At 31.4% G+C, this 70076-nt stretch overlaps 2 protein-coding genes across 2 annotated transcripts; both read left to right on the plus strand.

The window, feature by feature from the left end:
* Window positions 1-741: 741 nt before the first annotated feature.
* On the plus strand, window positions 742-24592 carry LOC143067339 (transmembrane 9 superfamily member 2-like). The gene is made up of 18 exons (XM_076240511.1): window positions 742-939; window positions 8297-8364; window positions 8843-8936; window positions 10923-11050; window positions 11822-11951; window positions 13130-13275; window positions 13871-13979; window positions 14696-14775; window positions 15261-15369; window positions 16980-17112; window positions 19109-19170; window positions 20410-20467; window positions 20666-20723; window positions 21151-21310; window positions 22063-22214; window positions 22649-22760; window positions 23447-23618; window positions 24218-24592. The coding sequence occupies exons 1-18, from the start codon at window positions 808-810 to the stop codon at window positions 24283-24285; spliced, it is 1971 nt and encodes a 656-aa protein (XP_076096626.1). The 5' UTR covers window positions 742-807; the 3' UTR covers window positions 24286-24592.
* A 22757-nt stretch (window positions 24593-47349) lies between these two features.
* Window positions 47350-50756, plus strand: LOC143067341 (extracellular tyrosine-protein kinase PKDCC-like). Its single transcript, XM_076240512.1, has one exon. It carries the CDS (start codon window positions 48466-48468, stop codon window positions 49723-49725), a length of 1260 nt encoding a protein of 419 aa, XP_076096627.1. The 5' UTR covers window positions 47350-48465; the 3' UTR covers window positions 49726-50756.
* The last annotated feature ends 19320 nt before the right edge of the window (window positions 50757-70076 follow it).

Raw genomic sequence — 70076 nt, forward strand, 5'->3', positions numbered from 1 at the left:
TTTTTTTTTTTTAACTTGGTTAGCCAACTTGATAAGATTTGGTTTGATTGAAGTTGGGGAAAAAGAGAAGCTGGCAATTTCAAATCAACTCTGAAAAAATACATCACCTCCTCTTAAAAGTACATCGTGTGTCTTTTTTTTTTAGCATACTTCATGTTGCAAATATGTGTTTTATGTTAAAAACATTTCTCCAAGTATTATTCAATACACATTCAAAGATTAAACTATTAAGATATCAAAATGTCGTTAAGTGTATTCAAAATGTTCTTTAAAAAATCCTTGTAAATTATAAAAATCAATGCAGATAAGTATACTGAATTTATAGGGAAATTTGTGTTTTCATTTTTTATTTTTTATTTTTCTTTAATTAATTTTCATTTTTCATTTTTCTTTAATTATTTTTTTATTTTTATTTTTGAGAAAGGAAAGTCCGTGACACTCTATTTTTGTTTTAATTCGGAATAATTTATGAAAAGCGCGACAATTCTCTCATTGAAGGTTAACGATTTACCAAAAAGAAAAAAACTTAGAGTCATTTGTTAATAGGTTATTCTCTTATAACATCTAGCTTTGGCGGTTTTTAATTTTGAATCCATGATAATCTGTAGATCTAGTTGTTAACATCCTTGTCATATGGTCTTTGATGGATGGTTGTCTCTTGGCAATCTCATTTTTTTTCATAATTCAGGAAATACACGGGACTGCGATACGTGTTTTAAATCGTTGATAAATGTAATGCGCCTGCGCATTTAGCCGGATGACGTGTTAGCCATCTTGACAACTCGAAAAGTTATAAACGTCCTTAAAATGTATCCGGTCCTCCAACGACTCCTTTGTCTTCTGACAACTATAGTTATGATATGCGAGGGCTTCTATTTACCAGGCCTGGCACCTGTAGTTTATTGTGACAAGTCACTCAACGACCATAAAAATTGCAAGGTATTCTAAACTATACTCTACTATAGACTGACTACGTATACCACCGGATACCGAGTCTAGCCAAGCAAATCTTAACTTCTATGCAAATCTTTAACATAAAGTTATTGTTACAAATACCCGTTAGCTTACCAAAGAATAAACGAAATGTTAAACATTGTGACACTCATCTGCAGGACCACACCTCATCAGTCCTTGTTTTTTTTTTCTTCAATACAAATTTATTACACTATGTACCTGATAATAGGGCTCTTCACGGTTAGTTCGGCCATATTGGATAGGGGGCAGATTTTTTGGAAGGAGGTGGAAATGGTATGAAAGTGTGGGAAATCCTATGTGTGTTTCCAAGCAACGGCTCTGTTTTAATGATGTTTTCCCGTATTTTTCACACCATTTTTACCTCTATTATGAAAATCTGCCCCCTATCCAATATGGTCGAACTAACCGTGAAGAGCCCTATTGACTATCTGCAACGGTTGACCAGAGATTCTGTACTGATTGAACAATTCATATCATACCAGGCTGTAATATTCAAGGGGAAAATGAGAGATTCAAGCCACCAAGGAATTTTGAAAATTGCTTAAACTCACTGGCCGAATGCAGTCTGTGATGTTAAGCAGTAGCCTAAAGCCCCTGTCTGATTAAAATGTCTATTGACATAATTTGACTGTCAACATTTATATGAAATTAATACACGAGCAATTTATAACATCTTCAAATTAAATGTTTAAAGCTATTGGAAGGCATCTTCGCTAGCCAAGTACAATCCACTTCCCTACTCTTTTAGCATGCCCTAGATAAATAGAATTCAAATGCATTGTATGATTTAGAAAATTCATAACTTAACTGGATTTTGCTGTACACTTTTTTTCGTCCCTGCAGATGATGATAAAATTAACAAACAGTTGAGTTTACCTTGATATGGTCCACTCAGGTACACAGTTTAAATAACCAATTATTGTCAGGTATCTATTGTCCATCTCATGTCCATGTCAAGCAATACAGCTCACTTCAATTATTACCTGTGGGGAAGTTCTTAAACCTGTTTCCCAACTTAGTTTATTTTGGCACCTTCTGGAGTTTTTATTTTTCTAAAACATCAAACATATTTGAAATTTATTTATCTAGGGCATGCTATGCCTGAAATTTTTACAGATGCGCAGGTTTGTCTGTACTCAGAGTAAATTTTGAGGTGAAAATACGGCCATTTTAGCCATAGGGTCCACATGAACCTTAAAACATGATTAAGAGTTATTCAACACAAAATAAAACGTTGACAGAATCCCACTTTATTTAGAAAGGATTATATTTTTTTTAACACTACACTATCCAAAACATGATTAAGATTTATTCAACCAAAAAAAAAATGCTGTCTCACATTATTTTGAGACAATGACAACAAATATAAGAATACACTTGTCAAAACTTGATTAAAAAGCTATAGTTATTAAACACAAAATCAATTAAAATTGTGTGCGAACATGTAGGGTGCGAACATGAGTGGGTGTGAACGTGAATGGGCTCGAACGGACCCGGATTCATCAAAAAGCGCCTATAACATGATCACATGTAAATGTAAAAAGTGTATGTAAACAATTGCCACATGCTTATTGTGCGATACACCCAAGGATCCGGAAATTTTTTCACCTAATTTTAGTCATTTTCATTTAACTTAAAAGTTGGTGCCCCTTTTCAAAAAAAGATTTTCAAAATCTCATTACTGCAGGAGTATGCTCATACTCGTAGCAGTGTTCCAGCTTGAATCTCAGGGCAGAAGGGTGCTACTTGTCTGAAAGGGCACTTTAGCGCAATAACCCAAATTGTAAGGGCACTGTTTGGCAGTGTATTAATAACCTTGAATATATGTATTATATATTGCTAGGCTCAGCTGCAGAACATTACTTGTATTTTAACCTTATTCAGAAATTAATGTGTTCCAAGTGTTGGTTCCAGTAAGATTTTTTTATTATCAAATTATCATACCATGACACAAAGCATATCATTTTAATTGATGTAAATTTATGCAAACTGTCCATTTTGATCAGGAAAAAAATCCTTAGAAAAATCTTTTTTTTTATTTTATAATTTATATAACTTAATTATACAAGTCTATAAAAATAAACAAGTAGTTCTGAAAGATGGAGCTAAACAAAATTGAATTTGTTATGTAATTAAATTATTTACATTAAAACTACTTGTTTAGACATATAGTATTTGTGTTATTGAAAGTTACCTAACTTGTAAATTGTTACAAAAAAGTATTAAGAAGTGCACACCAAAGTGCTCCTAAGTAGGGAGTTTTATAAATATAACAGGTGATACAAGAGATGATTATATTATAATGATGCAATAATACATTGCATATATTACAGAAGGTATAAACTCCATTATGATTAAAAAATAAAAGCATTTGTTAAGTGCTCCTATGTAAGGAGGATTATAATACAAGAAATAAAACAGGAAGTGGTGCAATCTTGTTATGTTCAAATACAAATTTCTTTGGTTCTTCTTTTAATTTCATACTCGTGGTTATAAAAACAAAACGTTTTACCAATCTACCAATTTACTCAAAACTTAGTCTGCCTTTTAAATTGTTTTAAATTTTCTTTAAAAATATTTTTTTTTATGTGTACATATGCTATGATACGTAAACATTACAAATGGCTAACACAGCATTTTCATTCTGTATTAAATATCTAGTATTTGTTCAATTATCTTAAATCCACTAATTAGCAGTGAACAATCATTAGCAGAGGTGATAAAACTGCCAAAGGCATTAGGTATTTAACTTAATCCTTAATTGTCAGTTAATTAGTGTTACACAATCACTCAGGTAACAATTTTACCGGAAACGCCAGAAGGCACGAAATTAAAAAATTTATCTTTTGAAAAGGCAGAGGGGGGCATTCTTTGGCTTTGGAGGGCAGAAGGGCGGGGGTAAGGGCACTAAGGGCGGGGCGCCCTTCTATTTAGGGCAGGCGGGAACACTGCGTAGCATCAACGAACTTGTTTCACTGTTGCATCGCATTTACTTCATGGTTTATCCTACCATTTTCCTAATCGATCAAGAGCACTTCAGGGACGGCAACATTTTAAAAATAAAATGATTTTAATGTCTCAAAACAATAATTTTCTCAGTCATCGCTTACGTTTCTTTGATTCTGAAGTCAAAATTCAAACTGGATGTAATGTGACAATACTAAAACGAAGAATTCCAGACTCATTTCGGGGATTAGTTTGTTTATCAAATTTACAGGAAATCATCGGCATTTAATATTTTACCTTAAATAGTGTTAGAACATTAATGAAAATAGTTGCACTTGCTTTATTTAGCATGAAATCATTTTAAATTTACGATTTAGTGTCTAATCTGCGGAAGAGAATTTCAAGCATGCATATTATAGTAAACAAGGCAGGTGTGTTGGTAGTGGAAAAATACTTTTTTTCTACGTAAATTAAATCAAGTTTTAATTTAATTTTAAATCATATTTGAATTGACAATTGTCTTAGCTGAAAAGTAATTAAAAAATGAAGACAGATGGTATGGAATTTTAAATTCTTTATAATATTAGTTCGGAGCTTGTGATTAATAGCCAGGTGTGAAATAAAAACAAAGGTAAAGAGATTAGCGATCATTAGCCAATAGCTCCCAGAGGCATTAATATAGTTATTAGGAGGGACCTCAGGATTATAACACTTTACTGGAGTGGCAGTTTAATTACATAAAATCGATAACAAAACAAAAATATGTTCAAAATGGCGATTTTGAAACTCGATCTCAATGAAATGACCGAAATTATTTCTGTTGAAGAAAAAAAATTTGACATAAATCCCAATTACACGTTGAGGACAAAATACTTTCAGTTAAGGACAAGACTGGCAAATATGACCGTTTCTGGACCCTTGCATCATACATCCCTAAACATACCATGCATACCACTATATTTAGTGACAATTTAAATGTTTTTAATCAACTAATAGAAGTTCCTGTGTATGTTTCTTGCACAAATGCATGACTGTCAATGTATATTTTCGTTTCCTGCTTTACCAAGTGTGTAGAAATTAGACGCTACTGTGTTTTTACCTCCAAATTAAAGAGTTCAAGTTCATTGGTCAAGAATAATGTATTCGGAATGGGCCTGACATTTATCTACCGATACAGTGTTCCAGCTAGGTTTTCAAAAGGGCAGGGTGCCAATCCTGAAAAAGGGCATTTAACGCGCGATATGATAATATGAAAAGGGCATATTTTAATAAAAGATGTTAATCAAACATTTGTGTTTATTCGTTGAATCATAGGTTATACAAGAACAACATCTTTAGCCCATATAGAACTCTATCTTTCTACTTTTAAGGCTGAAAAACTTGTCAAGCAGCTTGTCACACAAGTTTTTTTATCATTGCTTGGCACAGTTGAACTTTATATGCAGTATGTTTTGAAAGGAGATCTGTTTCATACTGTTTCTATGGTCTACCACATTTTACCAGTTTCACCTTTCTACCCCTGCTGTGCTTGATGGCAATACAGCACAAAACAGCTGTGCTCAGTAAATTCACAATTTTAGGATATAAAGCAACAGTGAAAAATAGTATCAAAAATAAAGAATACAGAAAAAGATGACCAAGGCACCCTACCAACACTGCTACTAAGACCCTCTTTAACTTTTCCCATAACTCAAAATAAATACCTAAACATATATATTCTTAAGCAAGAAGTATGGAGACACATTTTAGAATATGTAAATGGGTTACTCAATGCTAGGAAAAAAATCAGATTGAGTTATCTTTCTTTATTCGGGTGTGCTCCTTCTTTGGAGGATTATAAACAGTACGTAAATATGATCACAATATGGCGGCCGATTTTGTTATTTTCGTATCAAAAATGAAGCCAGTCAATGACAAATACGTCTGAATTTTCTGTTTATTTTACAGAAAACAAGTAAAACAATGTCTTCAACGAATTTATAATGGTTTTCCAACTTTCTGTCATTACGTTTCTTCCATGAAACTACGGTAAACATCGCAAATTGTGCCCAAGTTATTGTATGCACATTTCTTCAAAGATAATTGCCGACTGACCGATTCTATTTGAACGAATTAATGTTGATGATCATTAATGACCCATCTGATAAACGGATTACCTATAACAACAGATTATGACACCAGTTGTAACCATTGATTAGCTTGGGGTGGTAAACAAAGTCATAATCTTTTCCCCAGGTAAAATTTAGTAATTAGCGTATCATATCAATACGCAAATTAATATGCAATCGATCTTCAAAAAAGGCAGGGCGCCCTGGAAACTGTAAAAAGGGCACAGGGCGCCACTAGGAAAAGGGCGGGCGCCGCGCCCTCTGAAAACGGCCTAGCTGGAACACTGCGATAGATGGTGCAACATTGCTATCACAAATATTGGCTTAATCTGCCAAGGGTGGAGAGGAGGGAAGTGGATTGTAACCCTTGGCTAGTGAAGATGTTGAAACAAGAAACTGAGCGCTGTTTAAATTATTATTTTATAATGATTTTCATCTGAGGATGATACGTAATCACTCAGCTTATCTGTTATATTTTTATTTTGTTACAAGTCGATCAATTATACTATTTGGTAGGTTATGGGTAGGAATTGACAGAATATTATTTCTATTTATTGAAAATTAAAATTGAGGCAGATGTACAATGAACATAGATTAATCATGACGATAATACTAGACAAACAACAAACTTTATATATATAAACTGGATTTCATTTGACAGCACAAAAGGTTTGAATGAATAAATAACAACTATTGTGGATTCATTTATTTTCGTGGGTATCAATTTTTGTGGATTAAGGAAAATTTGCATATTCGTGGATAAACAATTTCATGGTTTTGCTGAAGTCTTCTTACAAACCTATAAAAAATTTATCATTCATTGAACATTAAATTTCGTGGTTTGACTATACTCACGAAATCCACTTAAAATGGTATCCAACTAATAATAATGAATCCACAGTATATTATCTAAACCTTTTTATTAAGAATATTCAATTTATTGGCTTAAAGGAATGTTTAACTGGAACCCAGTTTTCCCTGTGATTTTGAAATGATGTAACCCTGTATTACATTTCAGTCATGAATTCAGTGTTCTCCCCCGAAATTTTGGATAGCATCACATTTGGCGTAAAATAAAATGTATTTTTTTCAATGTAATTTGTCGCGTCCTGGCAATGCTCTATTTCCATTATGATATATGCGTTATTGTTTATTACAAAATGTATTATATTTTTTGTATGCTATAGGTCCTTATTTGGTGAATAAAATATTCTTTTCAACCCTATTCTTTGTGTCAATATTGTTGAATTCATGACTGAGAATACAATTAAACTATAACCATGATAACAGTATTCTCAGTTATATATTCATTTATAGTTCCAGAATTATTTTTTCCTCTTGGGCCAAATAAAAATATATGTGTGGTTCCAGTTACCTACGTACCCAGTTAAAAAAATCTTTATCATGTCTATGAAATATATTGGTTCATGGTATTCAATGAATCAGTCCCAGTTGTTTCTTTTTATCAAAATGATATATATTCTTAACAAAGTTATCTAACAAAAAGTCTGTTAATGCTTAGTTTTCTCTTTAGGTATCATTGTTTTCTGTCTACTGTGCATTTGTGCAAATGTAGTTATTATCGTAAATACGGATTTTTGTCATATCTGGTCCGGTTCCGACCAGTAGTTTACACTAAAATATTAAATGGCCGCCGAAAGCAATGAAAAATACGAAAATAAACAATGTTTGACAAGAGATTCGGAAAGAATATGTCGTTTTTAATGCATTAAATGGATGAAACATACACTAAAACCAATTATGATCACTTTCTCAAGAAAGACCAAAACTTATTTAACTCATAATCAAACTTTTCACTCTCGATTTACAAAAAGTGATAGGAAGAGAAAGAAAGTAATACTAAGTACTGTAATATTTTGCAGACCATGTGGTATTAATCAGTTACAAGTGACAGCTTGGGGTATTCCTATCCAAACAGTTATCCCCCAAAGGGCAATTAACACCTATTTGATCACTCTTAATTGTCTATTGTCCGACTTGAAGGGATTAAAGGTGATATATTTTTTATGATCGTAAGCGGTAATTAGATGAAAGTTCAAAATTTAGGACATGGCTTTGCCATATAGAAACGAGAAAAATAACATCCTCAAAATAATTATAGCGTCGCGGGAAGAAAATATAGCGTCACGAAAACGGCCTTGGGAGAACACTGATGAATTTTATGGGAGACATTGATTTGGAAATCATCATTGTCCATGTTTTTTAGATATTGAGTTTTTTAAATGACTTTTATATTTCTTTTTTAGACTGATTTGAAAATTTTTGTGAATCGTCTCAACAGTGTTGAAACAGTAGTACCATATGAATATCATAAGTAAGTACACACACACATTCACTTATAAACTGAATAATTTTGGTCAACACCATATTATTCATAACATGTAATCAAAGTAATGTGACCGGTTTTTCACAAACCTCAAAGCTAGTTTAGAGAAGTAGTGTAAAGACTCCCATCTTCATGTACAACATCTTCATGATCTTACATTTTGTAATTAGATTCTTAAGTTATAACTACGGAAAGGTAACTTTGCTTGTAAAGTATACTAAAAATACATAAAGATCCATAGTCTCTCTAAAATATTGCAGTTTGCTTTAAATTAAAAAAAAAGATTAAGGATAAGAAAAAAAAATTACCCAGTCATTTATTAAAAGAAATTGCACAATGGCCTTTCACAGTCCCTGCAATATAAAGTTTACTCTGGGGTGAATTCATTACTTCCCCTAAGGTTTTATCCAATTCTGTCTCTGACACAGTCAAATTACACAATGACATGTTAAAACTTTTTTTTCAGGTTTGACTTCTGTGTTGTTGATGAGGATAACTCTCCAACAGAAAATTTGGGTCAGGTTGTTTTTGGAGAAAGAATAAGACCATCTCCTTACAAGGTATTGTTTATTATATACCTTATCTGTCAATATGTTGGACAGTGTTCATTCTAAATTTCCTTTTGCATATATTTATAAAGATAACTTTAATATACATGTATGTCACTGACCCATGTATTATGTTTTCTGTTAGTAGTAGTTGATTAAGCCTTCCTGTCAATGATAAATATACATGTATGTCACTGACCCATGTATTATGTTTTCTGTTAGTAGTAGTTGATTAAGCCTTCCTGTGAATGATAAATATACATGTATGTCACTGACCCATGTATTATGTTTTCTGTTAGTAGTAGTTGATTAAGCCTTCCTGTCAATGATAAATATACATGTATGTCACTGACCCATGTATTATGTTTTCTGTTAGTAGTAGTTGATTAAGCCTTCCTGTGAATGATAAATATACATGTATGTCACTGACCCATGTATTATGTTTTCTGTTAGTAGTAGTTGATTAAGCCTTCCTGTCAATGATAAATATACATGTATGTCACTGACCCATGTATTATGTTTTCTGTTAGTAGTAGTTGATTAAGCCTTCCTGTCAATGATAAATATACATGTATGTCACTGACCCATGTATTATGTTTTCTATTAGTAGTAGTTGATTAAGCCTTCCTGTCAATGATAAATATACATGTATGTCACTGACCCATGTATTATGTTTTCTGTTAGTAGTAGTTGATTAAGCCTTCCTGTGAATGATAAATATACATGTATGTCACTGACCCATGTATTATGTTTTCTGTTAGTAGTAGTTGATTAAGCCTTCCTGTCAATGATAAATATACATGTATGTCACTGACCCATGTATTATGTTTTCTATTAGTAGTAGTTGATTAAGCCTTCCTGTCAATGATAAATATACATGTATGTCACTGACCCATGTATTATGTTTTCTGTTAGTAGTAGTTGATTAAGCCTTCCTGTGAATGATAAATATACATGTATGTCACTGACCCATGTATTATGTTTTCTGTTAGTAGTAGTTGATTAAGCCTTCCTGTCAATGATAAATATACATGTATGTCACTGACCCATGTATTATGTTTTCTGTTAGTAGTAGTTGATTAAGCCTTCCTGTCAATGATAAATATACATGTATGTCACTGACCCATGTATTATGTTTTCTATTAGTAGTAGTTGATTAAGCCTTCCTGTCAATGATAAATATACATGTATGTCACTGACCCATGTATTATGTTTTCTGTTAGTAGTAGTTGATTAAGCCTTCCTGTGAATGATAAATATACATGTATGTCACTGACCCATGTATTATGTTTTCTGTTAGTAGTAGTTGATTAAGCCTTCCTGTCAATGATAAATATACATGTATGTCACTGACCCATGTATTATGTTTTCTGTTAGTAGTAGTTGATTAAGCCTTCCTGTCAATGATAAATATACATGTATGTCACTGACCCATGTATTATGTTTTCTATTAGTAGTAGTTGATTAAGCCTTCCTGTGAATGATAAATATACATGTATGTCACTGACCCATGTATTATGTTTTCTATTAGTAGTAGTTGATTAAGCCTTCCTGTCAATGATAAATATACATGTATGTCACTGACCCATGTATTATGTTTTCTGTTAGTAGTAGTTGATTAAGCCTTCCTGTCAATGATAAATATACATGTATGTCACTGACCCATGTATTATGTTTTCTATTAGTAGTAGTTGATTAAGCCTTCCTGTGAATGATAAATATACATGTATGTCACTGACCCATGTATTATGTTTTCTGTTAGTAGTAGTTGATTAAGCCTTCCTGTCAATGATAAATATACATGTATGTCACTGACCCATGTATTATGTTTTCTGTTAGTAGTAGTTGATTAAGCCTTCCTGTCAATGATAAATCTGCATATGTTCATTGATTGTTGTATTATATTTTGGTCAAAAATTGATACATTTAAAGAAATATGATATTATATTAAAGCATTTACTTTAAGTTGCAACTTTATAATTTAATTTTTTTTTCCAGATGACATTTAAACAGGAAATAACATGTCAAAGTGTGTGCAAGAAGGAATATGCTCATGGTGACAAGGAAAAAGTTAGCAAATTAAAATTTCTCAAGAATGGAATTGCTTTGAACTATAATCATCACTGGTAAGATAACAGTTGTATGTCATAGAACAATTAGCACTCTCTGACTTACATTTGCCTCAACCAAAACAAAATCTTATACACAATGCTTATAATAACAAACCACCGATCAAGTTTGAATTTTGGTGGCGTCATTTTTATCTCTTTACAGTAATGCCCCTTTACAAATGGAAAAAATTGCAAATTTTTGTTTTGTTCTCTAACTTTAGTTCAAATGTTATGAAACTTATACTCTCTGCTTATTACCCCAAAACCCAGAATAAGTTTTAGTTTGGGTGGCAATACTTTGACCTTTCTAGAGCAACAATTCTTTACAAATGGAAAAAATTGTGGACTTTTCCATTACCATTCTTTAACTTAAGTTTGCCTCCCAAATGTAAAGAAACTTGTACAGAACTGCTTATTACCATAAAACTAGGATAACTAGTACAAATTTGTGTAGCTATATTATTCATGTGTCTTTAGTTATGTCCCTTAATTAAATTATATGCAAGTGGGTATCATTTGTGTCCCATAGACACATTCCCCAATTTTCACTAAACTTGGCTTGAAATGTGCCTGGATTACAACAAGATACTGTTTTTTTCTCATCAGCAGTTTGAAGGATAAGGTGATAGTGCTTATCTGTAAACTGAAATGTTTTTACTAAATGTTCATTGCTGGTTAATATCTTTTTTTAAGTCATAAATAATTTTAAAAAATTACCGACATTTGACAATTTTTAAAAGTCATCACAGCAAAAAAAAAAAATTGAATGAATGCATCTGTTTGTAGGATAATAGATAACATGCCTATTACATGGTGTTATGATGTAGAAAATGGACAGAAATATTGCTCTACAGGCTTCCCTATTGGCTGTTTAGTTGACAAAGATGGTAAACAAAAGGATGCATGTGTTATAAGTGTAAGTAAAAGTAAAATACAAACAAACATACAACAGGCTATTATTGAACTTGGAATTATTTTTAATTATGGAATTTGCATTATTTCTTGTGCTTGAATTTTTAATAAATTTCATGTTTATTTGGTATTATAATGTTTTGAGCGGTTCATAACACTTTCCTTTCAATGTACTTTGTATAGATAGTGTTGTGCGCGGCACAGTACATTGTATTGAAAATGTACTATCTTCTTTGTAACAGAAAGTGTTGTGCGCAGCACAGAACACTTAAGTACAGAATAAACATGGAATTTATTAAAAAAAATTAAACACAAGAAATTATGCAAATTCCATAATTAAAAATAATTCCAAGTTCAAATAATAGCCTGTTATACATACACAGAAAAAGTATTAACTAACATGAATTATCGAAAAATAATTGACAAAAAAAACCACCAGCACCATGCTTCGTAGAAAAAATGGATGTACATTAAAACATCAAGGAACAACTCATGGTGTAAATAGCCAGGCTTAGTAGAGACCCAATATGTGGTTGGTTTTTAATGTATTTAATGTGCACATAAACCAGCTCAGACCAGCTATCTATAGGGTGACAACTAACTTGAAGATGTGGAAAAAATGGACGTTATTCAGAAATGTACTCACTGCTCCAGGAAGCTGGTTAAGGTAGCCACAGGTAATGCTAAAAAAACAATTTAATCAGAAACAGCACTCATAACCACGAACATAGGGTAAATTTTATTGCTGTATTTGTGTTTTTATGTGTTACTCATTTTCAAGAATTGGATATTGGCCATGAATTCTTATATATTTGTTTCCTCACTTTTTGCAAAATGTTATGCATCAGTTGAGTTGAAAACATTCATCATGGAATCATATGTGTACCTTCTTTTCTGTTTGATTGATGAATATGAAGAATAAAAAAAAACAACAGAATCTAGATAACCGGCCGTGATAAGCAACTCTGTCGACTTTCGGGGCTTAGAGAGTATATACAATTTTGGGGAAACACAATTCCATTATCTCAATGATGACTACTCCTTGAAAATAATTAAATCAACAAATCTAATTGCTTCTTAACAAATGCTTAGTACTCTGAACTTTGGCAATTGTTAATGGAATATTTTGAGATTTTTGTTTTGTTTTAAGAGTTTTTAATTTACTTGTAATATTTTTTGTAGAATAAATACAGTGAAAAGAATACTTACTACGTGTTCAACCATATAGATGTTACTATCACTTACCACAGTGGTACAAACACTGACTGGGGACAAGAATTTGGATGGGATGGTGGTAGAATTGTAGCTGCAAAATTAGAACCTAGAAGGTAGGCCAAAATTAATAACAGTTAGTTTTTTTTAATAAAATTGTGTCCTTTTAAACTGTTTACAGTTATACAGTAGTATATTTGCAAAAACTTTTAATAAAAAAAACATAGTATCAGAATAATCTTGAAAAATTAAGATACATATAAAAATGAGGGACAGTAAACATTTTTTATGAACAAGTTCAAGATACATGTACATGTATTATCCATTCATGGTGTATGTATGATGTAAGTACTTCTAGATCTATGGTTATACACACATTTACCTTATGGGGTTTACTTTAGCAAAGAAAGATTTACAGAAATTTTGAAGATTATTATTCCATACAATGAACCCCATTGTGCACCACATATTTTGACTTTTTTCAGAATTATATTGAGTTTCCCTCAGAAAATCATTGACTTTGCCGTGTTATGGGCTAAAAGTTTCATTTTTGAGTCACCTTTTCTTGCAGTAAATCTAGTTATAAAAGTGATAAGAAAGTTAATGTTAACTGATTGATTGTTGATACTTTACACTGAGTCAGTACTAAAAGACTATATCAAGGTGATAATGCTAAATGTTATGACTATTAAATTATCCTTGTAATTTCAGTATAAAACACAGTAAGGCAGGTGATTGTAGTCCAGGATTACCTGCCCTTGGTATTGGTGCTGATACCACTGATATATCATTTAACTATACTTACAGTGTCACATGGGAGGTAATATTATTTACTATTTTTTATGCCGCATTTATGGGCATTATGTTTTCTCGTCTGTTCGTCCGTCCCGCTTCAGGTTAAAGTTTTTGGTCGAGGTAGTTTTTGATGAAGTTGAAGTCCAATTAACTTGAAACTTAGTTCACATGTTTCTTATATGATCTTTCTTATTTTAATGCCAAATTAGAGATTTCCCCCCCCCCCCCATTTTCATGGTCCATTGAACATAGAAAATGATAGTCTAATGGGGAATCCGTGTACTAGGGACACATTCTTGTTATATGATATTTTATACTGCTATCTGCAATATCATGCAAGGCTAATACACATTTATAATTATTCTCTTTGATAACAGCAACATCTCTGGTTTCAATACTTTGTGTATCCAAAAATGAATCTAGTCGGCAGGGATTTACTGAAAAAAATCTACATTTTAGAAAGAAAGTTACACAAATCATATTAGTACTTTTATTTGGAATACATTGTGAATATATGTAGGTTTGGGTGCAGAAGGTAAAACCTCAAAGTCCAAGATGCATCTAGTATTTAGCAGTTGTGCTTGTTTATAAATAGAATGATATGTATAGTGCTTGTTTATAAATACAATGATATGTATAGGTTAGGGGCTTGTCTTCATTTGATCAATTAATTCTGAGTTAGTAATCTTGCTAAGCATATTGATCTAGAACAATACTAAAAAAAATGGTTTATTATTGTAGACAAATGATGACATCAAATGGTCATCTAGATGGGATTATATTCTGAAATCAATGCCAAACACAAACATTCAATGGTTTAGGTGAGTAATCTGATCATTTCGAGATTATGTTCTTAGGGAACCTGCTAATTTAGGCTGTAGAAAAGCTTTCCTGATTATGTAGATATAGTAGATAAAATACATAGTAGAGAATTCATTTAGCTCAGTTCGTAAAGTGGTATCTTACTGTGCCAGAGGAACTGAATTTTGAAAGAAAAATTATTCTTAACTATAAAAATACTAAGGCTTAAAATAGCTTCTTAGTCAAAAGCAGCTGTACTCATAAAAAAGAGCTAAGAGTTTATAACAAAGTTAATGTCTCTTACTTAATAATTTTCAAATCTAACTAATTCGCACAAGATTTAAACCTGTATTTTTTGGATATTCAAGTTGAAAAAGTTTAGTGAATTATACATGTTTATATTTAGAGTACAGTTAGATATTAATTTAATTAAACAGGATGTTCAGAGATCACACGAAAAATGTGTATTAGTACATTTTCTTTATGGCCTAACTTTTTGTTTCAGTATTATGAATTCCTTGGTGATAGTGTTGTTCCTGTCTGGTATGGTAGCCATGATTATGTTGAGAACACTTCACAAAGATATTGCCAGATATAACCAGATGGATAACTCAGTATGTATATCTAACATTGTAATTCATATGATTAAAAAAGTATTCTAGAATATTGTATACCTCACTTCAACAAAATGCTGCAGTGGATATTTATATGAAGTCAATCCTCACATCAGTTGAGTTCTCTTGTTTTTATACGTCATATAATGGTATCATGTCGTCTGCTTCGTCCGAAGACGCATTTTGTTTCCGGACAATAACTTTTGTTTTAAGTGAATGGATCTTTATAATTTTTTACCAGAAGGTTCAATACCACTAAAGGAAGGTTGGGATTGATTTTGGGGGTAATGGTCCCAATAGTTTAGGAATTAGGGGCCAAAAATAAGCATTTTTGTAGTTTTCAAACAATACCTTGTGTTTAAGCGTATGAATCTCTTTGAAATTATACCACAAGTTTCCATATCATGAAGGGATGGTTAGTATTGACTTTGGGTTTTTTTTTAGAATTAGGGCAAAAGGGAAAAAAAGGGGGGAAAATAGGTTTTTCTGGTCAATGGACAATTAAGACAATTTAAAAGCAGTGTAAGGGAGGTAATTCAAAAACATTTAACATTACAATGTTGGGTATGTTCTGATGTACCTCCCTTACACTTCTTGTAAATTATGTATAAAGAAATGTCAGGTTTTGGACTAATTGCAAATAAAAAGGGGGGAGGTGGGGTAGCAGTTTTCAATTTTTTTCCCAAAATTTCTCTAATTCCAAATTTTTTTTAAAGTTTGAAGAAGAAATCTTCAATTGCACAATATTGCGCAATAGATTTGTAAGATCTTGACATTTGTTGTGTGTCAGAAACTCATATTATGTCAAAAATGTTATCACAATCCAAATTCAGAGCTGTATCAAGCTTTAATGTTGTGTCCATTCTTGCCCCAACTGTTCAGGGTTGGACCTCTGCGGTCGTATAAAGCTGCACCCTGCGGAGCACCTGGTTTCATCATTCATTTGTTAGGAATTATATGTCCGAACAAAACAGTTTTTTTAGATAAGAAAAATTCATCTTATACTTCATGCCTCTTTAAATGATAAAAACTTTTTCTTAAATAAAAGAAGAATTTTGTTTTAATTTCCAGTTTACAATAAATTCATGACTTGCCTCCCTTTGACTGTATGATGACATCTCATGTTCTGCTCTCTAAATTTTTTAATAAGTCCTACCATTTGTTAATCTAGGAAGCTACATATTAATTTGTTAGACTTACACTTAGTTGAAACAAAATATATCTTTCTACATTTTGGGTACAAGACTAGATCATAAAAAGAGGCATTAATTTAATCAACATTAAGTTTCATTAAAGTTAGAGAAAACAATCGATCAACTTACTGACATTTATAAACAAACAAGTATGAACGGCTATTGAATGTAATGCATTGGAGTTTCACTATTATTTAGTAATTTTATAAAAGATTGGTTTGTGTCGAAAAAGAGAAACATATCAATCGTACTTAACGGCAGCCGTGCCACAAATATTCACTCTGTGGTTAAAGTTTTAAAAATTTTAATAACTTTCACTATCCTGGATTACTACCAAACTTGGTCAGAGGCTTGTTTATGATCATAAGATATTATCCAGAAAGAAATTTTGTAAAAAAAAATAAATTGTAAATTTAGGAGGACGCCCAAGAAGAGTTTGGTTGGAAGTTAGTCCATGGAGATGTGTTCCGTCCACCAAGGAAGGGAATGATGCTCGCAGTCCTCAATGGAAATGGAGTACAAATATTCTGCATGACTTTGATTACTTTAGGTAAGACAACAAATCATACTTTTATTGTAAGAAATGTGAAGTAAATTGCTGGCATGTCTTATAAGTACTTCACCAGTCTTATAAACAACAGTGGAGAGTTTTATTGATAGTTAATTACATTTACAGATTTCAAATAATTCATATGACATGGATAAAACTGGCGTTAACTAAATAAGCCTTGAAGGTTTGTGATGTCTGTCCTGGCAATTGTCAAACAGCTATTTCAGTCACCTTTTCCCCAGGTACTACTGAACAGAATAACTTCTGTCAATATGATAGTGATACAATGTTAATGTGTAAGCACTTTGTTGATCTATCAGACACTGAATTACTGTTCGACGATACTTTATAGAATGAAATTTTTATCACACATTTCTCAAATACTATTGAATAGAATGAGTTTGATTTTGGTCAGCAGTTGAACAGTAGTGAGAGGTACAGAGTGTGTGACTGTTTCCTGTTTCCTATTTATAGTACATTTAATACAAGTGAAGGTATCCTTCAGTGTTCTCCCCAGGATTTTTGGATAGCACCAGGGTAACGCGTGACGAAATGAATTTTACAATATTTTGTGTCGCGTTGCGTCGCTTATTTTTTTCTTGTTGGTTTTTGTCATTACCTTTTTGCCTTTGTTTTGTTTACTGTGGTACTGTGTTGTATGGACTTTGGGTCAGAACATTATTGGTAGAAAAAGTAAATCAATATAACAGTTTTTATACTTTAATATCTTACTTCTTATATTTGGATCAAGCCATTTTGTCCCAATACTTGAAGTTACACTACACATTCCCCATGTTAGATTTGACCATAACAATGAACTTTGAACAAGATTAATTTTTGTTACAGAACCATCAGTAAATTGAAACCTACTTTCCATTCTTTTTAACAACAGTTTTTTTTATTTTTTTTATGCATCTTAGTTATTATTTTAAAAGTTTAAGTTTATAAATACTTAATTTCAAATGTATTAGTAATTCTAAACTCACATTCCTGTGAAGTTTAGGCACAAGATGCTTTTTTATCAATGACCCATGTGGAGTAAAAGACTATTTAATATAAATATAAAATTACAAAATGTCTGTGTATCAATAAAGGTATCATTCTCTAAAATAATTTGCAAAACATTTTCGTTGGTATCTTCTAAGATTTTTTTTATCCTTAATGTAACATTCTAATATAATTTTGCATTTAATTTGTGCTTTATTTTAATTTTCAATGAGAAATTATATGTGAGGAGCATTTATTTGTAATAAGCAAAATCAGGGGAAATAACTCCACAATTAATTTCTATAACAGTCAAATTATTTTGACTAAAGACTGGCGTAAAAGAGTTCATTCACAAATGTCTGCTTGTCCCCTATTACAAGTCTGTTATTAAAATTATGATCTCTTAATTAATTAAAACACAAGAGAATCATGTACATCGATTAAATCCAATCATCAATGTTAACCTCAACAGGTAAATCGATCACGTGGTGTAAACAATCTACCTGTCAATACTGGATTAAACCCAAATGTTTATATTGAATTTATATTGAATTTCTATGTAAATAGTATTGATAAGATAATCCCTTTAATGTGACTATACATATCATTAATGAACATTTACCCATTTATGGGGTGCACCAATATAGTGGTGGATAATACATACCAAAGAAGAAGAAGACTGGTTAGAACTGGTCAATTTTCATGTAAAATTTTAACCCTCACTGAAAGTTGAAGTCATTTGAAACTTTACCGATTTTAATACGAATTTTTTACCGAAAACTTTAGCACCACGGAGAAAATTTATACATCGCGGCAAGAACGATACCACCGCGGTAGAAAATTATACATCGCGGGCCCGTGGTCCTTTAAGGGCCTGGGGAGAACACTGTCCTTTAATGCATTCTTGTTTTGTAAGTTTTTGAAAAATGTTGATTACTTTATTAATAACAGATTCAAAAGAAATGCTAAGTAAAGGATGTTAATTTTATCTATTATTATTTTATTACAGTATTTGCCTGTCTTGGATTTCTTTCACCAGCCAATAGAGGAGCTTTGATGACCTGTTCATTGGTAAGTCTATTAAAGGTTTAAGTGTATATTTCTATGAAAATGTTTACCTTACCTTTCTCTAAATTCTGAAATGACAAAACCAATGTACAATGTAGACTGAACTAGATTTAAGGTGGATCGGGACTATTCAACTGTGCATAATTTCATGAATGAATTACAATGTACACGAAAGTATTTGTCAAAATTTAATATTATTTTTTTAATATTTTGATTGATAAGAAATTTTAAATCATTGTAGTTATGTCTCTTAAAGAATATTTTCGTTCTTATGTGTATCTGTTAAAGGCTCAAAAACAACATTTCACGCATTTTCACCATTTTCCCACCAAAATTTGGGTTTTAATGCAAAATAAAGAATTTTTCTTATCAGTGACCTATGTTTTTTATTTGCTTATTCTGTGAAGCTATATTTCAGATTTTTATATTACAGTTTTGAACCAAGTGTCATAGAACAATTTTTTAATATTCCAATAAAAATAGGTCAACACCTCTATTTTCCCTATCATTTCATTGAAAAATGGTCTCTTTTACATACCTGTTTAAAAGTAAAGTTTTGAGCTTAAATGGTCCGTGACCCCCTATTTTTTTTCGACCAATGTGATCCACTTTCTATAAATTATAAAATAACAAAAAATATGACACTTCTGAAATTCGAATATACTTGATCCACCTTAAATATATGTGTATGATTGTAAAAAGAAAACAAATTCTGAAGACCATTACCACTGTCAAAAATCGTCACTCTAGTCAATTGATATGATGGTGTAATCTGAACTTTGTTACTAATATGTTGAAAATGACATGTTTGACCTTAACTGTCCAGTTTTCATTACTTTGGTTCCCTTTTGGAATATTAGTTGACAAATTTATTCATGAATTAACATAGCTGCATCATTAGAATATCAATGTGCAGTCTAAAAAGATATCACACTTTATTTATGATATTGGGTTAGATTTTGAAGTCCCTATATCTTGATTTCTATTTTAAAGATCCATGACTTATGTTAATTAACATCAGTTAATGATGGCTACTAAATGTGTATTATATACTTCTATGATCTATTGATCTACTTATCTTTTTACTTTTAAACTTATTAATTTGACATTGAAATTATAAACTAAATATCATTGAAATTCTCAAAGATTTTTTAAACTGGCATAAATCAAAATTTCATTAAAAAAAAGTCTTATTCACTTTTCAATAAGGCCAGGTTTCTAATTATTGATACTTTTTTGTAGGTATTGTATGTATGTCTTGGAACCCCTGCTGGATATGTATCAGCTAGACTTTATAAGAGTAAGTAACTGGTTTGTCTGTGCATCTGTTTATCAACTTAGAGTGAACAATATAAGTTTATTTAATGAGTACATCTGATTAAATTTTAGTAAGTTAGAAAAACATTATCATCACAATGCAAAAAAAAAGATTTCCAAGCATTATCATTATAAGTTGAAAACTACATTATAACAAAACTATAAATTTTGTTCATTTCAGTGTTCGGAGGAGAAAAATGGAAATCTAATGTTATACTGACAGCATTCTCATGTTCTGGGTATGTATATAGTTTTTGGTATAGAATCAAAAAATGAAAGAATTTCAATTTGAATCCCCAAATTTGTTATGCTATACTCTTGACAAGTAATATTTTACTTTTAATCCTTGTAATTCAAAACATTTACACCTCTCTTCAATCTTAAATGCTATTATGTAAATTACTGAATACATCCAGAATTCACATACAATTTGGAAAAAAAAAATGTAGAAGCCAAATGAATGATACTCAGATGTTGACAGAAACTGAATACGGTTAATTGTAGATAAACCTTCAAAATGTATATAATTAGTTTTCTTCATTCATTTCATAGTAGGTTTCATGTTTAAATACCAATAAAAAATGTAATTCCACAGTCCATCAGTATTAAAAAACGTTCATACTTTTTGTTATTTAAATCATAAATAATATGATTGTATTGTTTTAGTATTGTGTTTGGAGTGTTTTTCTTGTTGAACTTGGTACTGTGGGCCAAAGGAAGCAGTGCAGCTATACCATTTAGTACACTGATAGCTTTGTTAGCTTTATGGTTTGGTATTTCTGTACCTCTCGTATTTATTGGTGCATACTTTGGATACAAGAAGAGGGTAAGTTAGTATATATAGAAAATAAAGATAAGGAGATGTGGTATGATTGACAATGAGGCAACTAGTCATCAAAGTTCAAATGAAGTGGATGTAAGCTATTAAAGGCAACTGTATGACCATCAACAATGAGAAAAACTCATACTTTATGGTTTGCTGTAAAAGGCCCTAAGTTCCCAACATGAATAATATGAGACAATTCAATTAAACAAAACTAACAGCCAGAGTTTACAACAAAATAATTTACAAAAATAAATACGACAGACATAAACCAAAGACAACCACTGAACTATCATGACTTGGGAAAGACACATGAAGAATCTGATGATGTTAAACATGAGCTCTCAACCCTCTGCCTAAAGTCTTGTTATATACAAATACATTAGTTTGAAACAGCTTAAAATTGCTTTTGAATTTTACAACTAAAATAAATTCTTCTTTCAATTCTAAGGATGTTTTGTCCAGCAATATGGTAAAAAAAATTGCACGAAACTTGAACTGTCTCAAGGTCGCATGCTGTAACGAAACTAAATAGGCTGAAAATAAAACCCTATAATTTGATGACTGTATCTAACAGATAACAGTGTAAAAGCACAATATTTTGCCAACAGTAGCTGTTAAAATTCCACATGTTGTTGTAACATATTTTGCTGAACATACCCTTAAAGATGGTAAACCGGTGTAACTTATTTCTTGTATATTTGCTTTATATAACAAATACCAGTTTTATTTTAAGTTTTTTCTTCCCCATTCAGGCAATAGAGCATCCAGTGAGAACAAACCAGATCCCCAGACAAATCCCAGATCAATCTATGTACACCAAACCTATTCCAGGAATTATTATGGGAGGTGTACTACCATTTGGATGTATCTTTATTCAACTTTTCTTCATTTTAAATAGCATTTGGTAAGTTTTTATTGTTTTATTAACATTTCTTAACACAATTTTATTGCATAGGAAATCATGTAGAATCGCTTAAACTTTGATATACATATGCTTTTTTACCACAAAGGTTTCTTACATAAGGACAAGATAAGATCCCAAGATGACAATGAAACTAGTGTAGCCACACAAATGAGGAATGTATCATTTTGTATTGTTCTTCTGATGAGAATGCTGCAAAAAACATCCACTCACCACAAATGATGTTGTCAATTTGGAATCATGATTGTGACATTTCTTTGAATACAATACTTTGAAAATCATGAAAATGCACTACATACTTTTTACAGTTCTGATGAGACTGCCGACATGCTTAGACATTATCATTACTGTTGTATATGTTTTACAAATCCCTACAGATGTCTGATATTCATAGATTTATATTTATTTTTTGACAGGTCCCATCAGACTTACTACATGTTTGGATTTTTATTCCTTGTATTCACTATACTCATCATTACCTGTTCAGAAGCTACCATTTTACTCTGCTATTTCCATCTGTGTGCAGAGGTAGGTACACCTTAAATGTATAACCAATTCTAGATTTGAAATAGCTTTTAATGAAAGAGTTGTAGAGGATATGTCAGTAAGACGCCAACTCACCAACACAGTCATACAAACTCAATGTAACAAGGTCTATATCATCCTTAGGTTAGATACACTCAGTATGACAAGCTCAATACCTTATCACAATCGATTAATGATTAGTTTTAACAACTTTTTAACCATAACAATTTAATTAGGGGGGGGGGGAAGAGAGATTTTATCTTAAATGATACCTCCTAGACAGCTAGTGCTGTGGTAATTTAGTTGTAACTGAATTTGATGACTTTTCAGAATTAATTATTTAGTATTTTGAAGAAAACAAAAAAGAAGATTTGGAAATCAATGTTATAAAACTTTAAATAGTTAAAAAAAAAAGTCTTTTTGAAATTGAATCTTCTGAATTTTGATCTAATATAGAATAGGGGAAGGAGAAATAATGTCTTTTAAATAGATTGCTATGCTAGCTACAACAAGAATGGCCATTATATTATTCTATTTTATTGCACATGGGCTTTTTTACAGTTGTAATGACAGTAGTTGGCACTTTTGAAAGCTTGACCTCTCTACTTATGAGAAAAGAAGTTGGAGTTTTTCATTTAATCGTATTGTTTTATTTGATGATTTGTAATATGGACTTATTCTGTTTTAAGGACTACCATTGGTGGTGGAGATCGTTCCTGACCAGTGGATTTACAGCTATCTATCTATTTATATATTGTATACATTATTTGGTCTCTAAGCTGGAAATCCATGGATCTGCTAGTTATTTCCTGTATTTGGGATATACATTTATTATGGTCTTTTTGTTTTTCTTATTAACAGGTAAGTCAAATGTAATGTAGTTAGTCTTTAATGAAAAAAGAAATAATTTTTCAAGACAGCAACGAAAAAATACAAGACTAAGAAAAGAAAAAGTGAATATACAATGAAGGAATAATCAGTTACAAAACAATTAGAAAAGAGACTTAATTTGAAAAACAACCGTCTGTAGCTTGACCTGAGAAGTCCTTCGGTAATTTATTGCAGGGCTCTTTCTCAACAAACTCTTGTTTTCCAATGATAGTCCCAACTTTCATACTTTGCTAAACTTTCTTAATCATACTTATTAATTTGTTTATTTAGTTTTACTCCTGAATATATGATATATCTGCCTTATTTTAACTTTTTTGGAATTTTGGATCCTCAATGCTCTTCAACTTTGTACTTGTTTGGCTTTATAACTATTTTGATATGAGCGTCACTGATGAGTCTTATGTAGACGAAACGCATGTCTGGCGTACTAAATTATAATCCTGGTACTTTTGATAACTAATTATAGACATCAACATAGTGAACATGCATCACCAATCGGTCAGTAAATAAAACTTTACCTGGAGGAGTGTATTTAAAATAAATATAAAACTATTGTTGTATATTTGTAGGTTCCATTGGTTTCTTCTCATGTTTCTGGTTTGTTACAAAGATATACAGTGTTGTGAAAGTGGATTAAAATGGACATTATACTTACCAGATGGGCTACTATTACTGATAATTGGATGTAAACTAATGGGAAAGCAACCTAAGTTGTTTAATATCATGGGTCAGAATTTGTTATTTAAAATAGTGATGAAATTACTACAACATGCCATGTAGAAACTTGTTTTATTTATGTTTTGTCTTGGTTAGAAGTGGAACATTGTCTCCCTTCTTTTCCAAGATTGAGATTTTAAAAGAAAAACAACTTCATATTTTCAGTTGTGCCACACTTATACCTACCATTGTTATTTACACAATAAAAACTAAGCATAAGTGAACTATTTACATGACTGTTATCCTTTGTATGTAGAGAAGCTGTAACCAGTTTTCTTGTAATGAGTTAACATACAGCAAAATGTGAAGAATAAATGTGAAGCATGAGTGTCAGATAATTTCACATTATAACTGTAGATAATGTTACACTGTTCTCGTACTCTTTGATTGTTATAAGACAAGAAAATGATGTCAGTAAATAGAATTCTATTCATTTTACATGTTTCATGATTTTTTACAAGTTAAATAACTATTTTGGATTATATTTAATTTGCAGTTAGATATTATTATTTTTTTAAAGTTATGGATTGAAATTATTTACTGAATTTGTTATGGGGATTCCAGGAAAAAGTTAAATTGGAGGGTTAGACACCACATGACATTTATGCCTGTGAGCATTAAGGATGAAAACAAATTCAAATATGTTTGAAAGAAAATTATGGGTGGTATTCTATAAAGGTATAGTTATCTGACATTAATTTCTTGCTCTTTTTATATGTTTATTTTTTTATATGAGGTTTCATACATATTTATGATTTTGTTAGTATAGTTATCAATTCTTTGTTAGTGTGTATTTGTTGTAACATTGTTTTTATTTGTCAAAAGGTCCCTTTTTTTCTTGAATAGTCATGTTTTGGTATAAATTTGCAGTGGAAAGTATACTTACCGAATGAATTGGTTGCATTATACAATAAAATGTTCAAATTGTTCAAAAACATTCTGATGATTTAAGAAGAATGTAACACACTAGCTATTTGGTTGCTGTAAAATTGTTTAGCATTATATACAGGATATAATCTGACAATTAAAAAAAAAATCAGATTCCCTTGATGATTATTTTAGCAGAGTATGCATTAATAGTTGTATACAAAATATTCTAGACCAAGATGTATTCTTTTTACTTCACTTTGTGTGTTGTCAGTTTCTAACAGTAGATAGTCTCCCTCTAGAATAATTGGTTTAATGTGGTATTTATTAACTCTTTATGTATATGATCTTGTGCCTTTCATTGAACAAATGTCATATAAAACCATGTGTGAATAAGTTGTATTGTAAACCTTCCATCAGATTATTGTTTCTGATTTTCATAATTAGCCATTCTGTATGTAACTCTGTGTAAGGGGAAACATTATTGAAAATGTATACAATTTATAAATATTATGCTGATGTTATGGAAGACAAGTGTAAAAGTAATATAAAATTTCTGAGTTGAAAAATAAGTGTAAAAATGTAAACAATTTATTTAAGTTATTAAAACAGTTGGCTTTGATCACTGATATATGCAATGGTGTAAATACTCATTTTGTATAAGCACATTTTAAAATATCCATTTAATATATAGAAAATGATAAAAGTAGATTTTAGTTAACGATAACAAAAACAAGACTAATTCTTTAATGAATAACTGGTGTAAGGGTATTTTAAGTAATTTTAAGTAATTTTCAAATAGCGTTGTGGATGACTTCATTGATTATTTGTATAAGGAGCATTCCAGTTTGTTTAAGAACCTATTGTAAGATGAGGAAACTCACTCAATTGATTTAGTTATCCTGTGCCTTCCTTTTTTACCAGAAAAAAAATCCTGCATGATTCATATCTGAGCTTGGCTTTGATTTTACATATTAGGTTAATATAGTGAAAAAAAGATGTCTTATATATAAAAGGAACAGAAGATTGTATTTTTTTTAAGACGAAAATTATTTGAGAGTCTTTATCAAGTGTTGAAACAACTTAAATAATTTTCTTTCATCAACTCAAGTGTTTGAACCCAACTATTAGAGAAATTGAAGCCTGTAGTAAAAAGGCTGTAGAAACACACAGCGTTATAAACTTTATCTAGAATTAACTTTATTTAGGAAATATTGTTTTCTTCTATTCTATTTACTTTATAATCTGTTGTTTAATAAGTTGCACAGTTTTACACAATTTTCTGTTTATAAGGAATTCTATAACAGTATATGTATATAGTGGGTACATTTTTATGTGATATTTATGACTGTTGGTGTTCTCATGAAGAATAATGCTTATATTAAATAAAATTATATAAATATTGTGTCTTTATAATTTTAAGGGTATAAGGTGAATGTAGGCGTTCCTTTTGATTACATTCTGGTCTCATGTTCAAAAGTAGTACATAAGACATATTTTAAGCAAAATTTAGATTATTGCATTAGGATATCCTGAAGTTACTTTTTCTACAGGGTAAATTGACTGACCATCCCCATGTAACAACTTAACAAAGGCAAAAGACATACGAGATTTAAACAAAGTCTTTGTACCAAAAGGACAAAAAAGAAATGATGACATAATCATTAATCTTGATATAGTAGGGTAACACTACCATCAAATCTGTCATGTAGCGATTAATCCAAATACCCCTCGTCGTAACAATATCTGACTTGGTCTCATAAGAGATTATATGGACATGAATTTTTTTCCAAATGAAAACTTTATCCAATCAACCTAGTTTAACCCAGTAATTCCATAATTTTACAGTTTTGTTGTACATTTTGTTGGCTTTTGTCTTGCCTACAACAAAAACTACAGATGTGAGATATAGGGATTACATTCCTGCTTTATGTTACAAAGTTTCTGTCATTTTAATGGTCAGTGACTGCTTTAAAGTCATGTGAATTTCTCACTTATGAGTAATAGGATAAATAGATTTGGTATATGGGTTCCTTCCAAGGTATACATCTTCAGACGGGTTTCACCTGACTTTGACCTCATTTCATGGATCAGTGATCAAGGTGAAGTTTACATACTAAATTACTATTATCAGAAATAACTTTTTACGGTGTATGGAATGATTTTAAGGTGTACATGTCTGACTGACCACATTTTCATGGTTAACTGGTCAATATTAAGTTTACTGATTTGGTCTCTTTGTCCAATACCTTTGGACAAAAAGTCAAACTATATTTGGTGTATAGAATGATTGTAAGGTACGGTACATATGTCAGTTATTGTCTGGCAGGCAGCGTTTTCTGACCTTGACATCATCGGTTAATTATACGTTATTATGAGGCATGCATGTCTTACAGGCAGGATTCATCTGGCCTTGACCTCATTTTCATGGTCTTCAAATTTCTTAATTGGACTTGTTTCTCTGATACAATAAGCAATAGGTTAATTGTTTTGGTGTATGGTATCATTGTAAAAGAAAAGCGAAATACAAACTCATAAGTCAATTTTGAGTTTTTATGGGTATGTATGTTTTTTGTAATATTGCAATCGATTAGTCTTAAGTGTATGGAATGATTGCATAATGCACATGTTCTCTGATGATGGAAGTTTTAAACGACATAGACTGGCTATTCAGCCCTTGCACGGTCAATACATTTTGATTGTTCTCTAAAACTTTACCTCATCTTCACAATTCATTTTTAGCTCACCTTTCCTAAAGGGAAATGTGAGCTTTTGCCATCACTTGGCGTCCGTCGTCGTCGTCATAAACTATTTCAAAGATCTTCTCCTCTGAAACTACTGAACCAATTCAAACCAAACTTCATCTGATTGATTCCTAGGGTATCTAGAATAAAGTTTGTGTTTTAATTCCCATTTCATCAAAAAACATGGCCGCCATGGCTAAAAATAGAACATAGGGGTAAAATGCAGTTTTTGGCTTATAACTCAAAAGCCAAAGCATTTACAGCAAATCTGACATGGGGGTAAAATTGTTTATCAGGTCAAGATCTAATTGCCCTGAAATTTTCAGATGAATCGGACAACCCGTTGTTAGGTTGCTGCCCCTGAATTGGTAATTTTAAGGAAATTTTTGCTATTTTTGGTTATTATCTTGAATATTATTATAGATAGAGATAAACTGTAAATAGAAAAAATGTTCAGCAAAGTAAGATTTACAAATAAGTCAACGGGTCCAAAATGTTCAGTTGACCCCTTTAGGAGTTATTGCCCTTTATAGTCAATTTTTAACCATTTTTCGTAAATCTTAGTTATCTTTTACAAAAATCTTCTCCTCTGAAACTACTGGGCCAAATTTAACCAAATACGGCCAAAATCATAATTAGGGTATCTAGTTTAAAAATTGTGTCCAGTGACCCGGCCAACCAACCAAGATGGCCGCCATGGCTAAAAATAGAACATAGGGGTAAAATCCAGTTTTTGGCTTATAACTCAAAAACCAAAGCAATTAGAGCAAATCTGACAAGGTGTAAAATTGTTTATTAGGTCAAGATCTAACTGCCCTGAAATTTTCAGATGAATCGGACAATCCGTTGTTAGGTTGCTGCCCCTGAATTGGTAATTGTAAGGAAATTTTTGCTATTTTTGGTTATTATCTTGAATATTATTATAGATAGAGATAAACTGTAAATAGAAAAAATGTTCAGCAAAGTAAGATTTACAAATAAGTCAAGGGTCCAAAATGGTCAGTTGACCCCTTTAGGAGTTATTGCCCTTTATAGTCAATTTTTAACCATTTTTCGTAAATCTTAGTCATCTTTTACAAAAATCTTCTCCTCTGAAACTACTGGGCCAAATAAAATCAAACTTGGCCACAATCATCATTGGGGTATCTAGTTTAAAAATTGTGTCCAGTGACCCGGCCAACCAACCAAGATGGCCGCCATGGCTAAAAATAGAACATAGGGGGAAAATGCAGTTTTGGGCTTATAACTTAAAAACCAAAGCATTTAGAGCAAATCTGACAGTGGGAGAAATTGTTTATCAAGTCCAGATCTATCTGCTCTAAAATTTACAGATGAATTGGACAACTGGTTGTTAGGTTGCTGCCCCTGAATTGGTAATTTTAAGGAAATTTTGCTGTTTTTGGTTATTATCTTGAATACTATTATAGATAGAGATAACCTGTAAACAGCAATAATGTTCAGAAAAGTAAGATTTACAAATAAGTCAACATGACTGAAATGGTCAATTGACCCCCTAAGGAGTTATTGTCCTTTATAGTCAATTTTATAAAAATTTTCATAAAATTTGTAAATTTTTACTAACATTTTCCACTGAAACTACTTGGCCAAGTTCATTATAGATAAAGATAATTGTAAGCAGCAAGAATGTTCAGTAAAGAAAGATGTACAAACACATCACCATCACCAAAACACAATTTTGTCATGAATCTATCTGCGTCCTTTGTTTAATATTCACATATACCAAGGTGAGCGACACAGACTCTTTAGAGCCTCTAGTTTAAAGTGAAGTTAAAAACCAATTGTTTAGAACAAATGAAGGTCTTTCCACTTCTTATGATCTATTTTGATATGAAAAGAATAAAATTCGGTTTTTAATTTCATTTCCAGTGTTAAATGATAGCCTATTGTTTGCTGATTCCAACAACATGGTTTCTGTACAATTTTGTATGAAATAAGGAAGGTAATTTGTTACTTCAGGTTGGAAAAATGTCAGTTCCGGTATTATTTGATTGTTTACTTGTCACTGTTTACAAAAATATATTGTTTCATATACTTTTACATGAAATGGTGTAAAAAATAGTTACTCCCGGTTTACATAACATTACTTCCAGTTTGCTTTTTCAAGGTCACATGGTTTGTAACCTAATACACATCCTATGGCTTTATGATGTATACATGAGAAATTTAAAGCAAAGGTCATAATCTAGAATGTCAAATTTACCTATGACCTTGACCTCAATTTCAAGGTCATAAACTAAAGTCATTAAATCAAATGACCCTAGGTCTCTAATATGTATGATACCAGAACCCAATCAAAATAAAAACACTACCTAAATACCATAAAGGTCTAGGGCAGTAAGTGGGCTATGTCACAGTTTTTCGATAACAATTTGCATACAATTTAATCTTGCGAAACTATCACTTGAAATCGGAAAAAACCTTTTTCTCTGAAATATTACTGAATGAAATCTTGTAACATAGGTTAAAGTCAAAAGAAACCTCAAATTAAAAAAAATAGTGCATATTTTTTTGGAAAGATTAGAACTTGTTCTAAATCTTTAATTAGGCACTGGCCTCCCTAACAACATGACAGGTTAGCTACTATTACTAAACGTATTCACACTGAAATATAGTTCCATATAGTTCTCATGTATGTGCACATAAAACACATGTAAACTAAAAAAATAGGTTTATTTTTGGAGTAGTTCATTTAGGAATGTATGTTAATAAGGTGTGTTGATATGCAGGCTTTTTTAAAAAAACATATTGATTAGGTAATTTTAAAAGTATTGATACAATACTAGTATGATTGACAACTGTCATTATCACTTAACAATAAGAGACAAGGTAAACCTTTAATTACAATGCCCCACCTCCTAAACTGTCAATCAAATTGACCACATTACCTGTCAACCTCAGTCTTACATAATTATACAGACCATTCAATATGCATCTATAATCTTGATACACAAGTATTTTACCTCATAATTCAATACACAAATGAATATATTAGATGTTTGAGATATATAAGGATGATAGATTTATTTATTGCCTATTTCTTTTGATCTACATAACATAAAGTATTTCTGTAAATTATTACTGAAAGATAAATGATTAATGGATTAACAAGATCTTTATATAAAAAATGAAATATGAATATAGATATGAATTTATAAAAGGTATTCAATTAAGGCCTATAATTTACTTAATAAATTTCCAATAATCATCTGTAATTAATCAACAATTTAGATTAGTTCACTTATTTTTTTATCAGGATTTGGCGTGAAACAGTTTTAAAATTTTAAAACTTTTAACAATAACAAACCCTTGTTTATTAGTTTATTCCCCATCAATCATATTTTAGTCATTTGAATTTTTATTAGAAGTGAATATATATTTTTGCAATCAAGAAAGAATCAACATTTCAATGAAATAAGTTATTTAATTTGTTTATGTTGAAGAAGTACATTTTCAGTGCCCTGTGTTGAAAAATACTTTAAAAATTGATTAAAAGGCACTCTACAACTGTTAATCTTCAATGTCATATAACCTATGTTTCAACTTACAAAATGCCTCAAAACTACATTTTTAGATTATTTTTGTTGACACTTAAACGTTCTCCTGGATTTTATTTCTTACAAGGATAGTTGGTAACATTTACTTAGTAGGAGAATTTTTTATTTGCAATTTTTTTGGTTTTTAGCAACACGTTCAGAACAGGCAACATTATATGGACAAGATATAAACTGCAGTTTAAATAATACTGTGCAAATTAAGAGACCCATATTATTTAATTTGAGCTCATTTTATCCTCATACTGGGAAAACACTTCTCCTTCTAAAGACCTGTTGTTAATGCAATTTTCAGCAATAGTGCTTTATTAAAGTTCATTTTTCCCCACCATACCTAAATATGAAATTATTCAAACTACTCTTCTAATCTTTCCATGAGTGATTTCCATCACTTTGATTTTATAACTCAATGGATAGTTTTCATTATAAAACTTACGTACATATACTTTTTTCTGAAGAAAATTCTTTAATTTGTTCATATTTAGAAGAAATTTACTTTATTTTAATTGCTTCCTTCCAGCAATTCCCCGACATATTTTCCGTATGCAAAGTGACCTCAGTGTGACCCATCTCGTAAAAATTTCGGTGATCGCAATACGCATAGATGTCCTTAATATAAACTATTGTCTGATTTTATCGCTATTTTGTACATTTTCCCTTTGATCTTTTTTATGATAATTTTCATATCATGCTACTCGCTTGAGATGGAAAAATATCGCTAGAAACTAAGGAGCCACGTGGCGTTGCTAATGAAATTGACATGCAATTGACGACATCGTAATAGGTAAAATAGCGATAAACAGATTATCATAGTTCAACTCAACGAGATTGGTTTTCTCGCTTTACCAACGATAATCTATAAGTACAATATCCATGCTTTTTTTTATTGTTGACAAACAGGTGACAATCGTTAAACTTCGGCTTCAAAACACGAACTTTAATTACCTGCCATATTTTTACAACACTGACCGATTGAAAAAAAAATGACGATTATACGAAATTTATGCGAAAAAAAATGATAAAATCGTGCACAGAAGACTAAGTTTATGATGTTTGTATGCATTGGTTCAAGATTTGGAATAATATTATTTTTCACCGGTCACTCGTTTCATATGACTTTAACATTTGTATAGAGAGATCATACGATCTCCGATTAATGTTTTGTGGTATTATTTCACCAAGTACACCACTTTGAATGATGCATACCGTAAAAAAAAAAACATTGACTATGATAAAAGTATTGTGAAAAGGGTCCATATTATATGGATTTTATATAATAAGCGACAAACATGCATTTATCCACTTATGCTACATGTAATCCCACAACCCATCAACACAATTTTGTTTAACTATAGTTTTTTGTGTGTTGCTATAGAAAATTATCATTGTGAATTTTAAATGATTGTGGTATTTAAAGATGTACTCATCATTATATAATTCCCTTGTCACAGAGAATTGATATCCAATTATCAATTATCTTCCGTCTATTTACTTAGATGATTGCTATAACATAAAAAGCTTAGCCAAAAAAGTGATGAATGACCAAATAGTCTTAGTTTACGGCCAACAGGTATATAAGTAGTCTTTATTAATGATTTAACTGTCATACTTAAGTAACTTGTTCAACCGAGACTGGGAAACGCAATATCGATTTGTCATTTTATGAATGAGGGATGGGTTGTTCTCAGTTGTTCTCATATAATCTCCCTTTAATATAAGAAAATTATCTTCTTCAACTTCAATGAAATACACAGCATTCTTTAGTTAGAATAACCGTTCTCTTAAATTCTATTCTGTTTTCAATATAAAAGAGAAGATGTGGTATGATTGCCAAAGAGACAAGTCTTTACAAGTGAGTAAATGACACAGAAATTAACAGCTATGGGTCATCGTTCGGCCTTCAACAATGATCAAAGCCCATACCGCATAGTCAGCTATAAAAGGCCTCGAAATCATGAGTGTACCTGCTTAGCTTTGTAGATTTTTTACAGTTTGACATGGTAAAAGTTGTGATTCCTCGCAAAACAAGAAGCATAACTCTAATAGGAGCGACTCATTAATTTCGGTCATTTGTCTTTGATAGTAAAACTCTTTATTCCATTCTGTATTTTCAAAATTTAACTTATCAAACTAAGATTACAGCAGATCATTGGTGGAACAAGATGGGAGGTGTTTTAATATAAGAAACCAGAAAGTCTCCAAAAGCAAAATCTGCAGAAACGAGCGGAAAAGATAGGCGGCGGTTAAATCAGAAAAATCATATTTAAACATTACACAATAAGAAAAAGTACAATAGACAGACAGGATTTTTTTTAGATTTCTGGCCAACAGTAAAGCCATTCCTTACAAACAAAGGATGCACCAGCCAAAAAGAAACCATACTGCAGGAAAACAATAAAATCATCACGAACCAACAAGAAATATCTGAAATTTTTAATGACTTTTTTGTTAATGTTGCAAAAAACATTGGTGACAACATAATACAGGTGAATAACAAACACCCAAGTATAGAAGCTATAAGTAATAAATACTCAAACAGGTCAACATCAAATAAACTTATTTTTCAGCCTATAAATTAGGAATTTGTTTCTAAAAGAATTGGTAAAATAAATGTTAAAAAGGCTACTGGTATACTAGTAGATGGTATATCACCAAAAATTTTACACGCTGCTAAACCTGTAGTGATTAAACCTATCACACAGCTTGTAAATATATCATTATCCACTTCCATTTTTCCAGACTCATTAAAAATTGCCCAAGTGGCACTTGTTCACAAAAAAAAACACAGTGTTCTTGAAAAGGGTAATTATAGACCAGTTAGTGTTTTACCTGCTATATCTAAAATTTTTGAAACAGCCATAGAAAATCAACTTACTAAATACGTTGATGATATTTTCGACCATTTTCTTGCGGCTTTTCGAGCTGGTTATGGCTGCCAGTCAACATTACTCAAAAGTTTGGAAGATTGGAAAAAGGCACTGGATAACAATAAATATTTAGCGGCTATATTAATGGACCTAAGTAAAGCCTTTGACTGTCTCCCACATGATTTGCTTCTTTTGAAATTGGAAAAATATGGCCTTAGTCCATCTGCTCTGGAATTACTCAAAAGCTATCTGACTGCAAGAAAACAGTGTGTAAAAATAGGCCAGAGTATCAGTCAAATGCAAGATATATATAAAGGTGTTCCTCAGGGATCTATACTAGGCCCTGTATTATTTAATGTTTTCATAAATGATATTTTTCTTTTTGTCAAACACTGTGATTTATACAACTATGCTGATGATAACACCCTCTCAAAAACAGGTACTACTTTGGAATCAGTAATTAAACCCTTAGAGGAAGATAGTAATTCCCTAATCTCATGGTTCTCTTTCAACAAAATGCAGGCAACCCCTGAAAAATTCCAGGCAATTTCCATAGGTAAAAAAACACACACTCAAAATATTATTTTCAATCTAAATGGAATCAACATAAAATGTGACGACGAAGTGAAACTTCTCGGTGTAACAAGACTTTAAACTGTATTTCAACACTCACATCTCAAATATTTGCAAAAAAGCAGCACGACAACTAAACGTTTTAAAAAGAATTGGCACTCATCTCACCAGACTTTCCAAACTCACAATATACCACTCATTTATCACGTCAAACCTCAGCTACTTTCCTCTTACATGGCACTTCTGCAGTGAACAAAACACAAAAAGAAAATTGAAAAAATACAAGAAAGAGCACTCAGATTTATTTACGACGACTACACAAATTCTTACAATACACTTCTTGAACAGTCTAAGCTACCAGCACTAAAAATCAGAAGATTGAGAACCATGGCATAAGAGACATTTAAAATAATTAATAAATCAAATCCAGAATTCCTACATAATTTAATAGTGCGGTGACTGAAGGCAGATTTTTTTGAATTTAATCTCCCCACCGAACACACACCTACATAATATATCATTGGAAAGAGGAAATCGTGTACTATAATAATATGCCTGTCGTCAGGACTTGATATGGTCACATTTTTTTTAAATTGAGGTCAAAGGTCATATATAAAAATCTGTGAAAATTTGGGAGGGTTTTAATTTTGGCATTTTTTTCTATTTCTAAACTCTACCTAAATACAAATGATACTGTTTTGTCTTTAGTAATGTTTGTTATTATACATAAACCTTAATCATTGAGATTTTTTATCAAAAAAATTCCTAAAACGACGTTTTATAAATAAAACTTCAAAAATCAAGTTTTCAACCTATAAAATGTTTAGAGCACCTTAACCTAATGAAAAATATCAATTTCAGGTAAAAATCAAGTGTCATGCAAGACAATACTTTTAAAATTATTTTTTAAACTGTCATAGTGGGTGAGGTATCAAACCAAAGCCATTGAACACTACAGTCAAATATGACCTCATATTGAATTTGCGAATACTTCAGGTTTTTTTATAGACTACTCGTTGCTTTTGGTTTTTTTCACAATTATTACTGCTACCATAGTATTATCTTTTGTAATTGTGTATTTAACTCTGGTTAATATCGAATACATTATAGGTTTTGTAACTATATCCCCCCTTTTTTCCCTTGCAACGTACTACAAACTTCAAAAGTATTCCATATAAAAAAAAAGAAGATGTCATATGATTGCAAATGAGACAACTCTCCAAATGAGACCAAATGAGACATAAAACAATTATAGGTCCCGTACGAGCTTCAACAATGAGTAAAATTCATACTGCATAGTCTTTAATTCCCGAAATGAATAATGTAAAACAAACAAAAATCTAACGGCCTAATTAACATGATTAATGTACAAAATAAATAAGAAAGAAACAAACGACAAACACTGCAGTACCGTCTCGTGACTTGAAACAGACACATACAGAAAGTGGCGGGGTTTAACTTTTTTAAGGGCACGCCAACACTCCCCTAACCTCGGGGCTTGAACCATGTGTACCAGTGCAACAAGCTTTATACCAAATCAACCGTTATCTCCATCATCCTCATTTTCATCAACCGTCACAAGACGTGTTTTAATATTTCTACACATTTCACTCATGGCAACAGGTCTGCAAACGAAAGGTTCTGCTGAAAGCGAACACGTTATTTTGAGTTTTTCTTTACAAGTACAGACAAGATATTGTAGGAAGTCCAAAGACATTTGTTCCTAAAAATTACCAGCTTCAAACCATCCCTAGGCTATCAATTCATCCAAGATTTAACAGAGATCTAAAAGGGGGGTTAGGAAGGTGTGATGACATCCATATGCTTGTCTGCAAAGATGCTGGGGAAACATTATACGAGACGTACACACTATCTTGAATTCGCTCAATTTCATGGTTGGCAACACATTGGATAGCGTCGCACTTTACTTTAAGAAGCATAAAATCCTTTGGCACTCAATGTTTCAACAAGGTGTTTTGAACCAAACTCATGGTACATTTGTAAAGCCAATCCTAAATGAAAAAGAGTAAAACAAAAACGATTGCCTCAACAATTGCATTTCCACAATTTCTCTGGTGCCATTTCCTGAGAAAAATCTTGGCTGTATGCAGTTTCATTGAGTAACCATAGAATGAATTGCAATAACTACGAAGGCATTGACTGAATTAAGAAGGAAGAGACAATTCATCCGAAGTTGGGTAGTCTCTTTAGAGTTTCGATGTCTTTTCTAAGTAAACTTGCAGCGGAATGAAATTAATATCTGTCCGTTATTTGTATCTATTACAGTTGACATTGAGATGTTGAGGTCAATTTTCAATTGACTAGAAGCTTATATGGCATCATAAATAGTTATTTTGCTACTAAATATTACGTTATATTTGCCTTGAACTTGTTAAAGTTGTTTGACAACTGAATTTCTATAGAAATGAATGAGTTTAGACTGCATTTTACATGTAGAATATTTTAAATTAAAATCAGCGGGAAGAAATGATCTATATTTATCAAGTAACGGTGTCATGAGGAATGACCAATAAATCGTTGTCAATAGCCAAAATAAAATTAGTAAAAGTAGTATCGTGTTCTGAGATATCTGCTTCCACGGGTTTGGATTTTTTTTATTTCGTTTTTAGCAAATAATTTGTAATGCAACCAAAATGACAGAGTACTTGAAGTTTAAAAGATGGACGGGAAACTATTTCAACTTTAACTTTATCTGACACGGATGAAACATTTTTAATACGCTCATCTGATTCAAACTTGAATAATTTTTTATCTTTCTAAAATGTTTTGTTGCAACAAAATATACATGCGCTCCAGTTGAACGACTGCATTCTAGAACGTGTACAAATACCCGAAACTGAGGGACAATTAACAGTCAGATAATTGTATGTCGTTATTAAATATCAGACTAGAAGCCTCTAAAAGGGGGAACACATATGTTTACTTGTTTAAGTTTTGTAGTATGAACGATGATAAACTGCCTGCACGGAGTTCTTCAAATTGACAGATATGGCATGAAACATCTTGATGTTCACCTCATCCAATCTTTTATGCAATGCAGATACACAAATCGACTTCCCTAAACTGGTAAATTGACTCAAAAATTCAATCGAGTTTTTTTTTTTTTTTTTTGGGCATATTATGCACTGCATAAAATTTAAAGACTTTTGTCTTTTCTTTGGACTTAATGGAGCGAAGTTCCAAAGGACTTGGCATATCACGGAATATTTACTGAAACTATCCGTCAATTATTTTGATTTTACAATAAGACTTTTCTGACAAAGTATATTTGATGTTTTATAACGAAAAAACATAGAATATAAACATATACAACATGTACAAACAAATTATGTGGCATATATCATTGCACTTTAATTGAAAATATGTGTATATAATAGCGAAAAAGGTAGTTATTTCATATATCATTTGAGAGCAAATTATTGACTAATACACAAAATGTGACGGAAGGCAAGTGATTGAGTTCCGTGTTGAAATTGAAGATTTTTACTCCATTCTTTTTCCATTGATTTCTTAAGGTTTTTTTCATAATTTGGTTCCGAAATTTTTATCACTTATTAGCTTTATTAAATACTGTATGCTTAAAATATTATGGGATATTTTTTATTAATAATATGAAGAAGAAACTAAAGTTTGAGTCTGAATTTGCAATTAAAATTACCTCAATTTTAAATAGTCTAAACTTCGCAAATTTTATTGATTAGAAGGAAATAAAATACCGAATAGAATATTTTGACATATAAGAATAGCTTCAGGAAAAACTATTTCAATTAAATGTAAGCAAACATACACATTTTTTCATTTTGAAAAAGGGGGGTTGAAACTCTCCAATATACTACCAGTCATAAAAACGACTTTTTAGAAAAATGTGACCGTACAAAATTCTGACGACAGGGCAAAAACTAAAGAAGACATATTTGTCTTTAAATTAAGACCATTTTTAGCCGTGTGTTATTTGGGGAGATTAAACTCGCGATCTAGACGACTTTTTACACTTCTGTCACCGCACTATAATAAATATTTAAGAAAATTCATATAACTTCAGGTACAAAGGCATAGCAGAATTACCACGGCCAAAAACAACAAGGTATGGTAAGAAAAGCTTTAGTTATGAGGCAGCAAAACTTTGGAACTCCTTGCCAAATAAGGCAAGGAGCTTATCAACTTTTGGCCAGTTCAAAAATTTTATCTCCACCTGGTGTTTTTCAGAAAAATGTACATGCAGTTCTTGTAAATAATGTACTTACTTGCTGCCTCATAACTTGATCTCGAAGCCTGCTGGTTTTTTTTTATGTTTTATCTTTTTGCAGTTATTTTTATTTTTTATTTAGCCATTTATTTCTTTTGCTTATGCATTACCTTTGCTATAGCTGCATGTAGTCTTTTGTTTGTGCTTACAGTGTTTAAGTTTGCATGTGCTACTCTGATATAAATACTATGTTCAGGTATTTCACATCCAATTTTTTATGGAAATATTCTTTATAAAGCACAAAGGTGTCAGTATTCACCTCAGAAACTTACAAAACCTTTGAATAGACTTATTAAGAAGGGATATAATTACGATACTGTTGAATGAATGAATTCTTTATTTGCAAAGCAGTAGTTACATGCTATAGCAACACAAACATATTTACAATGTGACACACAATAAACAACAGAGAACAATATAATAAGATATTACAGTAGAAAAATTATCAACTTAGTAGATGTGATCTAATCTGCCAGGCAGATTTCAAATAATTACATAATTTTCCAACTAAAGATCTAGATTTTGTTCGATACAGATACATAAGTTTTGTCACATTTGGCCACGAACAGTAATAATTTGGTAAAAACTGCAGTCGTACATGTCTATACACAGGACACACTAACGTAAAATGGTACTCATCTTCAACACTTTTCATATTACAGCAAGTACATAATCTGTTTTCTCTTAGTATATTTGTATAACGCCCCACCTCAACATTTAACTTCATAGTACCACTACGTAGCTTTGTGAAAAAATGTGAATTATAGTTATAGTCTACGTAATCTTCAAAACAAAAATCTAATTTTAAAATTCTGTACATAGTAAGTTTCTCACAATCCTGTATAGATGCAGACCAGCTTTGAATATATTGATCTTTTAACCTAGTTTTTATTACATCTAATGATATATTTATACCAGACTGCTGGTACCATACAAAGTTTAAACCAATAGTAAACAATAGGTCACGAACATTAGAAACCCAATTAGTTTTACCAGTATTTGCATCTCTGAGTAACAATATATAAATATCATACACAATAAGTGGTTTATGAGTTACAATTTTTAACCAGTATTTTAAAACTTTTTGTTTTCTAATTACATTCATTGGCAAACGCCCTAGTTCGCCATATAAAAATACATTTGGCGTACTTTTACCCAGTTTCAAAATAGATCGACAAAAACGGTTATGGATAATTTCAACATCATTTCCACGATGGAAACCCCAAATTTCCGAAGCATAATTTATCACAGACGCAACCATACTATCGAACAGATCACATTTCTTTTTCTTCGTCAAGTATAAACCATTTGTAGAATTATTTAGAGCTGCCAAAGATCGTGAACCTTGTAAGGCTAATCGCTTCTGTGTTTTTAAAAATTTTCCATTACAGTGTATCAGCATACCAAGATATATATACGAATCGACAATTTCTAGTTCTTCGTTGTTGTACAAAAATTTTGCAGTTACGGGTTGCCAGCCATTTTTGAATACAACAACTTTCGTTTTGTTAATATTCACTTCTATATTCCATTTATTACAATAAATAAGTAGTTTATCAAGTAGTTCCTGTAGAATTTCAGGAGATTTCCCAAATAATATAGTATCGTCTGCAAATAGTATTAAGTATATCAGAACTTCATTAATATTAACTATGTCAGCTGAAGGACTAATATTCATGTCTTCAATCAAGTCATTTATAAAAAATAAAAACAGTAGAGGTGATAAGGGCTCCCCTTGTTTTACACCAAGAAAATTTTCGAATGAGTCGGACAGTAAATCGGCAGTTTTGACACGCATTTTTACAGATGAATATACTGATCTAACCATTGTTACAAACTTTGAGCTAACACCACTCTGTAATAGTTTATAAATGAGAATCCTCCTGCTAATTTTGTCGAACGCTTTACGGAAATCCACAAACGAACAATAAAGTTTTTGTTTATTTTGAAGTGTATGCGAAATTATTCCAAATAAAATAAATATAGCGTCTACAGTTGACTTGCCGGGTCTAAATCCAAATTGGTTATCGATCAATATGTCTTCTTCTTCGGACCAACCGAGTAAACGATTTGTCAAAATAGTTGTATAAAGCTTCGATAAAACACTGATCAATACGATCGGACGATAATTATTAGGATCGGATAGATCACCACTCTTTGGGACAGCAACTACTAGACATTCTGACCATGAATCTGGGTATATTCCCGAACTATAAATGTAATTAAATAGAGTCTTTAATATTGGCGCAAATACGTCAGGACAGGCAGAAAACATTTCACTTATTAGTCCATCGTTACCTGAACTTTTACCGGACTTCATTTTTTTTATTGATGCTACGACTTCGTCTTCAGTTATATCAGAGTCTAATTGTGTAACATTTATATCGCCAAATACCGTATTGTCTATGAGATTACGAACTTCTTCACATAGATCCTGTGAATTATCTCCTAGTATTGACTCAAAATGTTTCATCATGGTTTCGTTATCAATTTTACACTTGTTGTTCACTTTTCGTTTTAACGACGACCAGAACTTTCGCGGTTCGGTACTAGCTAAGTCGCAGAGTTCGATACCTTTTTGACGTTTGTATTTAAATTGTGCTTTTCGTTTCATTTTATTATAGTTGTTTCGTGAAATAACGTATGCCTTTCGGTTGACGTCTGACGGGTGATGTTGGAAAAAGTTTCTAGCCACATGAAAATCTTTACGTGCAATTGCACAATTGGTATCAAACCACTCGTTGTTCGGCCTAACTTTAATTTCATCTTGGTGTATTAACAAGGATCTACCAAAAACTTTATGAGCACTATCAAATAAGATGTTTGTAAATTCCTTAACAGCATGATTTAAGTTATTTGTATTGGTAATGTTATTCACTAAAGACAATAAATTATTTTGTTCTTGTTGTATAATATCTATATATTCATTAGATCTTTTTATATCCCACTTTATGTAATTGCGAATCTTTGGAAACGATAACTCCGGTCTGAAATTTCGGAATTCAAGTTCAAATAATAATGGTGCGTGATCAGAAAATTCGTTGAAATTCAGCACATCAAAATTCTTAATAAGTTTATAATCGCTAGGTGAAACCAGTAGGTAGTCGTTGACACTCCTGCCATTCATTGTACAGAATGTAAATTTTCCAACACGATTTCCGAGTCTTCCATTAGCAATAGTAAGTTCAGTATTATAACATAACTGTAAAAGTTTTCGACCAAATGCGTTAACGGTTTTGTCTACGGAGTGCCTTTTCGGAACAATCGGGGTTTCCACGTGGTCTACACTTTCTAAATACAGATCTAAGTTATCATTTGATAAAACATCATCAATTTCACCAATACGACTATTTAGGTCGCCACACACTAAAAATGAACCTTTTTCTTTATACTCTAAACAAACACGTTCTATAATATCATAAAAATCAACATCACATTTGTTATAAAAAATTGATTTTTCATGTGGAATATAAGAAAAACATATGAAGATATCATTTGCAGTATTAAAAAATTCATGATTTAGTTTAATTATAACAATACCACAGTCTATCTCTCTATCTATAGAAATACCATCTGATAACTTTGTTTTACAAAAAATAGCTAATCCGCCTTCACTTCGTGTACCAATTTTAACATTTCTATTTAAACATATAAGTTTCACAAAACCTTCTATTTCTATAATATTTTTCTCTTGTAACCAAGTTTCACATAAAAACAAAATTTCGTAAGTATTTACAAAATTCAAAAAACCATTGTCTTCATAACAAGAATTTAAACCATGTACATTCCAACTTAAACATTTTAAATTGTTCAATTGTTCCCTGTGCTGCCCCTATGGGACATACTCTTTACCACCCACAAAAAGTTTGTCCTTCACAAAATATGCCTTGATATCCCTCGAGCGCAGTTCCTTCAGTAGTGGTAATTTTTCTTTTCTACGTTTTTGTATTTCTAATGGTAATTGTTCAGAAATTCCAAAAGGTGAATCTTTCAAATTCTTTGAACTTTTCTTTACAAGATCCCGCATCTCAAAATTTGCAAACTTTACCAGGATTGGTCTCTTTTTTCAGCTTTTTTTCCCAATCTGAACGAATCAAGTCAAGTCATTAAAGATTGCATATTTTGGCGTTAATATTGAGTCACTGATAAGGTCTTTGCATCGGAACTAAACACATTTATTCTAAAAACAGTTGTTGGCATGACACGGGTTATGTTCTTCTCATATATGTTATGATGGTATGATACTAAACCCCTAACGGGAAGGATTGTACCTGATGTTCATATGATGAAATCATAATCTTTCAGTCAGTTTAATTGAAGTCTGGAGCTGGCATGTCAGTTAACTGCTAGTAGTCTGTGGTTATTTATGTATTATTGTCATTTTGTTTATTTTCTTTGGTTACATCTTCTGACATCAAACTCGGACTTCTCTTGAACTGAATTTTAATGTGCGTATTGTTATGCGTTTACTTTTCTACATTGGTTAGAGGTATAGGGGGAGGGTTGAGATCTCACAAACATGTTTAACCCCGCCGCATTTTTGCGCCTGTCCCAAGTCAGGAGCCTCTGGCCTTTGTTAGTCTTGTATTATTTTAATTTTAGTTTCTTGTGTACAATTTGGAAATTAGTATGGCGTTCATTATCACTGGACTAGTATATATTTGTTCAGGGGCCAGCTGAAGAACGCCTCCGGGTGCGGGAATTTCTCGCTACATTGAAGACCTGTTGGTGACCCTCTGCTGTTGTTTTTTATTTGTTGTCTCTTTGACACATTCCCCATTTCCATTCTCAATTTTACTATGTGCTACTATATATGTGCTGATATTAGACATTTGTTTTAATATATCTTGCTTAGCTTTTATTCTGCATGTGCTATTTTATGCATTAATATATATATATGTGATGTCTGTATGTTTGTGTTGTATGTGTATCTGATGTTATTACATGTATGTTTTGTTTATTAATATCAGTCGGTTAAAGAGCTCTTAAGAGCTCATGTTCTTTGTTATTATGTATATATGCAACCCGACTTTAAATAAAGATTACTTTACTTACTTTACTTTACTTTAGACAAAAAATACTGTATATTTAAAACCAGAACCTTTGTTTTGGCAGTGTTCCTGGCGAAATGCTTATACACATGTATCAATTTATTTTGCGTTAGTTTTTGGCCAGTGCATAACTTGAGTAAAGAGTGTTCACTCAATATTGTACTGTTTATTCAAAATACACTCAGACGCAGATATCCTGCGTAACAGGAGCGACAAATACACATACATTTACAAATAACATAGAAGTGAAATGAGTAGAATACATACAATGAAACATTTTTACAAAGCTAAATGTATACTAAATCTATTGACCATACCACAAAAAGTCCGTGCAATCTGTAAGTTGAAAAAATCACGTGATCACATGAACATAATCAAATAATAATGGATAGTAACAAAAAGTGTCACATAATATATAAATACATTCATATGATTGTGCTGATTTACAAAAAAGCAGTAGTTTTTCAACCTTTTGTATGAAAATAGAAAGGTTAGTTAATACATGTAAATTGCAATATTTCAGCATTCCATAAAGTTTATTGATATTTGGGTTGATTCTGTAGTAATTAGGAATATATACATTTCTTATTTCAATAACATCAGCATTGTTACAAAGTGCTATGTAATGAAACTCATCTCCAAGACCAGTTTTACAAAGTTTACATTTTCTTTCAATTTCTGGAAATCTATTCCATCTCCCTGTTTCGATCGGAAATTTGATATTGCAAGTACGAAGTTTGCAAATATAAAGTCTACTAAATTTTCTAAGTCTAATTAGATAGGGTTCCATACAAAATTCAGTCTTAAATTTTGAATAAAACTTCCCCCTTGATGAGTTATCGATATCCGAAAACCATTTTTGTATGAACTGGTCATGGAGTATTCAGTGGCGGATCCAGGGGGGGGGGGGTGCACCCCCCCTTTATTTTTGCCGATCAATGCATTTGTATCGGGACATATGTTTTGCACCCCCCCCCCCCTTTGCCCTGGGTGCCCTGGGTTAGCACCCCCCTTTCGAAAATTCCTGCATCCGCCCCTGAGTATTTGTTTAACGTTAAATTTTTAAAAAAATCAAATTAACGTTTCATTGTACCTGCCAAATTTCACTGTTACCAGTTTCATCAAATATAGATTTTACATAATTAATCCACTTAAAAGAATTATTTCCATTTTCACATAAATTAAACATAAGCTTGTAGAGTTTTCCAGACAGTTTATCAACATTTGTAACAAGCTTATACCAGAAACAAATCATTTTCATTTTGATACTAATTTCGATAGGAAATCGGCCAAGTTCACCATAGACCATGAAATTTGCGGTCGATTACCTCACACTCAATTTTTTACAGAACTGTAAATGTATCTTCTCAATATTCATCTTATTTTCATATCCCCAGATTTCGGAGGAATAAGTCAAAATTGGGGCTACCAAAGAATCAAATAGTTTTATCTGTAAATATAAAGGGATACTAATATTATTAATTCTTTGGTACAGACTGTATATAAAGCTTTTTGAGCTTGATCAACTACACTGTAATTTGTTTCTGGCTTTACAGAAATTACCATTATAATTAAATAACAAGCCAAGATATGTATATGTATCTTGGATCTCTATTTCATCATTACATAGATTAAATTTGAATTTCTTGTTACAGTTACGTTTAGAAAAAAAAAATTGTCTTTGAGACATTGACAGTAAATTTCCAAGTATTACAATATTGAATATATTTAAAGAATTTTGTAAATCTTCAGCAGTATCTGCAAAGATCACTGTATCATCTGCATATAGTAATATAAACATTTTCAAATAAATACCTATGCTATGTATACACTCTGAATCTAGATATTCTAAACCATGGCTCAAATGTTGGCCTAAAAAGTCTTCTAGATCATTCAAGTATAGTGCAAAAAGAAATGGAGATAATTTTTCTCCTTGTCTAACACCCGTTTCACATGGAAAAAATGCAGTTTTCAAATTATCAAGTTTAACACAGGACTAAATATCAGTGTACATATTTTGTATCAATGTAAACATTTTCCCTCTGATGTTATTGTTTATAAGTTTTTGAAAAAGCCCAGCCCTCCAAACGGTATCAAACGCCCGTTTAAAATCAACAAATGCACAGAACAATTTCTTTCCGGCAGATAAATATAATGTAATAATAGAATGTAAAGCAAACATGTTATCATGGACAGAGTATCCCTTGCGGAATCCACCTTGTGAGTCCGAAATAATCCCTATTTCATCAGATAATTTATTAAGTCTTGTGTTTAAAATTGATGTAAACACCTTACCCAAATTTGAAGTCAAGCAAAGTGTTCGATAATTATCGAGATCATTTTTATCTCCTTTATTTTTAAATACAGGTTTTATAATACCAGTTAACCATGCATCAGGAATAATACCAGTATGATCTAATGCAGTATTAAATATTTTCACATATATAGGCAATAACTTGTCAACAGTACTTTTCAAAAATTCATATTCGCTGTACCAAAATACTTTGAGATGGAAAATTCAATACTGTTAAAAAAATTATGATACTTTACGTGTTGCTCGTGAATTTCTTAGTGAAATTTTGCATCATTTTTTTCTTTTGCAAATTATCTTGAAAACTATAATAGAAAGAGAGAAACTTAAAGAAGCAAAAATGACAAACATGACACGATCTTACATAAGTTTGCATGGCCGAAATCGTCAGACGAGCTCTTATTGGACATCATCCCTGTAAATAATCGGTAAAAATCACCAGCAAGACACGAAAAATACAAAAAAAAGAGATTTTTTATCATAGATTATATTCTTAAAACTTTCATACAGGAACATGTGTTGTATCCATTATACAAAATACTCAAATATTAAATCGATCAAAATAAAACATTTCAAAACCGTTAGCTATTATAGACAAAATATAAATGTTGTCTTACACTTCAACTATTTAGTACTTTAGTACTATACAATGACAAATCTACAGCACAACATTTCCCACGAAATTATCAGCTGTATCATCATGTCATGGATAGCAGTTGTTTTAAATTGTGCCTAATAGCTTAGAAACAAGACAAAAAGTGTCAAAGCACCGTGACTGTCAGTCGTAATCAACACCTTTTATTTCCAGGGAAGAAAATCGAAGATATTCATCAATAGACATAAAGATAATACGATACAATTGGATATAAATTGAAATTTATGGCATAAAGTGTTGGAAAATAATAGACTCCGAGAATACCGAACATTAGATCCATTAATGTATAGTATAATTGTTTTACATAGTTTTAGGAAAAGAAATGGGCATATTTTTCCTCTTTATTAAGTTTTATCATTCCCACATCTGGGAGACAATTTGCTTTCCGGACATACTGGAAATTGATTAACAAAGTCAAGTCGTAATAAGAGAAGTTCGAGATCGATTGATAATACGGGGGAAATTTATAATAATACTAGAGTGCCGCATGTCTTCTTCTATTTGGGATTACAATAACTTCATTATTATGAACAACAGGTGACGAAGAAATAACATCTTTACCAATGTTCCATAGATAAATGTGATTTTCCTCTTCTTTATGGAATATTCGTCTTGGCATTATTGAATTGGTATTGCCATCAATATGGTCTAAAACAAATCATCAACTATCTTAGTGACAAAAGAAGATAAAAACTAATTTGTTCAGACAACAGTTCTCAATCATTAATGACGGAGCTATAGAAAGTCTAAATAATTATAAGAAATTGGCGTTTACTTTGGGGTAATTGAACATTATGTGCCATGTACTTCATTCGGCCATATTATCTTTTTTAATGAATCGTCTACGGACGCATTATCGAAAGACTATGGAAGAAAGTATAGTGCTTAAAACGACTTTAAAAGGAAATAGACAAATGTGTATAGTAGATTTTTTTAATCACTTATTTGGAATATTGGAATCAAATTTAATCGCCATAAGCTCTTAGCTGACTGGGATTTTTTTTAACAAACAAAACAGTGTTGCATTTTTTTTCCAATTTGAAAGCATACAACTGATAATGCTGACGATTTGCTCAAATCGTTACAGAAATAGAATGGTTATAAATTTAATTTAACACATAAAATTTACCATTGATATTAGGATATTCTCATCACTCAAATAAATTCCAAAGTGAGAACAGAGTGTAACAAAGATGGATAGACGTTACATGAAGTTGTCTCTGATTTTTGTGCCTATGATAGTATACCTGTCCATCATGTTCCGTGTTATTGATAACTTCTGCGATGACACAGACATATCTACAAGTGAAACCGTATATTCGACAGCCGTACTGAAAAATACCAAATCTGATACAAACATGTCACGGTACTTACAATCATTGGTTAAAAAATATGACGAACTGGAACAGGAGAAAGTCTATTTACTTTCCCTCATCAAAAGTTTATTGGACCGAATTACAGTATTCCAAGATAAAAATAATTTCATGAACGAATTGGATAAAATAGTGCATCCAAGAAAAATAAAAGCGCAAAAACCTAAATCTGACCGCTCATCTATCGAAACAAATATAGTGAAACCAAAATATCTTTTCAACTGTACAAATATAAATAAGATTTCATTAAAACAAAAGATCGGACACGGAGTATCAAAACAAGCCTTTTTAGGTCATTACCACGGCCAAGAGATTGCGGTAAAAATGGTTACTAGACATCAAAAGGACGTTAGAAACTGTTTTCAAAAATTGTCAGATGAAGATATAGTCAAAAGACACGAATGCTTCATGTTTCCCAACATGAAGTTAATGAAGGAAATTCTATTGCTAGAACAAATGGATCACCCGGGATTCATAAAACTGTTAGGATATTGTGTTAGGAGCGAAGAAACTGATAGTACCGACCTATCTGAACACGGCGTCACCGCAGTGTATGAATATGGAAAGCGATTAAACGTAGCTAATTTACAGTTTAACACTTTCGGTAGTAGACTTCAGCACGCAATCGATCTTGCGGACTTTTTATCTTATTTGGACAATTCCCCTTTGGGATCTTTAAGAGTTAGAGACTTCAAAGAAACCCATTTTCTTCTAGTAAACAGTTCAATCAAGATGATCGATTTAGATGATGTTGATAATCTAGAACCTTCCTGTGACATTTATTATGATACTCAAGACACCGAATACGGTAATGAAACCAAAGCCAGGAGTACCACATGTGAATTTGATCTTCCGTGCTATATGGGATTGTGCATTGGATCGAATGCAAAAAATAACTTAAAAATGATGAATAAGCTATTTCTAAGCCGATTATTGCACCCTAAATTATTTCCTAGTAGTGTAAGCGAAAAAGTAAGTGATTTATTAGCTCGAATTGACACGTCAAATATTTCTGCTGCTGTTCTAGTACAACAATTATCTAACATACAGAAAATTTTATTTTCAGTGTATGGTCATTAGCTCAAATGTATTTTGATATTATTTGTAACATGTATAACACATATAAAAACAATAAAAATGACACAAATCAAATTACATATAACGAACTACAACACTATATAACATGTATAAGTGTCTGAACAATATGCCAAACTTTAAACTCTTAAAATGTTGATAAATTTAATAGAGAATATCAAAGACAAACTCAATTTAAACGTTTGAATTGTTTTACATTTGTAATTTCGGGGCCTTTTATAGCTGACTATTCGATATGAGGTCTGTTCAATTTTGAAGCCTTAGGTGATCCCTAGTTGTTAATTTTTTGTGTCAGTTAGGTCTCTTGTGAAGAGTTGTCTCATTTGCAATTATATCACATCTTTTTTTTTATGTATAAAAGGATATATGGTTTATGTCAATAGGAACGTTATCAAACGACACAAAAAAAGAACATACAGATAGCTAAAGGTCAAAGTAGGTATTCAGCGATATACATCTCCCAGTTTCTATACTAAATACTAAATATTAAGCTCTAAATATAATAAATAAAAACAGAAACAATATGTGTGTGTGTGTTATTCATTTTATCAGAGGGACTTGTATTATTTATGGATGTTCGTGAGAATTATGAATTTAGAAATGACTGTAGTTCAAAGATTCCAATTGTATTTAATACTTCCATTCATTTATTGTGTATATCATAACTGCACTCAAATGGTATTAAATGTAAAGCATGGTTATTATTTGTTGTATGCAGTATGAAATTAATTTCGCCATTTCAAAAATAAATGTACTTCTGAATGCTACAAAGAAGAGTTACAGATAAAGTAGATCAGACATTGATACTGTCATGTTGCATTTCAGGAAAGAAGAATGTTTTGTGTTTATCTAATTATGCTCCAACGCACCTACATGTTAAAATAAATTAGGTTTTCTGTTTGTCGTTGCTTTAATACTATCTGTCTACATCTCCTGCTTACTGTGCTGATGGAGATACGATTTTATAATTCAATAAAAATACCGAGACTTTCTACAAGTAATTTAATTATTCAAACTAAATTTTCAATTGAATAATATCTACCCTTGTTTGCTCTGATTACATAGAGCAACGAACATGTGCTGATTCTATTATATAGTCTTCCACTGCAGTTCGGATTCATACAAATTTGCATTGTAACTCTAAATTAGATATAAAATGTAATGTAATTTAAAGACATTTCAGACATTGCATTTTTTATATTGTTGATATAACAAATTGTAATTTGATTTTGCTAATTTTCGAGAGTACTAGTTTGCAGAAAGAACAATGCGTCTTAGATTTCCATTAAATAAATACAAATGTCTTCCAGTTGTTTTTAAAATGATGCATGCATACGGTATCTTTTAAAACAAAACTTTATCCTTATTGTCTTTACCATACATTAAAGGGAAATGTTCCTTAATTCTATCATTATTAAAAATCTTGGTAATGGTTGAGCTTAATTGCAATACTTGAGGTGTGTCAATGAGAGATCACTTGATTTTTTGGGGTGTTTAGATAGAACAAGGAAATCTACATTAGAATATCGAAAACTTTATATCACTTTATCAAACAATCTGTATTACTTCATGTCACGAGAAAAACATTTAGAGTTGTCTCATTGGCAATCATACCACATCTTCTTTTTTAATATTTACTTAAGGTGTATGATCTTATATTCGCAACTTATTTAAAAACTTAATCGGGATTGGGTTGTAAATCGTAATAATTGATTCTTCAAAAAACAAATTAAATACATAAAATCATTTTACAAGTTTTAAGTTAAAATAAAATAAACAAATCGGAACGCATGAAAAATTAAGAAAAATATATATATCATGGCTCTATCAATACGCCTAAGTGCACAATAGGCTCTATGATGATTGTTTATCAATTACGAGTTATCAATGTCACGATCCGCAAAACTTCAACAACAAACTCCCATGAAATATTTTTTGTCGCTTATACATTATAGATTCGATATTAATGTTTAAAAAAGTGCATACCGGACTTAGTCAGTTTAGTATATATAGATATAAGAAGATGTGGTATTAGTGCCAATGAGACCAACTTTCCATCAAAGTCACAATTTGTAAAAGTAAACCATTATATGTCACAGTACGGTCTTCAACACGGAGCATGGGCTCACACAGAACAACAAGCTAAAAAGGACCCCAAAAAGACTAGCGTAAAACCATTCAAACGGGAAAACCAACGGTCTAATCTATATAAAAAACGAGAAACACTAATGAACGCCATCAACAAACTACAACAACTGAACATCAGGTTCTTGACTTAGGACAGGTGCAAACCGGCAAATGGGGCAGGTTTAACCGTTTTGATAGATACCAACCTTCATCCTAACCTGAAACAATAGTGTAACATTACAACATAGAAAGACACAACATAAAATATCAATTGAAATGACTTAAGGTAGATCATAAGTTTATTTTTTTTTAAAATAGAATTTCTTATACTTTGCCGAAATGAAGATTTTACTATGCTTTTTAAAAAAAATATAATAAAAAGCATGGGTCACCGTGCTATTTTTAAGCTATGGGTAGCTGAAAAGTGCCCAAATTTGGTAAGATTGTTCATAAAAAAACACATTTGGGTGTATAAAAAAATTCTATGAGATAGAATTTTGAAATAAATTGTGAGAAGATAGGTATTTAAATATTTTTTAGGAAATTAATAAGAAAATAATGATGTCACCGAACTACAAGTAAAAAATAAAAATTTTCCCTATCAGTCCAGTATAAGTTCTTTACTAAAAAAGTTACCTCCCCTTAAATGGCTTATTTGATAAAAAATGATTCTAAAAACAAAAAAAAAAGGATATTTGTTTAAATATTTTGAATCATATAATAAATTTTAATAAGTTTTCTTTATATAAATAAACAGTCTCACCATTAAATTGCAAATCTGTCTCGAGATTTGCAGATTTAAGCAAATAACTAGACTGATTTTGTACTGCGATTGTACAATCCAAGATGGCGGTATACCATAAATCTAACTTAACTCAAAGACATATTAACACAAACAAAATATACACTGAACGAATACATTTGATCTATGACAAAATATAATTAAGTTACAAAATCAGTGAAATGAGGGGTGAGATGTTAAACGATTTCATAAAGACAACCATAACTTGAACGAAATGCCGCAAAAATAGAAAAAAGTACACTAGGGTAAATGAAAATTATTTTGTCGTAAGGTGTAAATAATGGAGAACGGATTTTTTTTTTACAAAACAAATAATTTTGTTGTTAATAAATAGTACGAGAACAGAAGTGAATGTATAGCCATACCAAACATTTAATTTAAGCTGGTATATATATTTGCATGAATTGGTTCAATAATTTCGATAACATTATAATTTCTAGAAACTCGTTTCATACGACTTCAAGGTCGTTCCGATATTGTACTTCCATAGTTTAGACTGTGTATTTCGCCTAGATTTTGTGGAAATTAAATAGAAGTTGGTGTGATTTCTTTTCAATTGAATTGAGAATTTATAATGATCTCAATATCTTTCAAGTGTAATGTTTTCTTTCGTATTCTACTTAATTCCCGTTTTATCATGTCGCTTATTCTATGATAAATTGAATTTTAAATTTGCGCAACATTTTTTACAAAAACAGTTTGAACAGAAGTAATATAATTTTATCTTTCTCGAATGCATCGTACACGGCAATTAAATTAAGATCTTAGAAGAATTAACATCGTTGTGAGAATTGTCACCATAAAGAGTAATTAAGCCAGCAATACTATCATTTCTGCTGCGGATTATAAATCTCAATGTTGCTGTTAAACGTATTGAACTTAAAATGTTTAATATGAAATGTTTTCCCAGCTGACAACGAGAAGACGATCACTACAAAATTATCTATTGCTTTCATTGATTTGGTTATAAGATAATAAAGACAAAAGTCACATTTCAAATGAGATGAGGAAATTGATTGAACAGATTAAATTTAAACTCATTTTCTTCAAAGAAAGAATACAGAATCTATTCTTTCTTTTGATATAATGAGTTTTGAAACAATTTTCTCGACATTTTGTTATATAACTCAGTTACATAGTTTAGAATTGTCAAAGTTCAAAATTAGTTCTTTTTAGCTTATCTTGTATCTATATAAGTATTTGCATCTGAGTAATACTTCGCATGTTGTAATTTCAGTATGCTTGGCTTTTATTTTTCATTACTAGGTCTATATAACAGTCATACAAACTCGAAGTCCTAATGAACACAATCTACCATATTTATGTATATATTACTATTCTTTTTATGCCTACGATAGTAGAGAGGCATTGTGTTTTCTGGTCTGTGCGTCCGTTCGTTCGTCCGTGCGTCCGTTCGTATCGCTTCAGGTTAAAGGTTTTGGTCAAGGTAGTTTTTGATGAAGTTGAAGTCCAATCAATATCCCCATGATATGATCTTTCTAATTTTAAGGTAAATTAAAGTATTGACCCCAATTTCACGGTCCACTGAACATGTAAAATGATAGTGCGAGTGGGGTATCCGTGTACTATGGACATATTCTTGTTTTATAACCATCTCGTTAAGAATATAATTGTACTTATTATTTTGACATTTCCAAAGTATTACCTTCTCCAAAATATCTAAATATATGATATACGTATATTATATGACTATTTGTTAATTTTGAACTGTGCATTTTTAAAATATTGTCCTGTTTGTCTTGGTAGCATCCACTATTTGGATTGTACAATGAATAAATTAACTTGATCTTGTCGCGAAGTACTGTGAATTCATTTAGTTTTATGGGTACCAACTCTCGTGGATTGAGGAAAACTTGCATTTTCTTGGATATTTGATTTCATGGTTAAAAAGATTCCGCATACATTTCTATAAAAATCTTAAATTCATTGGTCATTACAATTAGTGGTTCCCCTTTACCTACGAAATTCACGAAAATTAGTATCCGACGAATAATAATGAATCCATTATACTATGCGAAAAAGCATTTGGTCGTTTCAGTCTTCTGGTAGTTGTCCAGGATATGATCAAATAAGTTCCAGCTTTCAAGTGTTTAGGCACCGCCATGATCACGTAAATATTTTCATAAACACTCCGCGCATCAGTATGATTTATTTTCACTGACTATGACTTCTGGTCTCGACACGAGTTCGATAGTTCTGTGATGCTAACGTGTCAATAGCGTGTAGGTGCGCCTTTATGAAGATAAATACAGATCCATTGACATTTTCTGTAAACACGTTAATCATAGAAAAAAACATCGAGTTCTAGATACCTTATTCAACATAATACACGTAAAATTGAATTCATTTTTTAGATGAAACAAATAACTGCATTAGATCATTTAAAATTTTGCAGTCTCAAATCTTACTCAAACTAATAACATGTTATAACCATTAGTAAAATCTAATTTGTGTTTGATATTCAGTCTTTCAATGTGTGAAATTTATGATGAATTATAGTTCTACAACGAAAGCAAATCAATCATTTTGACATCGGATGTTACCTTGAGAGGGCATACCGGTGTTATGTTGCCGCAGAGACTTTTGTACACATCCCTTGCGCTTTTAACTGATAACCTAACGGGGAACGCAATTCGTATAAATATGCCTATATTATCGACTGCAAAATAACACAATCCTAGAAAAATCCAATCGCACGTGTTCCCTATCTATTTACATTTATATCGGGTTATGTGACCGTTGGCAGTCTTCGGGGGTCACCGCGATGATTAATATATACAAATCAAATGATCAGAATTTAAGTCATTACAGAATTCAAATTTGATACCTAATGGCCCTTTAAAAAAAACATTTTTATTGAGGTACGAAAATTTTAAGAAATGTTGTGTTCTTGATGGTTGTTGTGTCAGTTGTCTGAACTCGATTGAAATGTGTACTCATTAGTTGCCCGGGGGATAGGAAATGTATATTTGTTTCCTTTATTTATATGTTGGTCTGCAAGAGAAGATAGCACTCATTAGTTAAAACATCAAACAAATACATATTAACACGTACGTATGCCTGTCAATACATTTCACATGTTTATCTTAAGTTACAATGTCAATGTAAATCTGACACATTGAAACTACGGCAATGGAGAAAATAAATGACACAACAGAAAAATAGTAACTTTTTTTCAATATACTAGTAGTGAAGTTAAGGATTAAAGAAATTGCAATTTTGATCTGAGAGACGGAATTGTAAATTAGATCTAAAAGCATGTGCGAGCTTCTTTGCCTATACAACATGCCCCTTAATGACCATGCTTTCAAAGAGACAATAAATACGTATTGTGTATGCTAAAAGTGCTTTAATATCTCAACAGGATATCGACTTTCCCATTGTAGACTCTGTAATTTTATTACAAGAAACGAAGTAGTCAACCGAAAGGGAAATATTGGAATTTAGTGCGTACATGCATATATATGATCTATATAAAATGATTCTATAAAATAATGTTAGTTGTATCTATTTCATTCAAATGCTGAGTGGAATGATTTACACTGTAACTGATTTCTTAAAGAGTAACGTCTGGAAACACATATTTTTATTTTCTATTTTTTTATATGTAAAGACGCTTTTATTTATATTTTGTAAAAGGTTAAAGGTCTATACTCAAAATGGGAAGATTTCATTTTCTAAAAGTATGACATAAAAGATATTAAAAGTGAAATGTTGATAAAAAATAGTCAGTTGTACTTACATATATAACAATCATATCGAAATACCACAAAGTCTTAAAAGACAAAAACTTAGGATATACATGAATATGTTGTTGGGTAAAAGAAAGTTATAAATGATCCTGTTAATAAATAAGTACAACAGACTCACCAGTATAGACAGTTGTGATACAAATTCAGGCAATAACATTGTGTCAAATCTGTATAAGGTCACCTATAGAAGAAGAAGAAGAAGAAGAAGAAGAAGAAGAAGAAGAAGAAGAAGAAGAAGAAGAAGAAGAAGAAGAAGAAGAAGAAGAAGAAGAAGAAGAAGAAGAAGAAGAAGAAGAAGAAGAAGAAGAAGAAGAAGAAGAAGAAGAAGAAGAAGAAGAAGAAGAAGAAGAAGAAGAAGAAGAAGAAGAAGAAGAAGAAGAAGAAGAAGAAGAAGAAGAAGAAGAAGAAGAAGAAGAAGAAGAAGAAGAAGAAGAAGAAGAAGAAGAAGAAGAAGAAGAAGAAGAAGAAGAAGAAGAAGAAGAAGAAGAAGAAGAAGAAGAAGAAGAAGTTCCATAAAATGGGCTCACAAGGAGCATGATGTAATACCTATATATGGGGATCTAACTATAATGTTTTGAAATGAAATATTTAAATTGAGAATGAAAACGGGGCATATGGCAAAGAGACAACAAACCAGACTAAAAAGTGGACAACAGCCGAAGGCAATAAATGGGTCTATAACACAGCGAGAAAATCCTGCACCCGTAGGGGATCCTCAGCTGGCCATCTATGAACAGAAATGACCGCTACAATGAAATTTCATGTTGGCATTGAAGTCTTGAATATATTGAGATGAATGTACCTTCAGTTATATACACGAAATTGAATTTACCAATGCAGTGGTTGTAAAAACTTAACAACAATATCAGGCTTATAATAAAGTCAGACGGACGCGCATTCTTTCTTAGCAAAAGCTCGCCATTGATGCTCGAACCAAAACAGATAGTGAATCAAATCAGTTTCGAAGTTAAGGGACATTGATAAACAAAACAAAAAGTGTGCCAAATCTCGATATGACCATCTGCACATAGTATAACCATTAAATGTACAGAAGTTTATTGGATATCAATCCACCCGCCGTATTATCCAAATCGATGGATCAACAAAGAAACATAAAACAAATTACAATAAAAAAAATGCTTTTATGTAAACTACGAAAAAAATAAGTAACATGATATATCTATGAATAACCGGAAACAGAAGTATGAACTATACCGTTTAAAAGAATGATCATAGTTTCTGAAAGTAAGCTGTACTTCATGGAAAATTTCATACACCAATTTACCAGTTTATGAGGACACGATCTTGTACAATGCCTAGAATAAATTGTCAAAAAATGCCACAAGTCTTCAGTAGAAAGTGTTGGTATGCTCTGCAATTTTGATTTCATTCTATATATCATATAATTATTTCAGTACAGTATATCATCAAGCAACGACAATGTTGTCCCCTGATTGTCAGCATGTGCAAACATAAAGCACATTTCGCCGGGGTATATTTCGTTGGTTTGAAACATGTTGTTATTTTCAAGGCATGCACTGAATATGGAGTATCTATTTACCAGATCTTGTTTTTCTAATTAAATTGTGTGATAGAGATTTTATGTTCTCATTGGGGTTGCCGAACCATGAGTTCATATTTGTAAGTTTGTATTCATCGCCTTATTTTAATGACGCCATCTGTAATGAAGAAGAAATGCCAAAAATATAACATAGAAAGAAAAATAAAACATGACACATTTTTATCTTGTGTGAAATAGTTATCAAAGCTAGGTACCAGGATTATAATTTAGTACGCCAGACGCGCGTTTCGTCTACATAAGACTTATCAGTGACACTCATATCAAAATATTATAAAGCCAAACAAGTACAAAGCATTGAGGATTAAAAATTCCAAAAAAATGTGTCAAATACGGCTAATATAAAAAAGAAGATGTGGTATGATTGCCAATGAGACAACTATCCACAAAAGACCAAAATGACACAGACATTAACAACTATAGGTCACCGTACGGCCTTCAACAATGAGCAAAGCCCATACCGCATAGTCAGCTATAAAAGGCCCCGATAAGACAATGTAAAACAATTCAAACGATAAAACTAACGGCCTTATTTATGTAAAAAAATGAACGAAAAACAAATATGTAACACATAAACAAACGACAACCACTTTATATACAGGCTCCTGACTTGGGACAGGCACATACATAAATAATGAGGCGGGGTTAAACATGTTAGCGGGATCCCAACCCTCCCCCTAACCTGGGACAGTGGTATAACAGTACAACATAAGAACGAACTATAAAAATCAGTTGAAAAAGGCTTAACTCATCAGATGGACAAAAATATAAGTGGACGTGGCCGGGTAAGGTAATCTATGCCTGGGATAAGAAAATCCTTAGTTTTTCATAAAATTCAAAGTTTTGTCTGAAACTGACGACAATGAGTGGATTAGATTATGAAAATGTGACAACCCTTCCAGCAGTAAACACATGTCGAATGGTGGAGTCTGCTTGAATGTGCTGAATGGAATTATAAACACACAAATACTAAATTGGATTTCATTCAGGACCTACCTACTACGGGGCGCCGAACGGGACTCTTGTGGTTTTGTACTCGAAATTCAATTTTGTACGGACAAAAGTGAGCTAACAAAATTTTTAAATTTTGTCATACAAAATTATCGATCTTTCGGTGGACAAAAGTTACTTTTGTAATGACAAAATTCATTTTTGTATCACCGTGAGACTTGAATTTTGTTACCTAATTTGAAAATTGGACGACAAAAGTCAATTATGTATGCAAATTAGTTTAGTCAAGTTGGATTCTGTGAACTAATTTGCATACAAAATCGACTTTTGTGACACAAAATTGACTTTTGTGAGACAAAATTGAATCTTGTGTCACACAACTGACTTTTGTGTTTTAATTTCCATATCAGGTAACAAAAGTCAATTTTGTATGCAAATAAGTTGATATTTGCATACCTTTTTTTACAAAATTGACTTTTGTCATGACAAAAATGAATTTGTCATGACAAAAATGAATTTTGTCATCACAAAATTGAAGTTCTCAAAAAAACAAGTTTGTATCACATAGTTTTTTTTTGTAAGACAAAAATGATTTTGTTATGACAGAATTACAAAACCACAAGAGTCCCATTCGGCGCCCCGTACCTACTGGATTCATTGTTAATTCGTTCTATTATTGAATATGCACCGGATGTTTGCTGCCTGACGACAAGCAAACTTAAACAATCGTCATTATTCTTCTATATGTGCTGAACATTCTTTAGGGGCGCTAGTTTGCTCTTGAATCACCGCTGCCAGAGCGCATAAAGCACTGATCAATGCCTTGTCCTCCTTTGCATCACTAGACATAATGGTCAAACTAAACAACTTAATTCCTTCTAGATGAAAGTTAATTATATACAGAGGGTTGATGATATGTTGATCCTATCCTTTAAAAATTCTGAACCCGTCGATCTTTGACAATGTTAAGGTCTCCTATACACAGGAATAATATCATAACCTCGAATTTTCAGTTTCAAGAACTATGAATTGACGTCATTTAGGAGATAACTGTATTGTATTTTAAGCTCCAACGGCATCAATTGGGGATTTGATGGTCACAAATTAAGTTTACTGGCGACGCGTTAGCGGAGACAGTAAACGGGTATTTGCGACCATCAAATCCCCAATTGATGCCGTCGGAGCTTAAAATACAATATTGTTATCTCCATTCTAATGAAACTGACAGAAAAATACGTTAAACATGAGATTAAAATCTGGCATATGCCGTCTGCGCTTTCGCGTTAGTCCCACAGTATCAATTCGCCGTTTCAAAATCTAATGCATTCTGGGTAATATTTTCAAAAGTGTACACCAAAACGTCGTGATTGGTTAAAAACGTCCTAAACAATGGAAATTCAACCAATGACGTGACGTTATTTTCATTTTGGGGTACAAACAATGAAATTACCCATAGTCCTTTAGATTCTGAAACGGTCAATTGTCAATTGATGCCGTTTTAAAAAGTGACGTTATCCAATCAAAATGAACGTTACAAACGTTGCATTCTAGTAAAAAAAAATATTTTTATACTGAGATGTTTGTAAATGTAAGGTAGAAAAGGTAATTTATGTATTAATAGAGTCAGCAGCCCATTTATTAACATTACAACTGTGTGCGTTTCTATAGCTGAATCAGGGAAGTAATCTCGAAAATATCGGAATAAAATGTTCTCGACAAAATGGCTTGTTGTTACTAAAATAAGTTGATATAACATTGATAACATAGAGAATAACACATGGAAAAATCCGTATCATATGTCGTATCATCCCGAGACACCAATATCAGCCCAAGGACCTTTAGGCCCGAGGGATGATTTTGATCGAGTGTGATACGGATTTTGCCATGTTTTATACGCTTTATCATATATTTCAACAGGAGAGTTATATTATAATAATTTAATTTTGGATGTAACGCGTCTTCTGATTGGCTAACGTTATTTTGTTATGAGCCCATAGACAAAATTTAGTCATGTGACCGTGACGTCATCAACGTTTTTTCATGGTTTTCTACGGTTTAAAATGAAATTTAGAATTAAATTATAAGAAATGACTGTAATATTTTTTTTCTGTCTATTCGAAATAACATAAAAAATGTGGTGCACACTGTTAAATAACCCGCTACGCGCGCTATTCAGTGTGCACCACATTTTTTTATGTTATTTCTTCATAGACAGAAAAAATATTACAGTCATTCCTTAAATAACTGTTCACTGGGTTACCTTCAGTTCTACTTCTGTCTTGTTTAAGCCTTAAAAGGGCTAAAAGAACTGCATAATTACTAGTCTTATCCAAAGCACCTGGGTTACCTTACAATTAGCGTGCTGTTGTTTTAAAAATATTTTGTTTATTATTGTATTTTTTTGTGCGTTTTTATTTTTTATAGTTGCATTTAGTGTGCCAAAAAAATAGGAAAATTTAACGTTCTTGACGTCACATGTACATACCAAACAATGACGTCATTCAATAAATTGCGTCACGCCCGAATCATTCGGTGAGTGACCGTACCTATTTTGAGGGGGCTCGCGGGTCTAAATCAAATTTTTTTATTTAATATAGGATTTTGCTATATTTTTCTATAAATGATCTTTATCTTATACTAAATAGAAAAATGAAATAAAAAATGGGGTCACCGTTCATTTACGCTCACAATCTGCCATCGAAAGAGGCAAACATTATCATACATTTTTGTTAATGTCCTTTTTTCTGTTGAACTAATAGGAGAAAAAGAGGAAGGCCTAATATCGAAATAAAAAAGAACTAATTTACAAAAGTCGCTTAAATTTTACAATTATTTAGTTTATGTACATCTTATTCGAAAACAATAATAAAAAATATGGGTCACCAATGAGTTAAAAAAGTTATTTCAATTTTAATGACAAAAAACGGCATTTTTGCACCAAAGGGAGGTAATTTGGAGCTTTTTCAATGATATCTATATTTTAAAAGTCACCTGGGGCCAACATGAATTGATTTTTTTGGAAAGATTTTTTACCATATGATAAAGGAACAACTACTAAAGGTAATAAATAAAATTTGTAATGAAAACAAAAATGTTTAATTTTTTCCGAAAATTTTATACCCGCGAGCCTCCTTAAGCAAAAAATAAAATAAAAAAATAAATAAAAACTGACAGGCTATGTAAAAAAAAAGTAGGGGTGTGACAAAGGGTATGCGATAAAGGGTGCGCGATAAATGGTGCGCATCAAAGTTGCGCGATATGGATTAAACAGCAGGCTATATATCAAATATTCAAAACTACTGTATTTACTACTAAACATATGATAAATATTAATTATTAATTCAGAACACTAGTTCTGAAATGATCGCAAATCGTAGCACAAACATTGCGACGAATTTGTCTGTGATTTCTTGTGACAGTAAAACGATGAATTTCAAAATTTTTCAATTGATAATTCTTATATATTATATTGATTTTAAGGAATAAGCTTTTAGAATATTAATGGCATTGGACATAACCAGTGCTCAGTTGATCCACCGAACATCTAGAAATATGTGTACAACATTTGTTGAATACATGCTATTTGATAGATTGGAATTATACCTCCAAAATTAAACAAATATTCAACAACTGTGCTTACTTTTGACCTTTTTATAAACGAAACAGTATTTTGTCACGTGTTTTTGTCTCTTTATATACCTTAAGTTCCAGTGGAAGTGTTTTATATTTTTGTTTGTTCGAGAAGACAAGGAACAGCTTTACAGTACATGGGCGATGTGATAGATTTTAATTTTAATGATAGATTTTAATTCAACAGCTACTGACTGACATAATGAACTTTTCTTAAAATGAAAATAAAATCATTTGATTAAATTCTTAAAATAGATGCACATCTTTGTATACAAGACAGTGAAATCGATGAAAAAAATAACTAAAATTTACCCTTTAATTTTCATTTCACTACAATACGCACATATATTTTCTTTAAATTCGATACGCTGTTGCAAAAAAAAAAATAATCATAGGTACTAAACATTTCTGTTTGGTGCATTTATTATTTAAAGTGGAGTTTTAACTGTATGAATTTCCAAAACATCCAAATTTACGGGGTTTTTTAAAAATATTTTTTTGATGACCATAATTATTGAAATATTATTGCAATATTTATACCTATAGATAGAACATTTTTTGTCACAGATGCCAATCTTTTCTACTACATTTTTTTAACAATATACTACTGAAACATTTAGTAGCTTCGCAGACCTAATCGTAACTTGGAACACATTGTAACACCTACTCGTACATCATCACTAATACACAAATAAAAATTGAAACCATTAAGGCAGAATAGAAACAAAGTAAAGTACAACCTCTTCGAGTACTCACTGTTAATTTTCAATCCAGAACTTGATGAGATAATAAACTCATGCAAACCTGATGTAATCTATGGTAATGAAACCTGGCTTTCAAGTGATACACCAGCATATGAAGATATTTCACCATCCAAATATACCATCTGCACTAAATAACAGGAAAGATGACTATGGAGGTGTGCTACTCGCAATCACTAACACACTGACTACATCAGATGTGCTTGAACTAGACACAGATTGCGAATCAATAAAAAAAATAACCACCTATCTTTGAGCTTTCAATTAAGCAATATTGACTGGTCAGATTCATCAGTAATACCTTGCAAACCAGATCCTTCTCTTCATCAGCACCGACTAGACATATTACAAGATCACAATCTCACACAGGTAGTTGACAAACCAACAAGAAATGACCGCACACTTGATATACTGTGCATGTCAAATCCATCCTTACGGTAAACAGGGTAGAAATGTTACCACCACTAGGAGACAATGACATAATTTTCAGTGAAATCATACTTTCCCTTTAGTAAGTCAAACAGTCACCATACAAGGTATGCAATTACAAGAAAGCAGACTGGGAAACATTGGAGAAAATTTGAAAGAAACATACACTCATATGGGAGAACTTGAAAATTGTAATGAATGAGAAAAACAAATTATATACAAAGAACAAACATGATGATAAACACATTAAAAAAATAAAAACAATTACAGAAAGAGATGAGAAATGCCTATACTGGAAAAACATGATATCTGACTTTGAAAATCAGAGATTCAACAAACGACCTAGCTATATGAAGAAAAAAAACCGCTTGTCATACATAGAAGGCAAAAACAATGAAAACACTGGTATTGCACCTCTCAGAAGTGAAGGTTTACTATATACAGATCATTTAAAAAAGAAACGATATAAAACAGACAATTTAAATCAGCTTTTACATCTGAGACTTATGACAGTTAATCCTGACAAAGGTACACCAACACATCCAATAATGGACAATTATGACGTTTCAGTCTCGTTGAAATCGTTCTGGAATTATTTCCAAACATGTGATACAAGTCAAGTGGAAATATCAATGAATTTAACTGAAAAATATTGTAATCAAACATAACTCTGTGAAAAAATTGTGTATTTACAATGAATAGTTTTTGAGTAGTCCAGTTTTCAAATTTTACGACCATTGAAGTCAGTCTTTTTTTGCCAAAATTTTGACAAAATGGGTGAGGGGGACAAACAATGATTTCACAAGAATCATGTACATCCCATATCATTTTTGTCTTTCAAATTTCTTAGATATGTATTTTTTCAATCATTTTTAACAAAAAGGTTGAAATAATAATCATTTTGTTCTAAAAACTGAGAAAAATCACAAATTTACAAAATTGACAGCATGGTAAATTAGACACAAAAATGGCATCAAAATATGATAAAACTTTCTTATATTAACACCTACCTTTAGTTTTTTCAGATAAATTTATTCAGATTGGTCCACTTCATCTTTATTGAAAGTATGAAAAAAGTGTAATTGTGGAACTGTGATTTTTTTTCACGATAAGAGCCCGAAAATAGGTAAAAATTGATGAAAAATTGGAAAATCATCACAATTAGGTATTTGCAATTGGCCGTATCAAAAAAAGAAGTGCACCACCATATGATTTTTTCTTCACCAATTATTTTTTATAGTCTTATAAGCCAAAAAAATCAGGTTAAGAAAAAAAGTTTAATTCTAAAGAATTTTGGCTCCTCAGAGGTGTACATCCTTTTGATAAATCCTAAAAAAAGCAACAGGACCAGATAACATAACTGGAATAGTGCTAAAAGAAAACATTAACAAGGCTCCGTGTTGAAGAACGGTCTTTTAACTATAATGGTTTACTTTTACAAATTGTGACTCGGATGGAGAGTTGTCTCATTACCATGATTACCACATCCTCTTATAGATATATATCTATTAGTAACCATTTAAGAACGCTTACCAAGCCCTTGCCAGGCCAAAACTAGAATACTGCTTCACTGTCTGGGACCCTTACACAACAGAGAACATTAAATCCATAGAACAGATCCACAGACGTTCATCAAGATAAACATGTATGCTATAAATACAAATATACTGAAAGTGTAATAAACATAGTTAACACACTTCACTGACCATCATTACAAGAAAAAAGATTTAAAAGCCAATAAAATATGTTCCATGGAATCACAAGACAATTGCAAATTCCTATACTGATATTCTTATTAAAAGCAAAACAAACACTAGTCCAAATAAGGGGATGACCATTTGATATTCTGTGGGGGGGAGGGGGAAGAGGATTTTGAAAATAAATAACTCAGCCTTGATAATCACAAAAATGAATGGTTTGTTCTGTGGTAGTTTGAAAATAAATTACATGACTTGCAATAACTCAGCAGGTCTATTCGAAAGTATGAGATGGCACCAGATTTTTCATAAATTCATTTTTCCCAAAAAAATATTGGGAAACACTTCCCAATTTTTTTAATAATAAAAGTATAAATAATATTTAGATATATTTGAAATGTCTGAAAATTGGTTTCATTTAACTTGAGGTACATATTGTCTCAGGAAACCTTAGCTCACTTTTATTTTAACAGGGCAGTAACTACATCTGAGGCAAATGTCTCATGGAGGAAATTTCAAAACCAAACGCTTGTCTCCATATCCAATTGTGTTCACGGCGAGTGCCTTGCAAGAAGCAAGTTCTGTTTTCCCTCAGACGTAGCCCTGATTTTTTGGGATCAATGTTTCTTATTTATTTGTCTTTTGTTCTTTGGTTGCCCTTCTGTATTCTGTTAGTGTTGCATTCCTTTTGTAATCTAGTAATTTTGTTATGAACTTGATCATGAGTTTAAAAAAAAACAGCACTGTGAATTCCATTTTTTCTTTATCATGCACATTGATCTTTTGATGTTGTTCCTAGAAACTTAAGTCTTACACTGAATTTATACATTTTGCTTTGAGACCAAAATGTTGTCAAAAAATTATAAAAACAAAACTTGCATTTTCAGATTATGAAAGGGTCTTCGGAACACCCAGAAAGCATGATTTTGCATCATTTGTTCTATAGCTTCTTGGGCCTTCAGTGGCTCCAAAACCCTTCAAAAAAATTTTTTTCCTCACTCCGCTCGGCGAAATATGTTTGCCAATACTTTTAAAAGAGGCTAGTTACAACCAAACTTTAATACGGTATGTATGCAATACATGTATCTATCTGCATATCTGCAGTTGGGAATATAAAAGATTCATTTCTGCTGAGGATGATGATTAATTCTGATTAAATGGTACATAATGACTTGACTATACATGTATTATTTATAATAAACAAATCATTTAAAAATTGTTAAAAATTGTTTACGAATATCATAAATATAGTTGTGAAAATGAATAATCAGTCCCTTGCTTTAATGAAAATGAAAAATCTTGCTTCAATAGTGCAGAAAATAAATAACCGATCAAAAACAAATCCTCCTACCCCCACCCCCGAATACCAAGTGGTCGTCCCATAAGGAAGGCGTCCCAGAAAAAAATTAAAATAGCCTTGCCAGACGTCAAAATTATTTGGACTAAGCAAACACCAGGGTAAATCACGAACAAACATACCGACAAATTCAATGTAACAAAGACAGTTTAAAGAGTCAATTTCTTTTCTTCTGCCAACTATTAAAGATAGGAATGAATTACCTGAACCAATAGCCTGCAGCACCACTACTGGGTGCTTCGAGAAGAAACTCACAAAAGAAATTCTCCGTGACACTTTCTAAAACCTTTATGCTGAGTCCTTTATGCTTAACCTGTATTTTGATTTTATCTTATACTTAAAAAAATGAAAACTATTACTCACATGGAAGTTATTAAAAAAAAAAAAAACTATGATGCAAAACTTGATTAGGGACTGTGCAATATTTATCTGAGGGTGGGGCCGGTGTACAGCAAATATTAAAAAAAAAAAAAATGTATGCCCCGCCAATATTTATTATAAAAAAAGTTCTTGCCCCGCTTCAATTAATGAAAAAAAAAGTCCTTGCCCCGCTGGAAAAAAATGAAACACATATATGGAAACATGATATTTTTTAACTAAAATGCACAACATTCAATAATACATGCACTACAAACTCCTCAGAGTCTGAATTGACCAGTTTTTGTGCTCGACCAGTAAAATCGAGCACACATTTTACTCGACTAGTCTCGACATTGTCTCGACTGTACTAACTGTACTTAAGTGTACTCGACTAGGTCTCGACTTTACTTAATTAGTCTGATTCAGTACTTGATGATCTTTGTGTAGTCTGAAATGGTCTTGACCAAGGCTCGACCTGTCTCGACCTGTCTTGACTAGTCTCGACCTGTCTCGACTAGTCTCGACTCAGTCTCAACTAGTCTTGACCTTCAAATTTAGTTTTGACTGGTGTAAATCAGCCCATCTAACTAAATTAAATATTGATCTTAAAAAATTCAAGCTTATTAGGTAGTTTGATTTATTGCTGTGAAATGAAAGAATTTAATTTTACAATATGTAAAAAAAAAATTATTATATAAAAATTCAGATAGGCATCTTTAATTTTTGTTATAACTTTTTCAAATCAACTTGGATTTTCATCAAACTATGCAGATATCTTAGATATATATCAAGCTTACTGAATCCCATTTCATTTAGTTTTTTGTTGTATTGCTGTAAAATTTAAGAATTAAAGTAATTTTTGTAAAAAAAGCTAGGATTTGCAATTCGGACAAAATAGAGATAGTACACTTTAATTTTTTAAATAACTTTTTCAAATCAACTTGGATATTCATCAAACTATGCAGCTATCTTACATATATATCAAGCTTACTGAATCCCATTTCATTTAGTTTTTTGTTGTATTGCTTTAAAATTTAAGAATTAAAGTAATCTTGGTATAAAAAGCTAGGATTTGCAATTCGGACAAAATAGAGATAGTACACTTTAATTTTTTTAATAACTTTTTCAAATCAACTTGGATTTGCATCAAACTATGCAGCTATCTTACATATATATCAAGCTTACTGAATCCCATTTCATTTAGTTTTTTGTTGTATTGCTTTAAAATTTAAGAATTAAAGTAATCTTGGTATAAAAAGCTAGGATTTGCATTTCGGACAAAATAGAGATAGTACACTTTAATTTTTTTAATAACATTTTCAAATCAATTTGGATTTGCATCAAACTATGCAGCTATCTTACATATATATCAAGCTTACTGAATCCCATTTCATTTAGTTTTTTGTTGCATTGCTGTAAAATTTATGAATTAAAGTAATCTTGGTAAAAAAAGCTAGGATTTGCAATTCGGACAAAATAGAGATAGTACACTTTAATTTTTTTAATAACTTTTTCAAATCAACTTGGATTTTCATCAAACTATGCAGCTATCTTAAATGTATACTAAGCTTACTAAATCCCAGGTCATTTTGTTTTTTGTTGTATTGCTGTCAAATTTAAGAATTAAATTAATCTAGGTCAAAAAAGCTAGAATTTGCAGTTCGAACAAAATAGAGATAGTACACTTTAATTTTTTTTATAACTTTTTAAATTCAACTTGGATTTTATTGAAACTATATAGCTACCTTGGTGATGTATTCTTCTTACTGAATCCCAGGTTGTTATAAACTTTGTTGTATTGCTGTCAAATTTAAGAATTAATTTAATCTAGGTAAAAAAAGCTAGGATTTGCAGTTTTGACAATTCTTAATTCTTAAATTTTACAGCAATACAACAAAAAACTAAATGAAATGGGATTCAGTAAGCTTGATATATATGTAAGATAGCTGCATAGTTTGATGCAAATCCAAGTTGATTTGAAAAAGTTATTAAAAAAATTAAAGTGTACTATCTGAATTTTTATATAATAATTTTTTTTTTACATATTGTAAAATTAAATTCTTTCATTTCACAGCAATAAATCAAACTACCTAATAAGCTTGAATTTTTTAAGATCAATATTTAATTTAGTTAGATGGGCTGATTTACACCAGTCAAAACTAAATTTGAAGGTCAAGACTAGTCGAGACAGGTCGAAACTGGTTGAGACTGAGTCGAGACAGGTCGAGACTAGTCAAGACAGGTCGAGACAGGTCGAGCCTTGGTCAAGAACATTTCAGACTACACAAAGATCATCAAGTACTGAATCAGACTAATTAAGTAAAGTCGAGACCTATTCGAGTACACTTAAGTACAGTTAAGTACAGTCGAGACAATGTCGAGACTAGTCAAGTAAAATGTGTGCTCGATTTTACTGGTCAAGCACAAAAACTGGTCAATGCAGACTCTGAGGAGTTTGTAGTGATGTATATCAGAGTTGATATTTCAACTCAAATGCATTTAATTCAATATTATAAAGATTTTATTTTTGAAGGAAGTCAACTTAGGAGCGCTGTGATTGAATGTAAGGGTACAATATATTTTTTTGTATTTATCTATGAATAATTGCAGTGTGTATATTTACAAAATAAATTTGATAACCTATTGAAATATTTTCTAGACAATTATTTGAAAAGACTTCCAAAATTTCATAAATTTGGTGTAAAATGATAGTGGGCATCAGACTTCAGTTATTTTATACTATTTTGAAGCTTTTTATAAGTACATTTGATTTTTATCACAAAGAATAAAAATTATTCACTGAGAACAATACTGTGTTGAGAAAAGTGCTGATTCATCATAATAAGTCAAATTGATGGGTACTGATATAA

Source organism: Mytilus galloprovincialis, chromosome 3 (genome assembly GCF_965363235.1).
Source record: "Mytilus galloprovincialis chromosome 3, xbMytGall1.hap1.1, whole genome shotgun sequence".
NCBI classification, from domain to species: domain Eukaryota; kingdom Metazoa; phylum Mollusca; class Bivalvia; order Mytilida; family Mytilidae; genus Mytilus; species Mytilus galloprovincialis.

Bases quoted from the DNA above. Each gene is read 5' to 3' on its own strand.
- LOC143067339 (XM_076240511.1), top strand. From the start codon at position 808: ATGTATCCGGTCCTCCAACGACTCCTTTGTCTTCTGACAACTATAGTT. The intron at 940-8,296 runs GTATTCTAAACT...TTTCTTTTTTAG, and splicing joins ACGACCATAAAAATTGCAAG to ACTGATTTGAAAATTTTTGT. The intron at 13,276-13,870 runs GTAGGCCAAAAT...TTGTAATTTCAG, and splicing joins GCAAAATTAGAACCTAGAAG to TATAAAACACAGTAAGGCAG.
- LOC143067341 (XM_076240512.1), top strand. From the start codon at position 48,466: ATGGATAGACGTTACATGAAGTTGTCTCTGATTTTTGTGCCTATGATA.